At 47.2% G+C, this 72089-nt stretch overlaps 1 protein-coding gene across 1 annotated transcript; it reads right to left on the bottom strand.

The window, feature by feature from the left end:
* Positions 1-40618: 40618 nt before the first annotated feature.
* On the bottom strand, positions 40619-64161 carry LOC139269171 (immunoglobulin lambda-1 light chain-like). The gene is made up of 4 exons (XM_070888271.1): positions 64081-64161; positions 58464-58641; positions 57568-57807; positions 40619-40947 (listed from the first exon to the last, which is right to left on the bottom strand). The coding sequence occupies exons 1-4, from the start codon at positions 64159-64161 to the stop codon at positions 40619-40621; spliced, it is 828 nt and encodes a 275-aa protein (XP_070744372.1).
* Positions 64162-72089: the final 7928 nt, after the last annotated feature.

Raw genomic sequence — 72089 nt, 5'->3', positions numbered from 1 at the left:
AAAACCCAGGACAATAAAGGATCCCACAAGGCGTGCATTCTTGGATAACGGGGCTCAAAAGATAAGCAGTTATCTTTTGCCCCGTTGATTCCATGTGTGAATTGTAGCCGTCCGAACAGATTCAGACCCATCACCACAGCCATCGAGACTCATCCAGCTGCATTAACTGAAAGGCAGCCCAGCAGGAGATGTGTATAATCGAATGGATATATCTGTAAGAGCTGAGAACAAAGGTTCAGAGAGAGGAAGAACAGATCGAAGAAACTTCTCAGACCAGCAGGTCAATGAACTAAAGCCACGAAGCAGCAGCAGGGCCACAACACCTTCCCTCGCTCCACGAGCCGACAATGGACAACAGTAGCAACTGGCTGGATGGGCGATTGTATGTCTTCGGTCAATCTCTAAGAAGTCTTGTTCTGTAATGTTTAGTTGTTTTTTGTGTCACAAAATAACAGTTGGGTTTAAGCCTAAACTTTGCATTACGTGGAGTCTTTCCTGTAATTCCTGAGGTCTATGAATCAGAGTAGCATGGAAAACCAACCCCCTACATCACATGAGCTCATGACCGTGAGGTAAACCGGGACAGGTTTGTCCAGAATCTGTTTGATGTTTGAAAACAGATTCACTGGCAGGCAGCCAGTAACCTGAGGAACCAGCACCGGGAAACATCGGTTGCTACTCGAGCCCCGGAAAAGTCACGAGTGGAAGGTGGGAGACCAGGTAATGTTCAGGAACTGTGCCCGAGTGGGGGCATTCGAGCCACTGTACATGGGGCCTTATAACATCGTAGATAAGGCCAGCCCCATGGGATATGCAGTCAGACTCCCGAAACATACAAAATGCTGCCATATCAACCAATGTAAGTTGTTTAACCCCGATGGGGGGAAGACAAAGGCAAAGAGAAACCAGGGCATGATAATGAGCCTGGTGGACGCAGGTCTTCCTCCCATGGTGTGGGACGATGCTGATGACCCAGAGGGCGGGACGGTAAGGAGAAACAGTTGGATACCATGGCCTAGGGCGCCGTGGACGCCTCCTTACTCACTGGCTGCGAGCCGCAAGATGCCCCAACAGGAGAGATTTTAACTGGGGCACTCGATAACACCTGAACGAACTGTATATATATGTAAATAATGAAAGCCCAACCTGTGGAGGGGAAAACCGCTCACAGAACGGTGGTGTTGTTATGTTTGTCTTAATCAGGAAATCAGAAGAAACGGGAGCCCGGGTGTAATTGATCAGCAATGGACCCACAATGCACCTCCCACAGCAGAAGACGACGCAATTCGAGATATTTCTGGTTTTGGTGACAAAATATCAGCGGGGGGATTGTAGCCCCAACTTTCTGGCTATTTCTATCAACAATACTTTAAATCCTTAAATCCAGATTCACAAGAAAGAACTGTACTGTTTGGCGAGCTTGTGGGGTGGCACTAAGCTGCATTCATATCCAACCGGACATTTCACACTGACAGGCTGGGTGGCAGGGAACCCAGGCCCATTGATGTCATCACCATCTAAAGTGATTCCTGGGAACAATACCCCGAGAGGTAACTCAGAGAAACTGTGCCTTCGCATTATTAAAGCACAGTCACAACTCAGTCCCAACCCAAACTGGTGCAAGGCAGGAAATGGCCGGCCCATTGTCTTCCAGGAGATAAGCCGGTTAAGCAAGATCGGTTTGTGATCGAAACCCATTACCTGCTAATGGGGGCCATCAACTCAGGAAACGACAGACATCCAGTAATCAGCACCCATTGTCTCTCCAGACGCAAGGTCTGGGAGCGGGAAAATAAAACATCATTTTTCACAAAGAATCAAAGGCTCTACGGGGAGAGGGGATCCAGACAAATCACCGTAGTCAATCCATCGGTCAGTATTGGCGGGAGGAAAGGTGATGAGTTTTGGGGATATAAGGAGCCACTTTGCAACAAACTCCAGCTCAGGAGGAAGAACGCTCCGGAAAAAGCCCAGGACAAAGCCCAGGAAAAAGCCCAGGAAAAAGCTCAGGTAAAAGCTCAGGTAAAAGCTTCAGAAAAGCCCAGGAAAAAGCCATGAAAAAGCCCAGGAGTGAGATGTTCAGGAAGAAGCTGCAAGCAAGACAACGGGCAATCCGTGTGAGCATATTACCTGCGCCTACACATCCACAAGACCACTTAACTGTGTGAGGGGGTGATTGTAAGTCCCAACCAAACCCAAGGGGGGGTCCTGTGTTCGTTTATTTCATGGGAGGGTCCTTTTATTAAGCTGTGCTAACTTAGCACGGCAGGGCTTATTGGACAAGCCAGGGTTGTACTATTTTGCACTGTTTATGAGTGGTGTTGTTCATCTTATTCAACACAATACGGTTGAACCCGAAAAACGTGTGTCCAAGTCTCATCTATCCATATAATCCCTATCGTCCAGAACTTGTAGTAGGAGGTGCGTTTTTTGTACGGCTGAGAGAACCACCTACAGGCAACCCCTCAGTACTGCCCCGCCGACAGTGCAGCACTCCCTCAGTACTGTCCTCTGACAGTGCAGCACTCCCTCAGAACTGCCCCTCCGACAATATAGCACTCCCTCAGTACTGCCCCTCTGACAGTGCAGCACACCCTCATTACTGCTCCTCCGACAGTGTGGCACTCCCTCAGTACTGCCCCTCTGACAGTGCAGCACTCCCTCAGTACTGCCCCTCTGACACTGCAGCACTCCCTCAGGACTGCACAGTAGTGCATGTCTTTATTTTGCACTCAGGTCCCTGGAGTGGGGCTTGAACCCACGATACAACATTGCATCACTGGATGCCGCACAGTCTGAGCTGTGAGTCATATCCCGACCTCAGTTGGAACAGCTAACTCAGAACAAACAACAACAGCAACTTTTATACAGCACCTTTAACACAGTAAAACTCCCTGAGTGCTTCACAGGAGCATTGTTGTTATGTATTTGACCCCTTTTAACATTGTAACTTGCATCACACCTGCCCACCAGAGGGCCTACCTGTTGGAGTCCCAAGGGATCCCAGCATCTCTTGGCAGTACAGTATATAAGCAGGCCACCCACGAGGTACCTGCACTCTGGAACTACAATAAAGGAGCTAAGGTCACACTTGCTCATTACACGCAGTAATCGGTCTGAGCATTTATTATGAGCATAACAATTGGCGACAAGATAACGAACCGCGTGTAAATGCAAAGAACAGTTGGCACTCTGGAGAAGTTCTCGGAGGGGGATGATAGGGAGGACTATGTGGAGAGACTCGACCAATACTTCTTAGCCAACAAGCTGGAAGGGGACGAGAACGTGACCAAACGATGGGCGATCCTCCTAACCGTCTGTAGGGCCACTACCTATGGCCTCATGAAGAATCTCCTGGCCCCGGCTAAACCAACAGATAAATCCTATGAAGAACTGTGTACGCTGGTCCGGGAGTTCCTAAATCCTAAGGAAAGCCTTTTGACGGTGAGATATCGGTTCTACACGTGTCAACGATCAGGGGACCAGGAAGTGGCAAGCTACGTCACCGAACTAAGGCACCTTGCAGAACATTGTGAGTTTGAGGGATTCCTAGAACAAATGCTCAGAGACTTTTTTGTGGTGGGCATTGGACATGAAACAATCCTTCGCAAGCTTGTTGACTGTAGAAACTGCGAATCTGAATAAAGCCATAACGATAGCCTAAGCATTTATGTCCACCAGCGACAACACCAAGCAGATTTCGCAGAACAAAGAAGTTTTGGCCAGTACTGTGCATAAAGTAACGTCAGTTTTGAGCAGAAATGTACATGGCAGAATGTACACACTGGCTGCTGTGGCCTGACCTCAATTGACCCAGAATCCGTCATCATCTGTTAATGCGAGGCAGTTAACACCCTGTTGGTGCTGCGGAGGTGATCATCGGCCCCATCAATGCCGCTTTAAGCACTATGTATGCAATGGTTACAGAACAATGGGACACCTCCAACGAATGTGCAGACGAGCTGCAAACCCTGCAAACCACCACGTTGCAGAGGAAGATTGGTCCACAGTGGATAAATGGAATTGAAAACTCATACTGAGGAGGCAGAGGTGTATGGTTTACACACGTTCACGACGCAATGCCCACCAATAATGTTGAAAGTTGAACTGAACGGTATTCCAGTGTCAATGGAGCTGGACACGGGAGCAAGTCAGTCCATAATGAGTAAAACAGCCTTCGACAGGCTGTGGGGGAAGAAGGCACCCAGATCCGTCTGCTCCACTGTGGACCGATCTTCCTCTGCAACGTGGTAATTTGTAGGGATGGCAGGGTTTGTAGCTCACCTGCACATTCGTTGGAAGTGTCCCATTGTTCTGCAGCCATTGCACACAGGCCCAAGCTCAGCCCCATTCGCACGAAGTTAAGGACTTAGACAAGGGAACTAATCTCGGTAATTGGCAGTGCTGAAGTCAAAGTCTCCTATAATGGAGCAGTACACGAACTCCCGCTATGGATTGTGCCAGGGGATGGCCCCACGTTATTTGGCAGAAGCTGGCTGGAGAAAATCCGCTGGAACTGGGACGACATCCGAGCGCTTTCGTCAGTTGATGACACCTCATGTACCCAGATTCTAAGCAAGTTCTCATCATTATTCGAGCCAGGCATTGGAAATTTCTCGGGGGCGCAAGTGCAGATCCATTTGGTTCCTGGTACGCGACCGATCCACCACAAGGCTCAGGCGGTACCGTAGGTGAAGCGTGAAAAAGTGGAAATCGAGCTGGACCTGTAACGTGAGGGCATCATCGCGCCGGTGGGATTCAACACTGGGCCGGCCTGATTGTTCCCATACTCAAGGAGGACAGTACAGTTAGAATTTGCGGTGACTATAAAGTAACAATTAACCGTTTTTCGCTACCCAAGGCAGACGCCCTATTTGCGACCTTGCTGGAGGGAAGACGTTCACAAGCTGGACCTGACCTCGGCCTACATGATGCAGGAGCTGGAGGAGTCTTCAAAAGGCCCCACCTGCATCAACTCGCACAAAGGTCTATTTATTTAGAACCGGTGCCCGTTCGGGATTCGGTCGGCTGCAGCAATCTTCCAGCAAAACATGGAAAGCCTGCTAAAGTCGGTTCCTTGTACACTGGTCTTCCAGGACAACATATTGGTTACAGGTTGGGACACTATGGAGCACTATGGATGAGGTTCTTAGTTGGTTGGATCGCGTGGGGCTCAGGTTGAAACGCTCAAAGTGTGTATTCCTGGCACAGGAGGTTGAATTATTAGGAAGAAGGATCGCAGCAGATGGCATCAGACCGACTGACGCCAAGACGGAGGCCATCAAGAACACGCTGTGACCACAGAACTGCCGTCGTTTCTGGGACTCCTGAACTACTTCGGTAATTTCCTACCTGGGTTAAGCACCCTACTAGAACCCTTGCATGCGCTACTGCGCAGGGGAGACGACTGGGTATGGGGGAATTCACAAGAGGCTGCTTTTAAGAAAGCCAGAAATTTACTGTGTTCTAACAAACTGCTTGTCCTGTATAACCCATGTAAACGACTAGTGTTAGCTTGCGATGCGTCGTCATACAGGGCTGGGTGTGTGTTACAACAGGCTAATGAATTGGGGATTTTGCAACCGGTTGCATATGCATCTAGGAGTTTGTCCAAGGCTGAAGGGGCCTACAGCATGATTGAAAAAGAGACTCTGGCGTGTGTTTACAGGGTAAAAAAAATCACCAGTACTTGCTTGGCCTGACGTTCGAACTTGAAACAGATCACAAGCCGCTCATTTCGCTATTCTCAGAGAGCAAAGGATCAATACCAATGCCTCTGCCCGAATCCAAAGATAGGCGCTCATACTGTTGCCATGCAACTGTGTAATTCGCCACAGACCGGGCACAGAGAACTGCACAGATGCTCTCAGTCGGCTGCCGTTGCCCACCACTGGGGTGGAAATGGCACAGCCAGCGGACTTGCTTATGGTCATGGAGGCATTTGAGAATGAGAAATCCCCCGTTACGGCCCGCCAGATCAGAACATAAGAACATAAGAACATAAGAATTAGGAACAGGAGAAGGTCATCTAGCCCCTCGAGCCTGCTCCGCCATTCAACAAGATCATGACTCATCTGGCCGTGGACTCAGCTCCACTTACCCGCCCGCTCCCCATAACCCTTAATTCCCTTATTGGTTAAAAATCTATCTATCTGTGACTTGAATACATTCAATGAGCTAGCCTCAACTGCTTCCTTGGGCAGAGAATTCCACAGATTCACAACCCTCTGGGAGAAGAAATTCCTTCTCAACTCGGTTTTAAATTGGCCCGTATTTTGAGGCTGTGCCCCCTAGTTCTCGACTCCCCGACCAGTGGAAACAACCTCTCTGCCTCTATCTTGTCTATCCCTTTCATTCTTTTAAATGATTCTATAAGATCACCCCTCATCCTTCTGAACTCCAACGAGTAAAGACCCAGTCTACTCAATCTACCATCATAAGGTAATCCCCTCATCTCCGGAATCAGCCGAGTGAATCGTCTCTGTACCCCTTCCAAAGCTAGTACATCCTTCCTTAAGTAAGGTGACCAAAACTGCACGCAGTACTCCAGGTGCGGCCTCACCAATACCCTATACAGTTGCAGCAGGACCTCCCTGCTATTGTACTCCATCCCTCTCGCAATGAAGGCCAACATTCCATTCGCCTTCCTGATTACCTGCTGCACCTGAAAACTAACTTTTTGGGATTCATGCACAAGGACCCCCAGGTCCCTTTGCACCTCAGCATGTTGTAATTTCTCCCCATTCAAATAATATTCCCTTTTACTGTTTTTTTTCCCAAGGTGGATGACCTCACACTTTTCGACATTGTATTCCATCTGCCAAACCTTAGCCAAACGTTAGTCAGGACCTGGACCAGCCAGGATCCTTTACTGGCCCTGGTAAAAAAAACTGTGTCCTCCATGGGAACTGGTCCAGTGTCCCAGTGGAGATGCAGGAAGCGATTAAGCCATTCCATAGATGCAAAGATGAGCTGTCCCTGCAGGCGGACTGTCTCTTGTGGGGCAATCCTGTGGTATTGCCCAAGAAAAGCAGAGACACATTTATTGGGGAACTACACAGTACCCACTCAGGCATCATAATGATGAAAGCCATATCAGATCCCACGTGTGGTGGTCAGACATCGACTCAGATGTAGAGTCATGTGCACGCAAGTGCTTGCTCTCCGTTGAGCAATGCACCCAGAGAGGCACCACTAAGTTTATGGTCCTGGTCATCCAAACTGTGGTCGAGGATCCATGTAGACTATGCAGGCCCATTCCTGGGCAAAATGTTTTTGGTTGTCGTGGATGTAATGTCCATACACACTACTATATGTTCACAAGAGGCACATTCTGCAGACAAGGTCACTCTGTGACCTGAACCTTTATTCACAGGACCAAGAAGTGATGACCCTGCGTGGGACCTCCCTTTATATACCTGGAAGACCAGGTGAGGAATGTCTCCCACAAGTTCAGCCCCTGTGGTCAAGGTGTGCATTTCGTAGGTGTATATAGTATGCAGTGTTATTACATAAAGGTTACAGTTACATAAAGGTTACATACATGACATCACCTCCCCCCAACATCTTATAGGGTTAAAGATTAAGTCTTTCAGGCGGTCGACGTTCTCTCGTGAAGCGCCGAAGTTGTTGAGCCTTGGTATGCGTGTCTGTCACCTGTGGTGATTCCGGCTTGTCCGGGCTGGCCACAGGAACTGTGCATGCTGCTGAATGCTCTTGTTGCTCGTTCACTGGCAGTGGTGTGGGCAACATCTCATGATCTTCCACAGGCTCCTCAGTGTCCATGCTGAACCTTTTATTTTACTTGGTCCACATGCTTGCGGCATATCTGTCCATTTTTAAGTCTGACCACTATGACCCTATTCCCCTCTTTGCCAATTACAGTACCCTCAAGCTACTTGGGCCCCAAAGCGTAATTAAGAACAAATACAGGGACATCGATTTCTATATATCTCCCCTTTGAGTTACGGTCATGGCACTCATTTTGGGACTGGCGCTTGCCCTCAACAATGTCTGACAGGACTGGATGAATGAAGGACAGCCGAGTTTTAAGTGTACGTTTCATAAGTAGTGCCGTCCTGACATGTTTGATGTCATTACCCGACATGAACTCCCGGAATTCATAGCGAGTGAAACACGGGCCATTGTCGCTAACCAGGATGTCCGGCAAGCCGTGGGTCGCTAAGACCGCATGCAGGCTCTCCACAGTGGTGGATGTCGTACACGAATTCAATATGATGCACTCGATCCATTGAGGAACAACAATGAGGAACATTTTTTCCATGAATGAGCCCGCGTAGTCTGGGTTAATACGTGACCATGGCCTGGTGGGCAAGGGCCATGGGCTGAGTGGGGCCTCACTGGGGGCATTACCCAGCTGGGTATACATCGTGCACCTGTGAACACAGTGTTCCAGGTGCGAGTCAATTCCCGGCCACCATACATGTGACCGGGCAATGGCTGTGCAGTTCTCTGATGAATGCTTCCCTGCCCCTCTGGGGCATGACTACCTGGCTGCCCCATAGTAGGTAGTCGGCTTGGATGGAGAGCTCATCCATCTCTCTGTGAAACGGTCTGACCTCCTCGGGCATGCTCCGTGTGCGGGCGCCCAATCCCCAGGCAGGACACATTTCTTAATCAAGGATAGGAGGGGATCTCTGTTGGTCCAGATTTTGATCTGGCAGGCTGTGATGGGGGAGCCTGCGCTGTCAAAGGTATCAATGGCCATGACCATCTCAGCACTTTGCTCTGCTGCTCCCTCTGTGGTGGCCAGTGGAAGCCTGCAGAGCGCGTCAACGCAATGTTCGGTGTCTGGCCGGTGCCGTATGGTGTAGTCATACGCAGCCAGTGTGAGAGCCCATCGCTGCATGCGAGCTGACACATTGGCATTGACAGCTTTGTTGTCTGACAACAGGGATGTTAACGGCTTGTGGTCCGCTTCTAACACAAACCTTCTGCCAAAAATGTACTTTCAACCCGTAGGCACATGCGAGTGCTTCCTTTTCAACCATCCCATATCCCCGTTCTGCTTGGGAGAGCGACCTGGAGGCATAAGCCACAGCTTGGAGTTGGCCCTCATCATTACTCTGCTGCAACACGCACCCAACCCAATAGGATGGTGCTTTACATGTCAAATCCAATTTCTTACAGGGTTTGTACAGGGTCAACAGCTTATTTGAACAAAGCAGGTTCCGCGCCCGGTTGAAAGCCCATTCCTGACAGACCCCCAAAACAAATCGCAACCCTTACACAGGAGCATGTGTAGCGGCTCCAACAATGTGCTTAAGTTCGGCAGAAAGTTCCCGAAATAGTTCAAGAGTCCCAGAAGTGCACGTAACTCCGATGTGTTGCCGGGCCTGGGCGCACGACGAATCGCCTCCGCTTTGGTTTCGGTAGGCCGGATCCAGTCTGCAGCAACCATCCTGCCCAAAAACTCGACCTCTGGGACCAAAAACACACACTTGGACTTCTTTAGTCACAGGCCTACTCGGTCCAGTCGGCGTAGCACCTCCTCCAGGTTGTGGAGGTGTTCCTCGGTGTCTCGACTCGTGATAAGGATGTCGTCATGAAATACGATTGTTCCAGGAATGGATTTGAGCAGGCTTTCCATGTTCCTTTGAAAGATAGCGGCTGCTGATCGAATGCCAAATGGACACCTATTGTCGACAAACAGTCCCTTGTGCATGGTGATGGTTGTCAGTAGCTTGGATTCTTTGGCCAGTTCCAAGGTTATGTAGGCTGAAGTGAGGTACTACTTGGTGAACAGCTTGCTGCCTGCCAGCGTGGCAAAAAGTTCCTCCGCTTTCGGAAGCGGGTATTGGTCTTGTAGAACCACTCGGTTGATAGTGGCCTTATAGTCGCCACAGATCCTGACCGAGCCATCCTTTTTTAGGACAGGGATGATGGGGCTTGTCCAGTCGCTGAATTCAATGGGCGTAATGAAGCACTCTCTTAGCAACCTGTACAACTCGCTCTCAATTTTCTATCGCATCACATACGGCACAGCTCTGGCTTTGTGGTGCACTGGTTTGGCGTCCGGGGTGATGCGTATCACTACTTTGGTAACCTGCAAAGTCCCGACACCGGGTTGAAATAGTGACTCAAATTCCTGTAGGACCTGTGAGCATGAACTTCGCTCCACGGATGAAATGGTGTGCACATCCCCCCATTTCCAGTTCATCTCGGCTAGCCAGCTACTCCCCAAAAGCGCGGGACCATTTTCCGGGACAATCCAGAGTGGCAGCCGGTTCTCTGATCCATTATGTGTGACCAGCAACATTGCATTGCCTCGCACTGGGATGATCTCTTTGGTGCACATCCGTAATTGCGTGTTAATGCGTTCCAGTTTGGGCCTACTCCTGCACCTATTTTCTATATTTCTATGTTTTTATGAGCTGAGATTGTTGTGAACAAAAGGGCTGTTACCAGGCATTCCTCTCTGATTATCTCTTTGATTACTCTTGAGCACTTTGTTAGTGGGTGTCAATGGCCCCATCCCGCGACGCATTGTCCACCGTGATGGCGTAACTGTCCATTCAACCTGCCATTGTCTCTGTTGAGGATCCACTCTGGAGTCTGTTGCTGCCTGAGTGGTGTCGAATTGCCCTTGCCTGCCTGCAGGGTTCTGAGTCGCGTTTGCAATATTAACTCCCTGATCCATTGCCACATTGGAAGCAGAGTTGTGCGTGTATATTGTCTTGATTTTACACGCCATGGAGGACTGAGCCATGAACGCCACCACTTCCAAGGTCAAATCCTTGGTGAAAATCCCGACATGACCAATGCCCTCAATAAAGAAATCCCTTAACATGTCCTTCCTGCAGGCATCTGTGAACTTACAGAGGCTGGCCGAGCACCGAAGGTCCGCAACGAAGTCCAGTATGCTCTGTCCTTCCCGACGTCGGTGTGTATAGAATCGGTGTCGGGCCATGTGTATACTGCTCGCCGGTTTGAGGTGCTCACTGATCAGTTTGCTGAGCTCTTCAAAGGTTTTGTCCGCCGGCTTCTCGGGTGCGAGCATGTCTTTCATCAGCGCGTATGTCTTAGGCCCACAGCTGGTCAGTAGATGCACCCTTCGCTTGTCAGCCGCTGCATCTCCCAGCCAGACCTTTGTGACAAAGCTCTGCTGGAGCCTCTCAATTAAATCGTCCCAGTCGTTAGCAACACAGTACCGTTTCTCTGTGCTACCGGTGGCCATTCTCGTGAGTCGTTGATTCCTGTTTCTCGTCGCCAAATGTAATGTCCTTACACACAAATATAAATTCACATGAGGCACATTCTGCAGACAAGGTCACTCTGTGACCTGAACCTTTATTCACAGGACCAAGAAGTGATGACCCTGCATGGGACCTCCCTTTATATACCTGGAAGACCAGATGAGGAGTGTCTCCCACAAGTTCACCCCCTGTGGTCAAGGTGTGCATTTCTTCGGTATATATAGTGTGCAGTGTTATTACATGAAGGTTACAGTTACATGAAGGTTACATATATGACAGTGGATGCTTACACAAAATGGATTGAATGTGCAGTAATGTCTGGAAGCACGTCCACAGCCACCATTGAAAGTCTAAGAGCTATGTTTGCCACGCACAGCCTTCCCAATGTCCTAGTCAGCGACGATGGGCCATGCTTCACTAGTGCCGTATTCAAAGAATTCATGACCCGCAACAGGATCAAAATGACACATCTCCGCCATTGAAGCCCGCATCCAACGGCCAGGCAGAACGGGCAGTTCAGACCATCAAGCAAAGCTTGAAACACGTGTCGGAAGGCTCCCTGCCGAACCGGTTGTCCCGAGTACGACTCAGCTACTGCACCAGACCCCACTCACTCACAGGGATTCCCCCAGCCGAGCTGCTCATGAAAAGGGCGCTTAAAACAAGGCTCTCTCTGGTCCACCCTGATCTACATGATCACGTGGAGGACAAGCGGCATCAACAGAGTGTGTACCATGACCTCACAAACTTGTCACGCGATATTGAGATCAATGATCCTGCGTTTATGCTCAATTTTGGACATGGTCCCAAATGGATTGCTGGCACGATCACATCCAAAGAGGGGAGTAGCGTGTTTGAGGTCAAAGTGACCAATGGACAAATGCACAGAAAACATTTGGACCAAATTAAACTGCGGTTCACCAACAATTACGGACAACCTCAAGAGGACACCACCAACTTTGACCTTCCAACACACACACAAGTGGCAACTGACATCACAGTTGACCAGTAAACAGAACTCGTCATCACCAGCAGCTTGCCAAGGCCGGCTGCCCAACAGTCCAATGAAGAACTGACCAACCCAATCATATCAACATTTGTACCGAGACGATCGACAAGGGAGCGCAGAGCCCCAGATCGTCTCACCTTGTAAATAAGTGTATTGTTGACTTCACGGGGGAGTGATGTCATGTATTTAACCCCTTGTAACCTTGTAACCTGCATCAGACCTGTCCACTAGAGTGCCGATCTGTTGGAGTTCCAAGGGATCCCAGCATCCCTTGGGAGTACAGTCTATAAGCAGGCCACCCACGAAGTACCTGCACTCTGGAACTACAATAAAGGAGCTAAGGTCACACTTGCTCATTACACACAGTACTCAATCTGACCATTTATTATGAGCATCACAGTTGTAAAATAAAGATTGACAGCGAACCACGTAAGGAGACATTGAAAATTGCAGCTCAGTCAAATTGTGAGGGAAATTGGCAGTGCTGTCTTCATACCAAAAGAGGGCAATATTGGTTCTGAAAAGACCACAATTTTAGACAATTTCTGTGTCACCCAATTGATTGGATTGTAAAACCTATTTGTACCAAACCTCCAGTCAGGTTTGCAGAATCATTTCCAGTTCCCCACGTGTCATTTGATGGTGGATCTCAGCGTGAGGCGGTGTCTCAGACCGATTGGCGGGGCAGCAGCCACTCTGCACTGCAGCGAGCATCGGCTGGCCATTCCACTGTGGAAGGCCTCACCGCGGAGCTCGGTGCATGGGGTATATCCACACACAGAGGCTCTGTTGCCAGGTACAACAGCAACAACCGGCATTGCTATAGAAACTGGAACATTATAACAACATCCCAAGGCAGCTGAAAGAGGCGTAATCTGGTCAAAGTGGTGCTGAGCCAAAGAGGGAGGAGCTGGGAGGGTTGTACAAAATGCTCAGTCACAGATTGGGTTTGAAGGGAGGTCTTAAAAGAGGAGAGGGGTGGAGTGGCAGAGAGGTTTAGGGAGCAGGGAGTTAGGGCCCAGGCAGCTGAAGGCACGGCCCCCAATGGAGGGTGAAGGGAAGGGGGGGATGGATAAGAAGCTTGAGCCAGATACGGCGGCCCTGAACACAACAACAACTTGCATTTATATAGCGAGTGTTGTGACAATGACAGACAGTGAGAATATAACCCTGATAATATAATCCTGATAATAAAAAATTCTGGAATTTTTTGAGGATGTAACCTGTAGAGTGGACAAGGGAGAACCAGTGGATGTGGTGTATTTGGACTTTCAAAAGGCTTTTTGACAGGGTCCCGCACAAGAGATTGCTGTGCAAAATTAAAGCACATAGTATTGGGGATAATGTACTGACGTGAATAGAGAACTGGTTGGAAGCAGAGTGTTGGGATAAACGGGTCCTTTTCAGAATGGCAGTCAGTGACTAGTGGAGTGCCGCAGGGCTCAGTGCTGGGACTCCAGCTCTTTACAATATACATTAACGATTTGGATGAAGGAATTGAGTGTAATATCTCCAAGTTTGCAGAAGACACTAAACTGGGTGGCGGTGTGAGCTGTGAGGGGGACACTAAGAGGCTGCAGGGTGACTTGGACAGGTTAGGTGAGTGGGCAAATGCATGGCAGATGCAGTATAATGTGGATAAATGTGAGGTTATTCATTTTGGAGGCAAAAAAATTAAGGCAGAATATTATCTGAATGGCGGCAGATTAGTAAAAGGAGAGGTGCCATGAGAAGTAGGTGTCATGGTTCATCAGTCTTTGAAGGTCGGCATGCAGGTACAGCAGGTGGTGAAGAAGGCAAATGGTTTGTTGGCCTTCATAGCTAGGGGATTTTAGTATAGGAGCAGGGGGGTCTTACTGCAGTTGTACAAGGCATTAGTGAGGCCTCACCTGGAATATTGTGTTCAGGTTTGGTCTTCTAATCTGAGGAAGGACGTTCTTGCTATTGAGGGAGTGCAGCGAAGTTCACCAGTCTAATTCCAGGGATGGCTGGACTGTTATATGAGGAGAGACTGGATCAACTGGGCCTTTATTCACTGGAGTTTAGAAGGATAGAAACATAGAAACATAGAAAATAGGTGCAGGATTAGACCATTCGGCCCTTCTAGCCTGCACCGCCATTCAATGAGTTCATGGCTGAACATGCAACTTCAGTGTCCCAATCCTGCTTTCTCACCATACCCCTTGAACCCCCTAGTAGTAAGGACTACATCTAACTCCTTTTTGAATATATTTAGTGAATTGGCCTCAACAACTTTCTGTGGTATGGAATTCCACAGGTTCACCACTCTCTGAGTGAAGAAGTTTCTCCTTATCTCGGTCCTAAATGGCTTACCCCTTATCCTTAGACTGTGACCCCTGGTTCTGGACTTCCTCAAAATTGGAAACATTCTTCCTGCATCTAACCTGTCGAAACCTGTCAGAATTCTGAATGTTTCTATGAGATCCCCTCTCATTCTTCTTAACTCCAGTGGATACAAGCCTACTTGATCCAGTCTTTCTTGATATGTCAGTCCCGCCATCCCGGGAATCAGTCTGGTGAACCTTCGCTGCGCTCCCTCAATAGCAAGAAGGTCCTTCCTCAAGTTAGGAGACCAAAACTGTACACAATACTCCAGGTGTGGCCTCACCAAGGCCCTGTACAACTGTAGTAACACCTCCCTGCCCCTGTACTCAAATCCCCTCGCTATGAAGGCCAAGATGCCATTTGCTTTCTGAACCGCCTGCTGTACCTGCATGCCAACCTTCAATGACTGATGTACCATAACACCCAGGTCTCGTTGCACCTCCCCTTTCCTTAATCTGTCACCATTCATATAATAGTCTGTCTCTCTGTTTTTACCACCAAAGTGGATAACCTCACATTTATCCACATTATACTTCGTCTGCCATGCATTTGCCCACTCAGCTAACCTATCCAAGTCACTCTGCAGCCTCATAGCATTCTCCTCGCAGCTCACACTGCCACCCAACTTAGTGTCAACCACAAATTTGGAGATACTACATTTAATCCCCTCGTCTAAATGATTAATGTACAATGTAAACAGCTGGGGCCCCAGCACAGAACCTTGTTGTACCCCACTAGTCACTGCCTGCCATTCTGAAAATACCCATTTCTCCTACTCTTTGCTTCCTGTCTGCCAACCAGTTCTCAATTCATGACAGCACACGATCCCCAATCACATGTGCTTTAACTTTGCACATTAATCTCTTGTGTGGGACCTTGTCAAAAGCCTTCTGAAAGTAGAAATACACCACATCAACTGGTTCCCCCTTGTCCACTCTACTGGAAACATCCTCAAAAAATTCCAGAAGATTTGTCAAGCATGATTTCCCTTTGACAAATCCATGCTGACTTGGACCTATCATGTCACCTCTTTGCAAATGTGCTGCTATGACATCCTTCATAATTGATTCCATCATTTTACCCACTACCGATGTCAGGCTGACCAGTCGATCATTCCCTGTTTCCTTTCTCCCTCCTTTTTTAAAAAGTGGGGTTACATTGGCTACCCTCCACTCCATAGGAACTGATCCAGAGTCTATGGAATGTTGGAAAATGACTGTCAATGCATCCGCTATTTCCAAGGCCACCTCCTTAAGTACTCTGGGATGCAGACCATCAGGCCCTGGGGATTTATCGGCCTTCAATTCCATCAATTTCCCCAACACAATTTCCAGACTAATAAGCATTTCCCTCAGTTCCTCCTTCTTACGAGACCCTCTGACCCCTTTTATATCCGGAAGGTTGTTTGTGTCCTCGTTAGTGAATACCGAACCAAAGTACTTGTTCAATTGGTCTGCTATTTCTTTGTTTTACGTTATGACTTCTCCTGATTCTGACTGCAGAGGACCCACGTTTGTCTTTACTAACCTTTTTCTCTTTACATATCGAGAGAAGCTTTTGCAGTCCATCTTAATGATCCCTGTAAGCTTCCTCTCGTACTCTATTTTCCCTGCCCTAATCAAACCCTTTGTCCTCCTCTCCTGAGTTCTAAATTTCTCCCAGTCCCTGATTTCGCTGCTATTTCTGGACAATTTGTATGTCACTTCCTTGGCTTTAATAATATCCCTGATTTCTCTTGATAGCCACGGTTGAGCCACGTTCCCTTTTTTATTTTTATGCCAGACAGGGATGTACAATTGTTATAGTTCATCCATGCAGTCTCTAAATGTCTGACAGTGCCCATCCACTGTCAACCCCTTAAGTATCATTCGCCAATCTATCCTAGCCAATTCACGCCTCATACCTTCAAAGTTACCCTTCTTTAAGTTCTGGACCATGGTCTCTGAATTAACTGTTTCATTCTCCATCCTAATGTAGAATTCCACCATATTATGGTCACTCTTCCCCAAGGGGCCTCGCACAACGAGATTGCTAATTAATCCTCTCTCATTACACAAGACCCAGTCTAAGATGGCCTCCCCACTAGTTGGTTCCTCGACTTATTGGTCTAGAAAACCATCCCTTATGCGCTCCAGGAAATCCTCCTCCACCGTATTGTTTCCAGTTTGGTTAGCCCAATCTATGTGCATATTGAAGTCACCCATGATAACTGCTGCACCTTTATTACATGCACCCCTAATTTCCAGTTTGATGCCCTCCCCAACAGAGGGGATCTCATAGAAACGTATAAGATTCTGACCGGACGGGATATGTTAGATGCGGGAAGAATGTTCTCGATGTTGGAAAAGTCCAGAACCAGGGGACATAGTCTTAGGATAAGGGGTAGGCCATTTAGGCCTGAGATGAGAAGAAACTTCTTCACTCAGAGAGTTGTTAATCTGTGGAATTCCCTACCGCAGAGAGTTGTTGATGCCAGTTCATTGGATATATTCAAGAGGGAGTTAGATATGACCCTTACGGCTAAGGTGTCAAGGGGTGTGGCGAGAAAGCAGGAAAGGGGCACTGAGTGAATGATCAGCCATGATCATATTGAATGGCGGTGCAGGCTCGAAGGGCCGAATGGCCTACTCCTGCACCTATTTTCTGTGTTTCTATGTAACACAGTATTTACAGCACTTGACACTGTGGGGAAAACTTGTAATTTTAAATCCATTAGCTGTACATGAGCGAGAGCAGGACCTGATTGTGGCCGGTGCGGAGATCACCACTTACAGAAGGTAGTTACTGCAGGGAATTCAGGGCCACAGTGATCTCCTGGACTAGTTTCAATCGCCTGCGTGTGGGGGGCAGGGGCGGGGTGTCGGAGAGGAGTTTCCCAGATTTATTTCCCCCAATTGGTTTTTTTTCCTGGTTTATCTCCTCTCCCAGGAGATCAGGTAGTTTTGGGTGGGGTGGAGAGTCTGTACTGTGATACACAAGGTATCACAATTGTGTGGGACGGGCTGGATGGACCATAGGGTCTTTACCTGTCCGTCACTCTCCATGGCTTTGGGTTTCAAAGATGTAGAACTGAATTGGAAAGAAAGACTGGCATTTATATAGCACCTTTGACCACCTCAGGACGTCCCAAAGTGCTTTACAGCCAATGAAGTATTTTTGAAGTATAGTCACTGCGGTAATGGAGGAGACACGACAGACAGTTTGTGCACAGCAAGCTCCCACATGTGACTATGACCAGATAATGGGCCCAAATTGCATATTGCCCCGGTTGGGGCGGTAACTTTTCCCACACCAAAATCCCGCCCTGGAAGCGAAATTGGGGTCACGACACCTGACAGGAAAGGGAGCGCAATGTGGCGCGCTGCACTTCCCCTGGGGGTGGGCTCGGGGGCGAGTTTCGGGCTGCACCATCGCGGCATCGACCCCACCACATCGGCACAGAAAGACCCAACCGGTAAGTCGTCAAAAACAAATGACGGGGTGCGACAGGAGAACAACGGACGGGACGGCGATCGGCATATTAACAGTGAAAGGGTTGTCAGAGGTGCAGTGGGGCCGATTAGGGAGCACAATACAGATCGATTGGTGGAGGCAGAAGGTATCGCTGAGGTACTGAATGACGCTGTGCACCAGTGTTTACCAAGGAAGGGGATTTTGTCCAAACTACAGTAAACGAGGAGGCTGTTGGGATACTGGATGATAAAAGTAGATAAAGAGGAGGTACTGGAAAGGATGGAAATAATTAAAGTGGATAAGTAACCCGGTGAGGACAGGAGCCATCCTCGGATACTGAGGGAAAGGTAGAAAGTGCAGAGTGGCGGACCACAATCGTCCAATCCTCATTAGATACAGGGGCCAGGGGACTGAGGATTGTAAATATTACACCCTTGTTCAAAAAAGGGGAGAGGGATAAAGCTGCCAATGACAGGCCGAGCAGTTTAACATTATGGTGAGGGAGCTTCAAGGTCAATAATCCACGAGAAAATGAGCAGCCATGTGGATAAGCACGGACCAATAACGGAGAGGCAGCACCTAGTGGTTACGGGCAAATCATGTGACTAACTTGATTGCATTTTTTGATGAGGTAACAGAGGGTGGATGAGGATAGAAACATAGAAACATTGAAAATAGGTGCAGGAATAGGCCCTTCGAGCCTGCACCACCATTCAATAAGAACATGGCTGATCATTTTTTCAGTACCCCTTTCCTGCTTTCTCTCCATACCCCTTGATCCCTTTAGCTGCAAGGGCCATATCTAACTCCCTCTTGAACATATCCAATGAACAACAACTCTCTGTGGCAGGGAATTCCACAGGTTAACAACTCTCTGAGTGAAGAAGTTTCTCCTCACCTCAGTCCGAAATGGCCTGCCCCTTAAGACTGTGTCCCCTGGATCTGGACTTCCCCAACAGTGGAAACATTCTTCCTGCATCTAACCTGTCCAGTTCAGTCAGAATCTTGTATGTTTCTATGAGATCCCCTCTCATCCTTCTATACTCCAATGTATAAAGGTCCAGTTGATCCAGTCTCTCCTCATATGTCAGTTCAGCCATCCCTGGAATCAGTCTGGTGAACCTTCGCTGCACTCCCTCAATAGCAAGAACGTCCTTCCACAGATTAGAAGACCAAAACTGAACACAATATTCCAGGTGAGGCCTCACCAAGGCCCTGCACAACTGCAGTAAGACTTCCCTGCTCTTATACTCAAATCCCCTAGCTATGAAGGCCAACATACCATTTGCCTTCTTCACCGCCTGCTGTACCTGCATGCCAACCGTCAATGACTGATGAACCATGACACCCAGGTCTCGCTGCACCTCCCCTTTTCGTAATCTGCCGCCATTCAGATAATATTCTGCCTTCGTGCTTTTGCCCCCAAAATGGATAACCTAACATTTATCCACATTATACTGCATCTGCCATGTATTTGCCCACTCGCCTAACCTGTCCAAATCACTCTTAGCGATCTCCTCACAGCACATACCGCCACCCAGTTTAGTGTCAATTGCAAACTTGGACATATTACACTCAATTCCATCATCTAAATCATTGATATATATTATAAAGAGCTGGGGTCCCAGCACTGAGCCCTGCGGCACTCCACTAGTCACTGCCTGCCATTCTGAAAAGGACCTGTTAATCCCGACTCTCTGCTTCCTGTCTGCCAACCAGTTCTGTATCCACGTCATTACATTACCCCCAATACCATGTGCTTTAATGTGAGCCCATGAGCTGCCACATAAAAGGTTACTGCACAAGATTCCTATGGACTGGAGGGTAGCTAATGTAACACCACTTTTTACAAAAGGAGGGAGAGAGAAAACGGGTAATTATAGACCGGTTAGCCTGACATCAGTGGTCGGGAAAATTTTGGAATCAATCATTAAGGATGAAATAGCAAAGCAGTTGGAAAGCAATGACAGGATCAGACCAAGTCAGCATGGATTTGTGAAAGGGAAATCAAGCTTGACAAATCTTCTGAAATTTTTTGCGGATGTAACGAGCAGAGTGGAGAAGGGAGAACCAGTGGATGTGGTGTATTTGGACATTCAAAAGGCTATTGACAAGGTTCCGCACAAGAGATTGGTGTGCAAAATCAAAGGGCATGGTATTGGGGGTAATGTACTGACGGAGATAGAGATCTGGTTGGCAGATAGGAAGCAGAGAGTCGGGATAAACGGGTCCTTTTCAGAATGGCAGGCAGTGACTAGTGGAGTGCCGCAGGGTTCAGTGCTGGGACCCCAACTCTTTACACTATACATTAACGATTTAGATGAAGAAATTGAGTGTAATATCTCCAAGATTGCAGATGACACTAAGCTGGGTGGTTGTGTGAGCTGTGAGGAAGACGTTAAGAGGCTGCAGGGTGACTTGGACAGGTTAGGTAAGTGGACAAATGCATGGCAGATGCAGTATAATGTGGATAAATGTGAGGTTATCCATTTTGGGGGCAAAATCACGAAGGCAGAATATTACCGGAATGGCGTCAGATTAGGAAAAGGGGAGGTGCAACGAGACCTGGGTGTCATGGTTTATCAGTCATTGAAAGTGGGCATGCAGGTACAGCAGGCGGTGAAGAAGGCAAATGGTATGTTGGCATTCATAGCTAGGGGATTTGAGTATAGGAGCAGGGAGGTCTTACTGCAGTTGTACAGGTCCTTAGTGAGGCCACACATGAAATATTGGGCCCAAGTTTCCACAAGAAAAAAAACGGGCGCCCCTCCGAGCTGAGAGCCCGTTTTTCACGCCTAAAACGGCGCCTAAATAAATCCTCGGTATTCTCCACCTACTTGCAGGTCCTCTGGCCCTCGGCGCAGTCAGCACGAGCTGTGGGGGAGCGGAGCCAGGTCCCGGCGCTGAAAACAGTGCCGGGACCTCTGCACATGCGCGCTACAGTGGGCACGCAAGTGCAGTAGCTCCAGGCGCCGAACTGTGTGGGAGGGGCCCGAAGCACGCAGCCCCTAGCCCTGGCTGAATGGCCTCACTGGGGCTGCGTGAATAAGGCTCCTCCCACGGCCAGCTCCTGCTTCCCCCCGCCCCCGACCAGACCCGACACCCGCTCCCCGCCGCCCCCCGCCTCCGGACCAGACCCGACCCGACACCAGCTCCCCTCCCCCTCTCTCCCTCCCCCTCTCTCTCTCTCCCTCCCCCTCTCTCTCCCTCCCGCCCCCTCATTCTCTCTCTCCCTCCCTCCCCCTCTCTCTCTCTCTCTCTCCCCCTCCCCCCCGCTCAGCGGCACGAACGGCTGCAGAATTCTGCCTCGCTGAAGCACTTTCACACAGGTAGGAAGATGGTTTATTTAATCTCTGCTTGGCTTATAAATGTTTATTCAGGTTGGATTTATTTGTAAAATATTTGTAGAAGTATAAATAAGGATTTATTGTAGAATTTAATGAGTTCCCTTCCCCCCCACTCCCCCCCCCCACCTCATTCTGGACGCCTAATTTGTAACCTGCGCCTGATTTTTTAATGTGTAGAACAGGTTTTTTCAGTTCTACAAAAATCTTCACTGGCTCCATTCTACTTTAATTTGGAGTACATTTTCACTGTGGAAACTTTCAAATCAGGCGTCAGTGGCCGGACATGCCCCCTTTTGAAGAAAAAATTCTGTTCCAAAGTAGAACTGTTCTACCTGACTAGAACTGCAGAAAATAAAATGTGGAGAATTGCGATTTCTAAGATAGTCCGTTCTCCACCAGTTGCTCCTAAAAATCAGGCGCAAATCACGTGGAAACTTAGGCCCAATGTGTTCAGTTTTGATCTCCTAATCTGAGGAGGGATGTTCTTGCTATTGAGGGAGTGCAGCGAAGGTTCACCAGACTGATTCCAAGGATGGCTGGACTGTCATATAAGGAGAGACTGGATCAACTGGGCCTTTATTCACTGGAGTTTAGAAGGATGAGAGGGTATCTCATAGAAACATATAAGATTCTAACGGGACTGGACAGGTTAGATGCAGGAAGAATGTTTCCCGATGTTGGGGAAGTCTAGAATCAGTGGACATAGTCTTAGGATCAGGGGTAGGCCATTTAGGTCTGAGATGAGAAGAAACTTCTTCACTCAGAGAGTTGTTAACCTATGGAATTCCCTGCCGCAGAGAGTTGTTGATGCCAGTTCATTGGATATATTCAAGAGGGAGTTAGATATGGCCCTTACGGCTAAGGGGATCAAGGGGGATGGAGAGAAAGAAGAAAAGGGGTACTGAGGGAATGATCAGCCATGATCTTATTGAATGGCGGTGCAGGCTCGAAGGGCCGAATGGCCTACTCCTGCACCTATTTTCTATGTTTCTATGTTTCTATGTTTCACGGGGTTGGAAGTAATGTATTTGCATGGTTAGAGGCTTGGCTAACTAACAGAAAACAGAGAGTTGGGATAAATGCTTCATTCTCGGATTGGCAATCAGTAACTAGTGGGGTGCCGCAGGGATCAGTGCTGGGTCCCCAACTATTTACAATCTATATTAACGACTTGGGAGAAGGGACTGAGTGTAACATAGCCAAGTTTTCTGACAATACAAAGATGGGAGGAAAAGCAATGTGTGAGGAGGATACAAAAAATCTGCAAAAGGACATAGCCAGGCTAAGTGAGTGGGCAAAAATTTGGCAGATGGAGTATAATGTTGGAAAATGTGAGATAATGCACTTTGGCTGAAAAAAAATCAAAGAGCAAGTTATTATTTCAATGGAGAAAGATTGCAAAGTGCTGCAATACAGCGAGACCTGGGGGTACTTATGCATGAAACACAAAAGGATAGTATGCAGGTACAGCAAGTGATCAGGAAGGCCAATGGAATCTTGGCCTTTATGGCAAAGGCAATGGAGTACAAAAGCAGGGAAGTCTTGCTAAAGTTTTACAGGGTATTGGTGAGGCCTGGAATACTGTGTGCAGTTTTGGTTTCCATATTTACGAAAAGACATACTTGCTTTGGAGGCAGTTCAGAGAAAGTTCACTAGATTGATTCCAGAGATGAGGAAGTTGATTTATGAGGAAAGGTTGAGTAGGTTGGGCCTCTACTCATTGAAATTCAAAAGAATGAGAGGTGATCTTATCGAAACGTATAAGGTTATGAGGGGGCTTGACAAGGTGGATGCAGAAAGCATGTTTCCACTCATGGGGGAGACTAGAACGAGAGAGCGAATTAGAATAAGGGGCCACCCATTTTAAACTGAGATGAGGAGAAATTTTTTCTCTCAGAAGGTTGTAAATCTGTGGAATTCACTGCCTCAGAAAGCTGTGGAAGCTGGGACATTGAATAAATTTCAGACAGAAATAGACAGTTTCTGAAAAGATAAGGGGATAAGGGGTTATGGAGAACAGGCAGAGAAGTGGAGCTAAATCCATGATCAGATCAGCCATGATCGTATTAAATGGCGGAGCAGGTTCGAGGGGCTGTATGGCCTCCTCCTGCTCCTATTTCTTATGTTCTTATAATATGTTTTTGGACTTTCAAACATTTGATAAAGTACCACATATTAGGCAAGTTAACAAAATTGAAGCTGATGGGATAAAGGGGTCAGGAGAACATGGACACAGCTGGAGTATTGTGTCCAATTCTGGGCACCACACCTCAGGAAGGAAGTGATGGTATTGGAGAGGGTACAGAAGAGATTTACTATAATGGTTCCAGGGATGAGGGATTACAGTTATGGGGATAGACTGGAGAAGTTGGGGTTGTTCTCCGGAGAGCAGAGAAGGCGATGAGAAGATTGGTTAAAACCATGAAGGGCTTAGATGGAGTAAATAAAGAGAAACTGTTTGCAATGGCGGAAGGGTTGATAACCAGAGGGCACAGATTTAAGTTGACTGGCAAAAGAACCAGAGGCGATATGAGGGAAAACTTTTTTTACGCACCGAGTGGTTGGGATTTGGAAAGCACTGCCTGATAGCAATGTTCCAGCTTACATTTTTCGGGGTTGTGGCCCAAATAATCTCGCATGCGCAGTTTTTCCATTTAAAAGCCAGCAAGCAGCCTGGGCGGGACCTCCAGACCAGACCATGGCCACGCAGCTTAACGGGAACATTGTCCGATTGGGTGGTGGAAACGGATTCAATAGTAGCCTCCAAAAGGGAATTGGACAAATACCTGAAGGGAGAATGATAACCAAAGCTTGACAGGAAGGGACAGAGCATATAAACATAAGTGCATCAGAAAGTTGGGTCAGAGTAGGGAAAATGGTAAAAAGACAAAATTAAAAGCTCTTTATCTGAATGCATGCAGCATGCATAACAAAATAGATGAGTTGACAGCACAAATAGAAATACATGGGGATACATCTGATAGCCATTACAGAGACGTGGTTGCAAGGTGACCAAAGCTGGGAACTGAATATTCAGGGTTATTTGCCATTTCGGAAGGATAAGCAGAAAGGAAAAGGAGGTGGGGTTAATAAAGGATGAGATCAGTGCAGTAGTGAGAAATGATATTGGCTCAGAAGATCAAGATGTAGAATCAGTTTGGGTAGGGATAAAAAATTAAAGGGAAAAAGTAACTGGTGGGAGTAGTCTATAGGCTCCCTAACAGTAGCTACACTGTAGCACCAAGTATAAATCAAGAATTAATGGAGGCTTGTAAGAAAGGTACAGCAACAATCATTAGTGATTTCAATCTTCATATTGATTGGACAAATCAAATTGGCAAAGGTAGCCTTGAAGAAGAATTCATCGAGTGTATTCAGGATGATTTTTTAGAACAATGCATTGTGGAACCAATCAGGGATCAGGCTATTTTAGATCTTTACTGTGTAATGAGACTGGATTAATTAATTATATCATAGTTGAACTTCGAGCCATCAATACCTTCACTGAAGCGTACGAGAGTATGGGTCTTACATTAAACATCCGTAAGATTAAGGTCCTCTACCAACCTGCCCCCGCCATACAGTACTGCTCCCCGATTATCGAAATCCATGACGAGGCTTTGGACAACGTGGACCATGTTCCATACCTCGGGAACCTACTGTCAACAAGGGAAAACGACGATGATGAAGTCTAACACCGCCTTCAATGTGCCAGTGCAGCCTTCGGTCGCCTGAGGAAGGGAATGTTTGAAGACCAGGACCTCATAGCCGGCACCAAGCTCATGGTCTACAGGGCAGTAGTGATTCCGCTCTCCTATATGCTTCAGATACATGGACTATATACAGCAGGCACCTCAAACCACTGGAGAAGTACCACCAATGCTGCCTCCGCAAGATCCTGCAAATCCATTGGCAGGATAGGCGCATCGACATTAGTGTTTTCACTCAGGTCAACATCCCCAGCATTGAAGCACTGTCCACGCTCAATCAGCTCCGATGGTTGGGCCACATCGTCCGCATGCCTGATACTAGACGCCCAAAACAAGCACTCTACTCAGATCTCCAACATGGCAAGCAAACCGCAGGTGAGCAGACAATACGCTTCAAGGACACCCTCAAAGCCTCCTTGAAATAGTGTAACATCCCCACCGACATTTGGAAATTTCTGTCCCAAGACTGCTCAAAGTGGAGGAGACATTCGGGAAGGCACCGAACACCTTGAGTTTCTTTGCTGGGAGCAAACGGAAGCCAAGCGCTAACAGCAGAAGGAGTGCATGACAACCCAAGCACCCGACCCACCCATCCCTTTAACCTCCATCTGCCCCACTTGTGACAAAGACTGTTGGTCCCACACTGGACTCATCAGTCACCTAAGAACACATATTAGTGTGGAAGCAAGTCATCCGCGACACCGAAGGACTGCTTAAGAAGGAGGAGAAGGCAAAGTAAAAGATCCTCTTGGGAAGAGTGATCATAGCATGGTAGAATTTCAAATTCAGTTTCAGGGTGAGAAACCTTGGAATCAAACTAGGGTCCTGAACTTAAATAAAGGGAATTACAAAGGTATGAAGGCAGAGTTGGCTAAAGTGGACTGGGAAAATATATTAAAGTGTAAGACAGTAAAGAAGCACTGGCAAATATTTAAGGAGATATTTCATAACTCTCAGCAAAGATATATTTCAGTGAGAAAGAAAGACTCTAAGAGAAGGATGAACCATCCATGGCTAACTCAGGAAGGAAAGGATGGTATCAAATTAAAAACAAAAGCATGCAATGTTGCGAAGAATAATGGAAAGCCAGAGGATTGGGAAATTTTTTGAAACCAGCAAAGGACAACAAAAAAAAATAATAAAGAGAAGACAGTTTATGAGAGTAAACTAGCAAGAAATATAAAAACAGACAATAAGAACTTACACAGGTATATAAAAAGGAAGAGAGTAGTTAAAGTAAACGTTGGTCCTTTAGAGGATGAGACTGAGGAATTAATAATGGAGAACAGAAAAATAGCAGAAACTTTGAACAAATATTTTGTCTTGGTCTTCATGGTAGAAAACACTAGAAACATCCGAATAATTGATAATCAAGGGGCTTTTGAGAGGGGCGAACTTAATCAGGAAGGCAAATCATTGCAAGGGGGATAGAGTATAAAAGCAGAGAAGTTCTGCTACAACTGTGAGACCACACCTAGAATACTGCATGCAGTTTTGGTCTCCGTATTTAAGGAAGGACATACTTGCATTGCAGGCATTTCAGAGAAGGTTCACTAGGTTGATTCCGGAGATGAGGGGGGTTGACATGAAGATAGGTTGAGTAGGTTGAGCCTATACTCATTGGAGTTCAGAAGAATGAGAGGATTCTTATTGAAACATATAAAATAATGAGGGGACTCGACAAGGTGGATGCAGAGAAGATATTTTCACTCATAGGGGAAACTAAAACTAGGGGACATAGTCTTAGAAAAAGGAGCTGCCCATTTGAAACTGAGATGTGGAGAAATTTCTTCTCTCAGAGAGTTGTAAATCTGTGGAATTCTCTGCAGCAGAGAGCTGTGGAGGCTGGGTCATTGAATATATTTAAGGTGGAGATAGACAGATTTTTGAGCGATAAGGGAATAAAAGGTTATGGGGAGCGTCCATGATCAGATCAGCCATGATCTTATTAAATGGTGGAGCAGGCTCGAGGGGCCAAATGGACTAATTCTGCTCCTATTTCTTATGTTCATATGTTCTTAAAAACAATCACTATCACTGGAGAAAAAGTACTCGGCAAACTAATGGGACTAAAGATGGACAAGTCCCCTTGACCTGATGGCATCCTAGGGTCTTTAAAGAAGTAACTGCAGAGATAGTGGATGCATTGGTTGTAATCTACTAAAATTCCCTGGATTCTGGAGAGGTCCCAGCGGATGAGAAAATGGCAAATGTAACGCCCCTATTTAAGAAAGGAGGGAGACAGAAAGCAGGAAACTATAGACCAGTTAGCGTAACATCTGTCATTGGGGAAAATGCTGGAGTCCATTATTAAGGAAGTAATAGCCGGACATTTAGAAAATCATAATACAGTCAATCAGAGTCAGCATGGTTTTATGAAAGGTAAATCATGTTTGACACATTTGCTGGAGTTCTTTGAGGATGTAACGAGCAGGATGGATAAAGGGGAACCAGTAGATGTCGTGTATTTGGACTTCCAGAAGGCATTCGATAACGTGCCACATAAAAGATTACTGCACAAGATAAGAACACACGGGGTTGGGGGTGATATATTAGCATGGATAGAAGATTGGCTAACGAACTGATAACTGAGAATCGGGATAAACGGGCCTTTTTCAGGTTGGAAAACCGTAACTAGTGGGCTGCCACAGGGATCGGTGCTGGGGCCTCAACTATTTACAATCTTTATTCATGACTTGAATGAAGGGACTGAGTGTTATGTAGCAAAATTTGCTGATGATACAAAGATAGGTGGGAAAGCAATTTGTTGAGGAGGATGCAAAGAATCTGCAAAGGGCTGCAGATAGCGGGGAGGGTTCAGGTGAGCAGAAACCTAAAAGCTCAAAGAACAAGGCAATAGAGCAGGGTAGCATTGGGAGAAACAAAAACCAGTGCATGACAGGAAGGGACAGAATATAGAAACAAAAGAGTGTATCAGAAACTGGGACCATAGCAGGAGAAAATAGTATGAAAACACGTTTAAAAGCTCTTTATCTGAAACACACAGCATTCATAACAAAACAGATGAGCTGTCGGCAGAATTAGTTGCAAATGGGTATGATCTGATAGCCACAACAGCGACGTGGTTGCAAGGTGACCAAAACTTGGAACTAAATATTCAGGGGTAATTGACAATTCAAAAGGACAGACAGAAAGGAAAAGCAGGTGGGGTACCTCTGTTGGTAAAGGATGGAATCACTGCAATAGTGAGAAATGATATTGGCTCAAATGATCAGGATGTTTAAACAGTTTATGTGGAGATAAGGAATAATAAGGGGGAAAAGTCACTGGTGGGCGTAGTCTATAGGCCCCCTAACAGTAGCAACTCTGATGGTCGGAGTATAAACCAAGAAATAGTGGGGGTTTGTACAAAGGGAATAGCAATAATTATGGGTGATTTTAACCTCCACATTGATTGAACAAATCAAAATGGTCAGGATAGACTTGAAGAGGAGTTCGTAGAGTGCATAAGGAACGGGTTCCTTGAGCAGTATGTAAAGGAACCAACCAGGGGGTAGGCTTCTTAGATCTGGTCCTGTATAATGAGACAGTATTAATAAACAATCTCCTAGTAAAGGATCCCCTTGGACTGAGTGATCATAGCATGGTTGAATTTCAAATTCGGATGGAGGGCAAGAAAGTTGAATCTCAAGCCAGCGTACAAAGCTTAAATAAAGGAGACTACAAATGTATGAGGGCAGAGTTGGCTAAAGTGGACTGGGAAAATGGATTAAAGTTTAGAACAGTTGATGAACAGTGACGTACATTTAAGGAGATATTTAATAACTCTCAAGAAAAATATTTTCCAGTGATTGTAAAGGGTGAAAAAAAAGATAGCCATCCATAGCTAACTAAAGAAATAAAGGATGGTATCCAATTAAAAACAAGGGCATAGAAGGTGACCAAAACTAGTGGGAGGACAGAAGATTGGGAAGCTTTTAAAAGCCAACAAAGAATGACTAAAAAAATGATTAAGAAAGTGAACATAGTCTCTGAAAGTAAACTAGCACGAAATATAAAAACAGATAGCAAGAGTTTCTATACATATAGAAAAAAAGAAAATAGTGGCTAAAATAAATGTTGGTCCCTGAGAGGAAGAGACCGGGGAATTAATGATGGGGAACATGGAGATGGCAGAAACTCTGATTTGTGTCAGTCTTTACGGTAGTGGACACGAATAATATCCCAACAGTGGATATTGGATGGTTGGGACGAACTTAACACAATCACAATCACTAAGGAGGTGGTACTCAGTAAGATAATAGGACTAAAGGCGGCTAAATCCCCTGGACCTGATGGCTTGCATCCTAGGGTCTTCAGAGCAGTAGCGACAGGGATAGTGGATGCATTGGTCGTAATTTACCTAAATTCCCTGGATTCTGGGGAGGTCCCAGCAGATTGGAAAACTGCAAATGTACCGCCCCTATTTAAAAAAGGAGGCAGATAAAAAGCAGGAAACTATAGACCAGTTAGCCTGACATCTATGGTTGGGAAAATGTTGGAGTCCATTGTTAAAGAAGCAGTAGCAGGACATTTGGAAAAGCATAATTCAGTCAAGCAGAGTCAGCATGGATTTATGAAGGGAAAGTCATGTTTGACACATTTGCTGGAATTCTTTGAGGATGCAACAAACAGGGTGGATAAAGGGGAACCAGTGGATGTTGTGTATTTGGACTTCCAGAAGGCATTTGACAAGGTGCCACATAAAAGGTTAATGCACAAGATAAAATTTCACGGGGTTGGAGGTAATATATTAGCATGGATATAGGATTGGCTAACTAACAGAAAGCAGAGAGTTGGGATAAATGGTTCATTCACAGGTTGGCAATCAGTAACTAGTGGGGTGCCGCAGGGATCAGTGCTGGGACCCCAACTATTTACAATCTATATTAGCGACTTGGAAGAAGGAACTGAGTGTAATGTAGCCAAGTTTGCTAATGATACAAAGATAGGAGGAAAAGCAATGTATGAGGAGGACACAAAAAACCTGCAAAAGGACATAGACAGGCTATGTGAGTGGGCAAACATTTCGCAGATGGAGTATAATGTTAGACAGTGTGAGGTCATGCACTTTGGCAGAAAAAAATCGAAGAGCATGTTACTATTTAAATGGATAACAATTGCAAAGTGCTGCAGTACAGCAGGACCTGAGGTTCCTGGTGCATGCAACACAAAAGGTTCGTATGCAGGAACAGCAAGTGATCAGGAAGGCCAATGGAATCTTGGCCTTTATTGCAAAGGGGATAGATTATAAAAGCAGGGCAGTCTTGCTACAGTTATACAGGGTATTGGTGAGACCACACCTGGAATACTGCATGCAGTTTTTGTTTCCATATTTAAGAAAGGATATACTTGCTTTGGAAGCAGATCAGAGAAGGTTCACGAGGTTGATTCCAGAGATGAAGGGGTTGACTTATGAGGAAAGGTTGTGTAGGTTGTACCTCTACTCATTGGAATTCAGAAGAATGAGAGGTGATCTTATCAACACGTATAAGATTATGAGGGGGCTTGACAAGGTGGATACAGAGAGGATGTTTCCACTGATAAGGGAGACTAGAATTAGGGGGCATAATTTTAGAATAAGGGGTCGCCCATTTAAAACTGAGATGAGGAGGAATTTCTTCTCTGAGGGTTGTAAATCTGCGGAATTTACTGCCTCAGAGAGCTGTGGATGCTGGTCATTGAATAAATTTAAGAAAGATATAGACAGTTACTTAACTGATAAGGGAATAAGGGTGTTATATATGTAAACCTGTATATACCTTGTGTAACCACCAGAGAGCTCTTCACACAATCCTTTGGGAGCACAGGTACTTAAGGAGGCCTCACAGGCTGCAGAGACACTCTGGAGACCTGCAATAAAAGACTACGGTCGCACTTTACTTTGAGCTCACAATATCCAGTCAGACTCCTTATTCATGCACAACAAAGGGGTTATGTGAAGCGGGCAGGGAATTGGACCTGAGTCCATGATCGGATCAGCCATGACCTTATTAAATGGTGGAGCAGGCTCGAGGGGCCGTATGGCCTACTCCTGCTCCTATTTCTTTTGTTGTTATGTAAATAGGCTAAGTGAGTGGGCAAAAATTTGGCAGATGAAGTATATTGTGGGAAAATGTGAGGTTATCCACTTTGGTAGGAAAAATTAAAAGCAAATTCTTTAAATGGAGAGAGATTACAGAATGGTGCAGTATCGAGGAATCTGTGGGGTTCTTGATCTATGTGCCTCCAGCTGCTTAGGCCCCAAGCTCTAGAACTCCCTCCTTAAACCTCTCCACCTCACTATCTCTCTCCTCCTCCTTTAAAACATGCCTTAAAATCTCCCGCTTTGAGCAAGCTTTTTGTCACCTGCCATAACTTCATATTTTTTTGTCTTATAACATCCCTGTGAAGCACCTTGGGATGTTTTACTATGTTAAAGACTCTACGGGCTAGATGTTCAGCACATCATGGCCCATTGATCGCCCATTGATCCCCAGTTATCGCTCATTTATCGCTCATTTATTGCTCACTGATCGCCCATTTGTCGCCCATTGATCGCCCATTGATCACCCATTGATCGCCCATTGATCGCCCATTGATCGACCATTGATCGCCCAGTTATCGCTCATTGATCACCCATTGATCGCCCATTGATCGCCCATTGATCGCCCATTGATCACCCATTGATCGCCCATTGATCGCCCATTGATCGACCATTGATCGCCCAGTTATCGCTCATTGATCACCCATTGATCGCCCATTGATCGCCCATTGATCGCCCATTGATCGCCCATTGATCGTCCATTTGTCGCCCATTGTTCGCCCATTGATCGCCCATTGATCGCCCATTGATCGTCCATTTGTCGCCCATTGTTCGCCCATTGATCGCCCATTGATCGCTCATTGATCACCCATTGATCGCCCATTGATCGCCCATTGATCGCCCATTGATCGTCCATTTGTCGCCCATTGTTCGCCCATTGATCGCCCATTGATCGACCATTGATCGACCATTGATCGTCCAGTTATCGCCCATTGATCACCCAGTTATCGCCCATTGATCGCCCAGTTATCACCCACTGATCGCCCAGTTATCACCCATTGATCGCCCAGTTATCGCCCATTGATCGCCCATTTGTCGCCCATTGATCACCCATTGATCGCCCAGTTATCACCCATTGATCGCCCAGTTATCACCCATTGATCGTCCATTTGTCGCCCATTGATCGCCCATTGATCGCCCAGTTATCGCCCATTGATCGCCCAGTTATCACCCATTGATCGCCCAGTTATCACCCATTGATCGTCCATTTGTCGCCCATTGATCGCCCATTGATCGCCCAGTTATCGCCCATTGATCGGCCATTGATCGACCATTGATCGCCCAGTGATCACCCATTGATCGTCCATTTGTCGCCCATTGATCGCCCATTGATCGCCCAGTTATCACCCATTGATCGCCCAGTTATCACCCATTGATCGTCCATTTGTCGCCCATTGATCGCCCATTGATCGCCCAGTTATCGCCCATTGATCACCCATTGATCACCCATTGATCGCCCATTGATCGCCCATTGATCGCCCAGTTATCGCCCATTGATCACCCATTGATCACCCATTGATCGCCCAGTTATCACCCATTGATCGTCCATTTGTCGCCCATTGATCGCCCATTGATCGCACATTGATCGACCATTGATCGCCCAGTTATCGCCCATTGATCGCCCAGTTATCGCCCATTGATCGCCCAGTTATCGCCCATTGATCGCCCAGTTATCGACCATTGATCGCCCAGTTATCGCCCATTGATCGCCCATTGATCGGCCATTGATCGCCCAGTTATCACCCATTGATCGCCCAGTTATCGCCCATTGATCGTCCAGTTATCACCCATTGATCGCCCAGTTATCGTTCATTGATCGACCATTGATTGCCCAGTTATCACCCATTGATCGCCCAGTTATCGCTCATTGATCGACCATTGATTGCCCATTGATCGCTCATTTATTGACCATTAATCGCCCATTGATCGCCCAGTTATCGCTCATTGATCGACCATTGATTGCCCATTGATCACCCATTTATCGACCATTAATCGCCCATATAAGCGCAAAGATTCAGGCTATCGCCCATATTTGCTGAAAAGTTGAAACTAGCACCCAATTATCGCCCATTTGTTGCTGGTCCAACTTTTGGCGACATGAATGTGCAGCATCGCCCGGCCTAATTTTAAGAAAAAATGACATCATCTGCATGCAAGGCCAAAAATTGGGTCTAAAAATGGAAACTTGCGCCAGATTATCACCCAGGTTATTGGCGACCGCAACTTTCGGCATTTCGCCCATACGTCGCCGAAATGATTGCTGGCCAAAAAGGTCGCTGAAGAAAAGCTGCATCACCTGACCTAAAGTCGGCACTAGTCGGCAGTACTCGGCACTACGGACATCATTTTGTGACTCGGAGGATCTGTACTGAAAGGCTGCTTCAGGTACTTGTGAGGAGAATCAATTTGTGAATGGTTTTAAGGGTCTTTTTGACCCTTGCCAATCATCTAATCACATTTGTATCTGTTGAGGACATATTAAGGGCATTTATAGCAATTTATAGTGTGAGGGCCTGCAATTTCTCAACCAATATTGGTCTCTAATCACATGTTGCAGACTACAGATGGGAGAAGATATATTGAAGAGAATTATGTGCCCAATCAAAGAGATGGCTGACTGCTGACAAGGAAACATAGAAACATAGAAACATAGAAAATAGGTGCAGGAGTAGGCCATTCGGCCCTTCAAGCCTGCATCACCATTCAATAAGATCATGGCTGATCATTCCCTCAGTACCCCTTTCCTGCTTTCTCTCCATACCCCTTGATCCCTTTAGCTGTAAGGGCTATATCTAACTCCCTCTTGAATATATCCAATGAACTGGCATCAACAACCCTCTGCGGTAGGGAATTCCACAGGTTAACAGCTCTCTGAGTGAAGAAGTTCCTCCTCATCTCAGTCCTAAATGGCCTACCCCTTATTCTAAGATTGTGTCCCCTAGTTCTGGACTTCCCCAACATCGGGAATATTCTTCCCGCATCTAACCTGTCTCGTCCTGTCAGAATCTTATACGTTTCTATGAGATCCCCTCTCATCCTTCTAAACTCCAGTGTATAAAGGCCCAGTTGATCCAGTCGCTCCTCATATGTCAGTCCAGCCATCCCTGGAATCAGTCTGGTGAACCTTCGCTGCACTCCCTCAATAGCAAGAACATCCTTCCTCAGATTAGGAGACCAAACCGGAACACAATATTCCAGGTGAGGCCTCACCAAGGCCCTGTACAAATGCAGTAAGACCTCCCTGCTCCTATACTCAAATCCCCTAGCTATGAAGGCCAACATACCATTTGCCTTCTTCACCGCCTGCTGCACCTGCATGCCAACTTTCAATGACTGATGAACCATGACACCCAGGTCTCGTTGCACCTTCCCTTTTCCTAATCTGCCACCATTCCGGTAATACTCTGCCCTGGTGTTTTTGCCACCAAAGTGGGTAACCTCACAATTATCCACATTATACTGCATCTGGCATGCATTTGCCCACTCACCCAACCTGTCCAAATCACCCTGCAGCCATTAGCATCCTCCACAAAACTCACACCACCACCCAGTTTAGTGTCCTCTGCAAACTTGGAGATATTACACTCAATTCCTTCATCCAAATCATTGATGTATATTATAAAGAGCTGGGGTCCCAGCACTGAGCCTTGTGGCACTCCACTAGTCACTGCCTCCCATTCCGAAAAGGACCCGTTTATCCCGACTCTCTGCTTCCAGTCTGCCAACCAATTCTCTACCCACGCCAGTACATTACCCCCAATACCATGCGCTTTGATTTTGCACACCAATCTCTTATGTGGGACCTAGTTAAATGCCTTTGAAAGTTCAAATACACCACATCTACTGGTTTTCCCTTGTCCACTCTACTAGTTACATCCTCAAAAAATTCCAAAAGATTAGTCAAGCATGATTTCCCTTTCACAAATCCATGCTGACTTGGACCGATCCTGTCACTGCTCTTCAAATGCGTTGCTATTTCATCCTTAATAATTGACTCCAACATTTTCGCCACTACTGATGTCAGACTAACCGGAGGAGACGTTATACCCAATGCATATACACTGATAAGCGATTGTACCTGGCCCTGTCCGATTACACGTGCATTGGGAGGCTGTGCTTCCGAAAGAAGGTCATCAGTGAGATATGCCAGTTAATTAAGGGAGATCTGCAGCCTACCAGCACCATCAGGACCGCACTGCCTGTTGAGGTTAAGGTTACTGCGCCACTTTCCTTCTACGCATTGGGCTCCTTTCAGGCCTCTGCTGGCGACATTTGCGGTATCTCTCAGCACGCCACACATTGTTGCATTCGACAGGTGACTTTATTAGCTTCCCTATGACCAGGGAGGCACAGACTGAGAGGGCTTTGGAGTTCTCGAGAATAGCAAACTTCCCCAAGGTGCAGGGAGCAATAGACTGTATGCACATCGCCGTGAGAGCAACTTTACAGAATGAAGAGCTGTTTAAAACCGAAAGGGATTCCACTCCCTGAATGTGCAGCTCGTTGTCCACCACAAACAAATAATTCTGGCAGTAAATGCTAATTTTCCAGGGAGCATATATGATGTGCATTTCTTGTGTGAGAACACTGTCTCTGACCTGTTTAAGAGTCAGCCACAAGGTCACGGTTGGATGCTGGGGGATAAAGGATATGGCCTTGCCAGCTGGCTCATGAGCCCCTTGCGTAATCCCCAGAGAGAAGCCGAGAAGCGCTTCAATGAAAGCCATATTGCGACAGGCAATCACGCAATATCATCGAAAAGACAATTGGGGTGCTTAAGCAACGCTTCAGATGCCTGGACCATTCAGGAGGCAACCTACAGTACCACCCTGAGCAGGTCACTGAGTTTATTGAGGTGTGCTGCATGTTGCATAACCTAGCTATAAGAGGAGGACAACAATTGCCAGATGTGACTGCTGGTCCACCTCAGGAGAGAGGAGAGGCTGAAGAGAAGGACGAGGAGGAGGAGGATGATGACCTCGGGGAGGACAATCAGCCTGGTGATGAACCCATGCCCCCACGCCGCCCCCCACTACACTGGAAAAGCCCCGTGGAAGTTACGCAGCTGCAAACCTCGAATGTCAGCAGCTAATAAATGAACATTTTGCGTGAACTTATATTGGTGACAGTTATAGTTGTGTTACGTTTCATCCTTGCCTGGCCTGGGCTGGCCTGGCCATTGTTCCCAACCATTGTACTGATGTATACCTTACGTTATAAGAAGACACTTCAGGACAATTGTAAAGTTAAATTAATGTGTTTAATAATTAAAGAAGAATGTGAAAATGTTTTGTACAAACATATATAACCCTACCACCTCAACCCCGAAGAGTCAACATTTTTAACGCAACAATAACATAACAACACCCTCCCACCATCCCCAACTGTGAACATTCAACAAAAATGTATTTTTAACAAGAACTAAGGACTATATTGCACCACCCCTCCCCCTCCCTACCTGCGGCCATGCTTCCCTCCTGCACCTTGACACCCCCTTGTAGTAACACCCCATTTAACTCCCCGAGTAATGGGACCAAGACGTCTTGCAGCAGGGGATCTCAAGGCCTGCTGTTGTTGAGCGGGGGTGGGGGGGTGAGTCGGCAGAATCTCCTCTGTGACTGGAGGAGAAGACGTTTCCGAAGTCAGAAGGAAGTTCTTCCACAAGTCTCGCATCTGTCGTGGTGCTTCGTTGAACATTATTGTCCCGGTGAGAGGTGGGGGCGGGGGCATACCATTATTGTTATTGTCCCGGGCGGGGTGGGGCCATACCATTATTATCCCCGTTGGGGGGGGTGGGTGGTTAGTAGAGAGGGACAGGTGAGGAATTGTAGCACCAGTGTTCTGGCCATTTCTATTAACAATACTTTAAACCGTTAAACCCAAATCCCCAAGAAAGAACTGTCCTGTTTGGCGAGCTTGTGGGAGTGGCACTGAGGTGCATTCATATACAACCGGACATTTCACACTGACAGGCTGGGTGGCAGGGAACCCAGGCCCATTGATGTCATCACCATCTAAAGTGATTCCTGGGAACAATACCCCGAGAGGTAACTCAGAGACACTGTGCCTTCGCATTATTAATGCACAGTCACGACTCAGTCCCAACCCAAACTGGTGCAAGGCAGGAAATGGCCGGTCCATTGTCTTGCAGGAGATAAGCCGGTTAAGCAAGATCGGTTTGTGATCGAAACCCATTACCTGCTCATGGGGGCCATCAACTCAGGAAATGACAGACATCCAGTAATCAGCACCCATTGTCTCTCCAGATGCAAGGCCTGGGAGCGGGAAAATAAAATATAATTTTTCACAAAGATTTCAAAGGCTACGTGGGGTGGGGAGGTTGTCCAGACAGATCATCGGAATCAATCCATCGGTCTGTATTGGCAGGAGGAATGATCATGGGACTTGGGGAGAAAAGGAGCCGCTTTGCAACAAGCTCCATAACAGGAGGAAGAAAGTTCTGGAAAAATCCCAGGGAAAATGCCAGGGAAAATCCCAGGAAAAGTTCAGAAGAAAGCCCAGGAAAAAGCCCGGGAGCGAGACGTTCAGGAAGAAGCTGCAAGCAAGACAACGGGCAATCAGGGTGAGCATATTGCCTGCGCCTACACATCCACAAGACCACTTAGCTGTGTGAGGGGGTGATTGTAAGTCCCAACCAAACCCAAGGGGTTTAGTGCTGGGGGGGTCCTGTGTTAGTTTATTTCACGGGAGGGTTCTTTTATTAAGCCGTGGTAACTTAGCACGGCAGGGCTTATTGGACAAGCCAGGGTTGTACTGTTTTGCACTGTTTATGAGTGGTGTTGCTAATCTTATTAAACACAATACGGTTGAGACCGAAAAGCATGTGTGCGAGTCTGATCTGTCCATATAATCCCTATCGTCCAGAACTTGTAACAGGAGGTGCATTTTCGGTACGCCTGAGAAAACCACCAACAAGCACCCCCTCAGCATTACCTCTCCCACTGCGCGGCACTCCCTCAGTCCTCCCCCTCAGACAGTGCTGCCCCTCCTACAGTGCGGCACACCCTCAGTACTGCACCTGCAACAGTGTGGCACTCCCTCAGTACTGCCTCTCTGACAGTGCAGTACTCACTCAGTATTGCCCCGCTTAGAGTGCAGCACTCCCTCAGGACTGCACAGTAATGGATGTCTTTATTTTGCACTCAGGTCCCTGGAGTGGGGCTTGAACCCACGATACAACATTGCATCACTGGATGCCGCACAGTCTGAGCTGTGAGTCATATCCCGACCTCAGTTGGAACAGCTAACTCAGAACAAACAACAATAGCAACTTTTATACAGCACCTTTATACAGCAACTCCCCGAGCGCTTCACAGGAGCGTTATAGAATAAAGATTGACAGCGAGCCACGTAAGGAGACATTGAAAATTGCAGCTCAGTCAAATTGTGAGGGAAATTGTCAGTGCTGTCTTCATACCAAAAGAGGGCCATGTTGGTTCTGAAAAGACCACGTTTTTTGACAATTTCTGTAAAACTCAATTGATTGGTTTGTAAAACCCGTTTGTACCAAACCTCCAGTCAGGTTTGCAGAATCATCTCTCGTTCCCCACATGGCAGGGACTATGGTTCTCGTATTGGACTGTAGCCACCTAAGGACTGATTTTAAGAGTGGAAGCAAGTCTTCCTCGATTCCGAGGGACTGCCTATGACGAAGGATGGGAAAGCAAATTGTGAGGAGGAGAAAATGTACAAAGGGATATAGACAGGCGAAGTGAGTGGGAAAAACGTTGGCAGATGGAGTATAATGTGGGAAAATGTGAGGTTATCCACTTTGGCAGAAAGAATAGAAAAGCAAATTTTTTTTTAAATGGAGAAAAATTGGAAACTACTGCAGTACAGAGGGACCTGGGTGTCCTTGTGCATGAAACACAAAAAGTTAGTCTGCAGGTACAGCAAGTGATCAGGAAGGCCACTAGAATGTTGGCCATTATTGCAAGGGGGATGAAGTATAAAAGCAGGGAAGTCCAGCTACATCTGTACAGGGTATTGGTGAGACACTCTGAGAACACCCCCCCGATCACCCTGGTCCCCACCGTTCCACACAAGGTCAGCCCCCGATCACCCGCCCCGGTCTCCCACCCCCCCCTCACTCCAATCCCCTAACGACCCCCGACCCCCACAGGAGCTGGAGCATCATCGTGGCACTCTCTTCAGGCCGCCATGACAGGACTGTAACAGTCACACACACACACCTACAGGCGGTGCTGGGTAACAGTCACACACACACACACACACACACACAAACAACTACAGGCGGTGCTGGGTAACTGTCACACACACACACCTACAGGCGGTGCTGGGTAACAGTCACACATACACACACCTACAGGCGGTGCTGGGTAAGCCACACTAACACTCAGGGACATGTACACGGTGATACACTGACTGCTCCTCTCCCTAAGCTGAGGCCTCACTCGGTACAGTTTTGTGCTGCTGCCACGAGCCACATGTTAAGGAGAGAGAATGCAATGTTGTGCCCCCAGATTGCCCCCAGCAGTCAGCACAGAGTGCACAGTGCGATCCCACTATCGGGGCTGCCCCAACACCCCCCAGTGTGCAGAGTGAGAGACAATGCTCAGACTGGGAGGGTTTAATCCCAGCAGCTTTTACTGTCTCTGTGTTTAATCTTGTGCACTCCAGGGGTTCGAGGTCAAATTGATCGTTTTAAAATGAATGATAATTGGCTTTGAATCAAATCTCCTGCTGAAGTGCCATTGATTGACAGCCCACCCAGCCAATCAGGACAGACACTTACTGAAATGCAGTCAATCCAGCTGAGGGGGAGGTGGGACATTTCCAAAGCACTCGCCAGACACAGACTGAATATTCTTCATGTTTATTGCCTTTTACAGATTCACATTTACAGAAACAAGACTTGAATAAACAGCCCAGCGAGAGTGAGCTGGAGACATTCACTGGGAGAATGCAGCTTCATTAAAACAGTTGTGGGGGTTTTCTCCACACCGTGAGAATCCTGTCCCTTTAAACGGGGACTAAACCTTGAATTGTAACAGCAGGGTGAGCAGGGAGGGGGTCTGCTTACTGAAGCGGCACTTCGCAGTTTAACATTAGTTTTACTTTGCTGACAGTCTTCAGCATCTTCGAGAGATTTTACTTGGCAGCACGAGTCAACACTGTCCCATCAAACCCTCCCAGGGCAGGTACAGCACAGATTCGATACAGAGTAAAGCTCCCTCTACACTGTCCCATGAAACACTCCCAGGGCAGGTACAGCACGGGTTAGATACAGAGTAAAACTCCCTCGACACTGCCCCAATAACGTGCCTTACCCCCTGACCCTCAGATGCTTTCCCTGACCCAGTCCCGAGAAGGAAGAGAGGAGAAATGCAGTGCTGACAATGACCTTTGGCCTCCCAGCTCACCCCCTGTTCTATTTAAAGTTGTGTCTCCCCCGGACTGTCTCTGACACACTACGCACATTCTGCTCTCCTGACTCCCTTGCTGAGGGGAGAGGACAGGCTCTCGTGGGTAAGGCTGCAGGAGAAGCTGGCGTTGGACTCCCAGTCGGAGCCAGAGAGGGTCAGCAGGCTGCTGACACTGTAGGTGTTGTCCGAAGCTCGCAGGTAGTCGCTGGTCTGGACCCCGGCCGAAATGGTCGACCCGTCCTTCTTCCACTCCACCTCCACCGCATCGGGGTAGAAGTGATCGGCGAGGCACACCAGGGTGGCAGTGCCCTTGGTCGTGACCTCCTCCAGGGAGGGGGGCAGCAGGGTCAGCGTGGGTGGTGTCTTCCCTCGGCCTGAAAGGGAGGAGAAGGATGTTTAACAGGTGTATATTAATGTTTGTGTGTGTGTGTGTGTCTCCGTATGTGTCTCCGTCACATCTGATAACGGAGAGCTGGGTTAATGAACTCCTGGCTGGTGTTTAATCATTAGAGGCTAGCAACACTAATTCTTAATCTTCTTTGCCTCGTTTGATAAGTTTAGTCTGAATAAAAATGCGTTTGATTGTAAGGTGGACATCTCAAAGCGCTTTACAGCCAATGAAGTACTTTTGGAGTGTAGTCACTGTTGTAATGTGGGAAACACAGCAGCCAATCTGTGCACAGCAAGCTCCCACAAACAGCGATGTGACAACGACCTGATAATCTGTTCTTTTGTCATGTTGGTTGAGGGATAAATATTGACCAGGACACCGGGGAGAACTCCCCTGCTCTTCTTCAAAATAGTGGCATGGGATCTATTACATCCACCTGAGAGGGCAGATCGGGCCTTGGTTTAAAGTCTCATCCAAAAGACGGCACCTCCGACAGTGCAGTGCTCCATCAGCACTGCACTGCAGTGTCAGCCTAGATTTTTGTGCTCAAGTCCCTGGATTGAGACTTGAATCCACAACCTTCTGACTCAGAGGCGAGAGTGCAACGCACTGAGCCACGGCTGATACTCAAAATCATATTGGACTGTTGTATAAACATCTGCAGTGCAGGGTTGGCACACATTCAGCACTGAAATGGTTAACAGTAAGAGTCGGTAAAGACTGAGTGTTCAGTTAAGATGCTGTTCACTGGCAGGAAGCTCGAACTGTAGATGTGTGGATACAGGGGAAACAGGCTCAGCAGTGAGAAAGCTCAGATCACACACAGATCGGGAGAACTTTATCCGGGAACATTGCAGCACACTTGTATAAACACACTTCAGCAAGGTTCATTTTGGGTGTTGGTGTAGAAGCTTCCAGATTGCATTTAAAAGCTTGCTGCCCAGAGGTCAAAGGTGAGGCTACAATCAGCATCAGTGTACCGGGGTCAGGCAGGGTCACTGCTCCCAATGATCCCATGACCTCCTGGAAGGTCAGAGTGCGCAGACAATTGGCGAAGGTCAGATGAGGGCCCTCCCACTTCAATGAAATAAAGCCTTGAATTTATATAGCGCTTTTCACAACCTCAAGACGTCCCAAGGTGCTTTACAACCGATTGCACACAGGAAGAAGTTGCCTGGACTGGAAAATTTTAGCTATCAGGAAAGATGAGGAATGATGGGGTGAAAAAATTATGGCCTGATTGATGTCGGCCAGGCCATTTTCTGCTTTTTCATAGTTTTAATTTTATTTCTGCTCAGTCAGTTCTCAGTCTATTAAATAGAGGCATGGCAGGGCAGTTCTGTCCCATGAAAAGCACATCCTGTGCCATGTGGGAAGTACTGGACACTTCTCGTGGCCGGGACGACCACATGTGCAGGAAGTGTCACCAGCTACAGCAACTCGAGCTCCGCGTTTCAGAGATTGAGCGGCGGCTGGAGTCACTGTGGTGCATCCGCGAGGCTGAGAACTTCGTGGATAGCACGTTTCTAGAGGTGGTCACCCCGCAGCTTAAGAGTGTGCAGGCAGAGAGGGAATGGGTGACCACCAGACAGAAGAGGAGGTCCAGGCAGGTAGTGCAAGAGTGCCCTGAGTCCATCTCGCTCTCCAACCAGTATTCTGTTCTGAGTACTGGTGGGGGCGATGGTTCCTCTAGGAAGTGCAGCCAGAGCCAAGTCCACGGCACCACAGGTGGCTCAGCTGCACAGGGGGGAGGAAGAAGAGTGGAAGAGCAATAGTGGTAGGGGATTCGATAGTTAGGGGAACAGACAGGCATTTCTGTGGCCGCAGACATGACTCCAGGATGGTATGTTGCCTGCCTGGTGCCAGGTTCAAGGATGACACTGAGTGGCTGCAGTACATTCTGAGGGGGGAGGGTGAACAGCCAGAGGTTGTGGTCCAAATCGGTACCAATGACATCGGTAGAAAGAGGGATGAGGTCCTACAGGCAGAGTTTTGGGAGCTAGGAGCGAGATTAAAAAGCAAGACCTCAAAGATAGTAAACTCTGGATTACTCCCAGTGTCACGTGCTAGTGAGTACAGAAATAGGAGGATAGAGCAGATGAATGCATGGCAGGAGAGATGGTGCAGGAGGCAGGGCTTTAGTTTCCTGAGGCACTGGGACCGTTTCTGGGGGAGGTGGGACCTGTACAAGCCGAATGGGTTGCACCTCAACAGAGCTGGGACCAAAATCCTCACGACAGCATTTGCTAGTGTGGTTGGGGAGGGTTTAAACTAGCTTGGCAGGGGGATGGGAACCGGAGAATAGATTCAGTCGGGCGAGAAGCAAAGCTGGAATTAGAAAGCAGAAAAGTAGAAAGTAAATTTGGGAGACAGAGGAAACAAAGCTTAGAAAATAGGCAGCAAGGCAGTTTGGCAGTGGTAAATGGTATGTACTTCAATGCAAGGAGTATAGGGAATAAGACAGATGAGCTGAGAGCACAGATAAACATTTGGGAGTACTATATTATAGCTTATTACTGAGACATGGCTGAAAGAAGGGCAGGTATGGCAGCTCAACATTCATGGTTACAGGGTTTTCAGACGGGTTGGAGAGGGGGATAAAAAAGGAGGGGGTCGCAGTTCTGAAACAACTGCAAGAAACAATTAAATCTGTGAGAAGGGATGATATGTCGGAAGGATCATCAAATGAGGCCATATAGGTCAAATTGAAGAACGAAAAAGGGGTAATCACACTGCTGGGAGTGTACTATAGACCCCCAAACAGTCAGAGGGAGAGAGAACAGCAAATATATAGGGACATTTATGACAAGTGCAAAAACTATAGGGCAGTAATAGGAGGGGATTTCAACTACCCTAAAATTAACTGGGATAAAATTAGTGTGAAAGGTATTGAGGGTGTGGAATTCCTAAAATGCTTTCAGCAGAACTTTTTTTAGCCAGTTTGTAACAAGCCCAAAAAGGGAGGGGACGGTTCTGGACTTGGTTGGGAATGAAGAGGGGCAGGTGGAAGGGGTATCAGTGGGAGAGCATTTTGGTGCCAGTGATCATAATTCAGTTAGATGTCGAATAGTTATAGAAAAGGACAAATAGAGACCAGCAATAAACGTTCTCAATTGGGGAAAAGCCAATTTAGCTGAGCTGAGATGAGATTTAGCCAAAGTGGACTGGAAACGGCTACTTGAAGGTAAATCAGTGTCAGAGCAGTGGGAGGCATTCAAGGAGGAAATCCTGTGGTTTCAGAGTAAGTCTGTTCCCTTAAAGAAAACGGTTGGGGCTAACAAATCTCGAGGTCCTGAATATCAAGGGAAATACAGTGTAGGATAAAGTAAAAAAGGGAGGCTTATGACAGATACCGAGGGCTCAATACTGCAGGAACTTTAGAGGAGTATAGAAAGTGCAGGGCTGCAATTAAAAAGGAAATTAGGAAAGCAAAGAGAGAGCATGAAAACATCTTGGCAAGTAAAATCAAGGAAAACCCAAAGATGTTTTATAAATACATTAAGAGCAAGAGGATAATTACAGAAAGAGTAGTGCCAATTAAAGACCATAAAGGTAATCTGTGTGTGGAGATGTAAGATGTCGGTATGGTTCGTAATGAATACTTTGCGTCTGTTTTCACAAAAGAGAGGGTCGATGCAGATATTGCAATCAGGGAAGAGAAGTGTGAAATATTAGATGAAATAAAGATAGTGAGAGAGGAAGTATTAAGGGGTTTCCGAGATTTGAAAGTGGATAAATCCCCAGGCCTGGATGAAATGTATCCCAGGCTATTAAGAGAAGCAAAAAGGAAATACCAGAGGCTCTGACCATCATTTTCCAATTCTCGGGATACAGGTGTGGTGCCAGAGGACTGGAGGATAGCTAATGTTGCACCTTTTTTTAAAAAGGGAGAAAGGGATAGACCGATTAATTACAAAGAAAAATAGAAACACAGAAAATATGTGCAGGAGCAGGCCATTCGGCCCTTCGAGCCTGCACCGCCATTCAATAAGATTATAACGAATCATTCCCTCAGTACCCCTTTCCTGCTTTCTCTCCATACCCCTTGATCCCTTTAGCCGTAAGGACCAAATCTAACTCCCTCTTGAATATATCCATGAACTGACATCAACAACTCCCTGCGGCAGGGAATTCCACAGGTGAACAAATCTCTGAGTGAAGAAGTTTCTCCTCATCTCAGTGCAAAAAGGCTCACTTCTTATCCTCAGACTATGTCCCCTGCTTCTAGACTTCCCAACATCGGGAACATTCTTCCCGCATCTAACTTGTCCAGTCCCGTCAGAATCTTATATGTTTCTATGAGATCCCCTCTCATCCTTATAAATTCCAGTGTATAAAGATCCAGTAGATCCAGTCTCTCCTCATATGGCAGTCCAGCCATCCCGGGAATCAGTCTGGTGAACCTTCGCTGCACTCCCTCAATAGAAAGGACATCCTTCCTCAGATTAGGAGACCAAAACTGAACACAATATTCCAGCTGAGGCCTGTACAACTGCAGTAAGACCTCCCTGCTCCTATACTCAAACCCCCTAGCTATGAAGGCCAACATACCAATGGCCTTCTTCACCGCCTGCTGTACCTACATGCCAACTTTCAATGACTGATGAACCATGACAGCCAGGTCTCGTTGCAACTCCCCTTTTCCTCATCTGTCACCATTGAGATAATATTCTGCCTTTGTGTTTTTGCCCCCAAATTGGATAACCTCACATTTATCCACATTATACTGCATCTGCCATGCATTTGCCCACTCACCGAAGCTATCCAAATCACCCTGCTGCCTCTTAGCGTCCTCCTCACAGCTCACACTGCTACCCAGTTTAGTATCATCTACAAACTTGGAAATATTACACTCAATTCCTTCATCTAAATCATTAATGTATATTGTAAAGAGCTGGTGTCCCAGCACTGAGCCCTGCGGCACTCCACCAGTCATTGTCTGCCATTCTGAAAAGGACCCATTTATCCCGACTCTATGCTTCCTGTCTGCCAACCAGTTCTCTATCCACGTCAGTACATTACCGCCAATACCATGTGCTTTGATTTTGCACAACAATCTCTTGTGTGGGACCTTGTCAAAAGCCTTTTGAAAGTCCAAATACACCACATCCACTGCTTCTCCCTTGTCCACTCTAATAGTTACATCCTAAAAATATTCCAGAAGATTTGTCAAGCATGATTTCCCTTTCACAAATCCATGCTGACTTGGACCGATCCTGTCACTGCTTTCCAAATGCGCTGTTATTTCATCCTTAATAAATGATTCCAACATTTTCCCCACTACTGATGTCAGTCTAACTGGTCTATAATTACCCGTTTTCATCGCTCCCTCCCTTTTTAAAAAGTGGTGTTACATTAACTACGTACATTGCAGGCCAGTCAGCCGAACCCCGCTGGTGGGAAAATTATTAGAAAAATTCCTGAGAGACAGGATAAATCTTCATTTAGATAGATGGGTTAATCAAGGACAATCAGCATGGATTTTTTGAGGGAAGATCATGTCTGGCTAACTTAATTGAATTAATGGAGGAAGAAATAAGGAGGGTCGATGAGGTTAGCACGTTTGATGTACTGTATATGGATTTTAGCAAGACATTTGATAAGGTCTCACATGGCAGACTGGTCACGAAAGTAAAAGTCTATGGGATCCAGGGCAAAGTGGTAAGTTGGTTCCAAAGTTGGCTCAGAGGCAGGAAGCAAAGGGTAATGGTTGATGGGTGTTTTTGTGACTGGAAGGCTGTTTCCAGTGGGGTTCTGCAGGGCTCAGTACTCGGTCCCTTGCTTTTTGTGGTATATATCAATGATTTAGACTTGAATGTAGGGGGTATGATTAAGAAGTTTGCAGACGATTCTAAAATTGGCTGTGTTGTTGATAATGAAGAAGAAAGCTGGAGACTGCTAGAAGATAACAATGAAATTGTCAGGTGGGCAGAACAGTGGCAAATGGGATTTAATCCACAGAAGTCTGAGGTAATGCTTTTGGGGAAGGATAACAAGGCAAGGGAATACTTATTAAATTGTCGGATACTGAGGATTTTTGAGGAACAAAGGGACCTTGGTATACATGTCCACAGATCCCTGAAGGTAGCAGGCCAGGTAGATGGGTTTTTACGACAATCCGGCAGTTTCGTGGTCACCATTACTGACACTAGCTTTTTATTCCAGATTTATTTAATGAACTGAATTAAATTCCCCAGCTGCCGTGGTGGGATTTGAACTCGTGTCTCTGGATCATTAGTCCAGGCCATCGTAGTCCATTGCTCTTTCAAAGAACCAGCACAGGTTTGATGGGCTGAATGGCCTCCCTCTGTGCTGTGAGATGCTGTGATTAAGGAGCGGGGTTCCAGCTAGCGTAGGCAATGTGGGTTCAAGGGTTGAAAGCAGGGGTTTGGGTGGAGCCCATATAGATGTACCACAAGGGGGCGTTACAGCATCGATTGATCCAACTATTGGCAGCGGGAAAACCGGGGACGGAAATAGCTTCAATAAAATGTATGCTGCGACTTTTAAAGTGGTCAACACCACCAGCACGATTATAGAATCACAGAAAATTACAGCACGAAAGGAGGCCATTTCGGCCCATCATGTCCGCACCGGCCAACAAAGAGCTACCCAGCCTAATCCCACTTTCCAGCTCTGGGTCCGTAGCCCTGTGGGTTATAGCACTTTAAGTGCACATCCAAGTATTTTTAAATGTGGTGAGAAAACACACCCAGCAGATCCAATCTTTCCTCATAGCTAAAATTCTCCAGTCCCGGCAACATCCTCGTGAACCTCCTCTGTACCCTTTCTCGTGTAATCACATCTTTCCTGTAATGTGGTGACCAGAACTGCACACAGTACTCTAGCTGTGGCCTAACTAGTGTTTTATACAGTTCAAGCAGAACCTCCCTGCTCTTCTATTCTATGCCTCGGCTAATAAAGGCAAGTATTGCGAATGACTTTTTAACCACCTTATCGACCTGGCCTGCTACCTTCAGGGATCTGTGGACATGCACTCCAAGGTCCCTCCGTTCCTCCACCCCTCTCAGTACCCTCCCATTTATTGTGTATTCCCTTGCCTTGTTGCCCCTCCCCAAATGCATTAGAACAAGGCTGCAGTTAGAGCAGCCTTTCCACCCGCTGACAGCACTCACAGAGTCTGACTCATGGCATCGATCAGCTGGACATTGATCTGGAAACACCAGCCTCCTGGTGAGGGAATCAAGGCTCTGATGCGACTGATAAAAGTCAAGATGAGGTTGCGGAGAGGTACACAGCTGCTGCTGGACACAATGAACAGGAGGAGGCCATTCAGCCCCTCGAGCCTGTTCCCCATTCAATCAGATCACGGCTCATCTGTATCTGAACTCCATCTACCCGCCTTGGTTTCGCAGTTCCAAGGCCTATACTCTCCAGAGTTTAGAAGAATGAGAGGGGATCTCATTGAAACATATAAGATTCTGACAGGGCTTGACAGTGTAGATGCAGGGCGGATGTTTCCTCTGGCTGGGGAGTCTATAACCAGGTGTCACAGTCTCAGAATAAGAGGTCGGCCATTTAGGTCTGAGATGAGGAGAAACCTCTTCACTCAGAGGGTGTTGAATCTCTGTCATTCTCTGCCCCAGAGGGCTGTGGAGGCTCGGTCTTTGAGTATATTCAAGACGGAGATCGATAGATTTTTGGATACAAAGAGAATCAAGGGATATGGGGACAGTGCAGGAAAGTTGAGTTGCGGTAGATGATCAGCCATGATCTCATTGAATGGCGGAGCAGGCTCTCGGGACCGAATGGTCTACTCCGGTTCGGGAAGGGCAGAGGCGATGGGAGGGGGGAGGGGCATGTGAGGTAGGGAGTTTGGGAGGGAGTGAGGGGTGAGTTGGGATGGGGGGAGGGAGGGTGAGGGATGTGGTGTGAGGAGGGCGGAAGTGAGGAAGGAAGGCAGGGGAGCGGCTGGAGGTGGGGGCCGGTGAGAATGGCTCGGTGAGAGGAGGCGGGTGGGGAAGTAGAGACCGATATCGGCTGCCTATTAAGCAACGCCTCTTTTTAAAAAATTATCATCCTTGTTTTCAAATCCCACCATGGCCTCACCCCTCCCTATCACTATAATCACCTCTAGCCGCACAACCCCCCGAGATGTCTGCGCTCCTCCAATTCAGCCCTCCTGAGCATCCCTGAGTATAATTGCTCAACCATTGGTGGCCGTGCCTTCTGTTGCCGAGACCCCAAGCTCTGGAATCCCTCCCTAAACCTCTCCGTCTCTCGACCTCTCTTTCCACCTTCAAGACGCTCCTTACAACATACCTCTTTGGTCACCTACACTAATTTCTTCTTATGTGACTCGGTATCAAATTTTGTATCTCATAATACTCCTGGGAAGTGCCTTGGGATGTTTCACTACGTTAAAGGCGCTATATAAATACAAGTTGTTGTTGTTGAATTGAGGCAAAATTTGGTATTCTGGATGTCACCGCTACTTTTAACGCCCTCTCCAAACCACGCACAGCAAATGCAACGCCCCTATTTAAAATATGAGGCAGACAGAAAGCAGGAATCTATAGACCAGTTAGCCTAACATCTGTGGTTGGGAAAATGCTGGAGTCCATTATTAAGGAAGCAGTAGCAGGACATTTGGAAAAGCATAGTTCAATCAAGCAGAGTCAGCACAGATTTATGAAAGGGAAATCACGTTTGACAAATTTGCTGGAATTCTTTGAGGATGTAACGAGCAGGGTGGATAAAGGGGAACCAGTAGATGTGGTGTATTTGGATTTCCAGAAGGCATTCGATAAGGTGCCACATAAAAAGCACAAGATAAAAGTTCACGGGGTTGGGGGTAATATATTAGCATGGATAGAAGATTGGCTAACTAACAAAAAACAGAGAGTCAGGATAAAGGGTTCACTTTCCCATTGGCAAACGGTAACTAATGGGGTGCCGCAGGGATCGGTGCTGGGGCCTCAATTATTTACATTAATGACTTAGATGAAGGGACCGAGTGTAATGTTGCCAAATTTGCTGATGATGCAAAGAAGGATATTGAGCTATCCAACAAAGACTATTACACATTACACCAAACAAATGAAAAAGTAAGGGAGGAAATTGAGGAAATAATGGCCGCTCCAAAATGGGATTTGGGATTCAATATTCAGATTCTCTCCTGGGTTCTAATCGTGTCTCATGCACTAGCCATTGTATCGTTGGTTCTTTGGTGTAACTATTTATCTTATCTTGTAAGTTAAAACAGAATACAAAGGAAGGGAATGTTGAAGGGTTGTTTAGATGAACCAAAGCCAAAGTGTTTGTATATAAAACTGAAGTCAGATCAAGGCCGAACATTTTTGTTGTACAAGTGTTGGTTTGTCAGGAAAAAGTACTGTTTTTTGATGTAAAACAGGAATGTAATCTGAAGTTTTTGACTGAGACTGCAATACACCCAAATAGAGCTCATGGAAAAATAACTCCACAAGTAATGTCTCTAGTTTCATATTAGCGAAACATTAAAGGAGGGAGTGTAAGGTTACTAATCTTCAGAAAAGCACAGAAGGAGACCATGAACTAAAGATTAATACAAGCTTTTGGAATTAAGCCTGGACAATTAAGGGCATTCTTGGTCAGGGAACAAAACTGACTCCATGCATAACAAGAATGGAATTGTTACATGAGGCCCTGAACTTGATAGACCAAGGTGGGGAAAACAAGCTCACTGGAGACACCAAGTCTGTAAAAAGACCAAACAACAAAGGAACCACACTAGGTGCACATCTTTTGTGATGAGGTGTGAAGATGAGAAATCAACTTGAGCCTTACAGACTCAGTGTGCAAATGGGAAAACAGATGAGTCCATTATTGCAGTCAATCAACCAAGGGGACCACAAAACAATATATCGATGCAAACACTTTATCAGAAACCGCAGTGGCGGGAGATCAGTCATAACCTGGATATAAATATGCGAGCTAGAAGCAGCTCTGCAGAATACGGAAGAAGGACAGGAACAGACGGAAGAAGAAGCACACAGAAGAAATAGAAGGACACGTGTACAGATGGACACAGGTCGAAAGAACAAACAGATGAATGGACAGAAGGACATGTAGTACGGAACGTACATGGAGGGAACAACACTGCAGAGAATGGCCAAAAGAAGATCAACTGGTCACAGAACCAACGACCACAAACCTACAATAGATACAGCCAGGAAGGGCGATTGTATGTCTTCAGTCGATTTCTAAGTATCAGAGTAGAATGAAAAATAATCACCCTATAAGACAAAGATGGGTGGGAAAGCAAATTGTGAGGAGGACACAAATAGTCTGCAAAGGGATATAGACAGGCTAAGTGAATGGGCACAAATTTGGCAGATGGAGTGTAATGTGGGAAAATGTGAGGTTTTCCACTTTGGCAGAACGAAGAGGAAAGCAAATTAATTTTCAAATGGAGAAAAATTGCAAAGGGGACCTTGTGCATGAAACACAAAAAGTTAGTATGCGGTTACAGCAATAATCAGGAAGGCAAATGAAATGTTGGCCTTAATTGCAAGGGGGATAGAGTATAAAAGCAGAGAAATCCTGCTACATCTATACAGGGTATTGGTGAGGCCACACCTGGAGTACTGTGTGCAGTTTTGGTATCCATACTTCAGAAAGGATATACTTACATTGGCAGCAGTTCAGAGAAGTTTCACTGGATTGATTCTGAAGATGAGAGGTTTGACTTATGAGGATAGGTTGAGTAGGTTAGGCATATAATCATTGGAGTTCAGAAGAATGAGAGGTGATTTTATCGAAACATATAAGATAATGAGGGGGCGACAAGTTGGATGCAGTGAGGATATTTACACACATAGGGGAAACTAGTACTAGGGATCATAGTCTCAGAATAAGGGGCCGTCCATTTAAAACTGAGTTGAGGAGGAATTTCTTCTCTCAGAGGCTTGTAAATCTGTGGAAATCTCTGCCCTAGAGAGCTGTGTAGGCTGGGTCATTGATTATATTTAAGGTGGAGATAGACAGATTTTTGAGCGATAAGGGAATAAAGGGTTATGGGGACCGGGCAGGGAAGTGGAGCTGTGTCCAAGATCAGATCAGCCATGATCTTATTAAATGGCAGGGCAGACTCGAGGGCCCAGGTGGCCTACTCCTGCTCCTATTTCTTATGTTCTTAACCCTTAATACCCTTACCCAACAGGGCGCTGTTGGTGCCGGAGAACCAGCCTGAGCCTCAGATCCTAAACTCCTCACTGCAACACTGGACTGAGACACAGAGGGAACAGAGTGTGTGCAGAGTGGCGACTGGCTGGTCCCCTGGTCCCCGAGCCCACTCAGCGACCGCCACCCCCCACCCTGGTCCCCTGAGAACCCTCCCCTCCGTGGTACTGTCTTCATGAAGGAATATACAAATAACCTTCCGAAGGTACTAGGAGACACTGGGTCTAGTGAGAAGGAGGAACTGAAGGATATCCTTATTAGGTGGGAAATTGTATTAGGGAAATTGATGGGATTGAAGGCCGATAAATTCCAGGGGCCTGATAGTCTGCATCCCAGAGTACTCAAGGAAGTGGCCCTAGAAATAGTGGATGCATTGGTGATCATTTTCCAACAGTCTATCGACTCTGGATCAGTTACTATGGACTGGAGGGTAGCTAATGTCACACCACTTTTTTTAAAAAGGAGGGAAAGAGAAAATGGGTAATTATAGACCCAATAGCTCTACATCAGTCGTGGGGAAAATGTTGGAATCAATCATTAAGGATCAAATCGCAGCGCATTTGGAAAGCAGTGACAGGATCAGACCAAGTCAGCATGGATTTATGAAAGGGAAATCATGCTTGACGAATCTTCTGGAATTTTTCAAGGATGTAACTAGCAGAGTGGACAAGGGAGAACCAGTGGATGTGGTGTATTTGGACTTTCAAAAGTCTTTTGACAAGGTCCCACACAAGGGATTGGTGTGCAAAATCAAAGCACATGGTATTGGGGGTAATATACTGACATGGATAGGGAACTGGTTGGCAGACAGGAAGCAGGGAGTCAGGATAAACGGGTCCTTTTCAGAATGGCAGGCAGTGACTAGTGGAGTGCCGCAGGGCTCAGTGCTGGGACCCCAGCTCTTTACAATGTACATTAACGAATGAGATGAAGGAATAGAGTGTAATATCTCCAAGTTTGTGGATGACACTAAACTGGGTGGCGGTGTGAGCTGTGAGGAGGACGCTAAAAGGCAGCAGGGTGACTTGGACAGGTTAGGTGAGTGGGCAAATACATGGCAGATGCAGTATAATGTGGATAAATGTGAGGTTATCCAATTTGGGGGCAAAAACACAAAGTCGGAATATTATCTGAATGTCAGCAAACTAGGAAAAGGTGAGTTGCAATGAGACCTGGGTGTCATGGTTCATCAGTCACTGAAAGTCGGCATGCGGGTACAGCAGGCGGTAAAGAAGGCAAATGGTATGTTGGCTTTCATTGCTTGGGGATTTGAATATAGAAGCAGAGAGGTCTTAATGCAGCTGTACAGGGCCTTAGTGAGACCTCACCTGGAATATTGTGTTCAGTCTTGGTCTCCTAGTCTGAGGAAGGATGTTCTTGCTATTGACAGAGTGCAGCGAAGGTTCACCAGACTGATTCCAGGGATGGCTGGGCTGTCATATGAGGAGAGACTGGATCAACTGGGCTTTTATTCACTGGAGTTGAGAAGGATGAGAGGGAATCTCACAAAAACATATAAAATTCTGACGGGACTGGACAGGATAGATGCAGGAAGAATGTTCCTGATGTTGGGGAAGTCCAGAACAAGGGGACACAGTCTTAGGATAAGGGGTAGGCCATTTAGGACTGCGCTGAGGAGAAACTTCTTCACTCAGCTCTTTAACCTGTGGAATTCCCTGCCGCAGAGATTTGTTGATGCCAGTTCATTAGATATATTCAAGAGGGAGTTAGATATGGCCCTTACGGCTAAGGGGATCAAGGGGTATGGAGAGAAAGCAGGAAAGGGGTACTGAGGGAATGATCAGCCATGATCTTATTGAATGGCAGAGCAGGCTCAAGGGGCCGAATGGCCTCCTCCTGCTCCTAATGTTCTTATGGAACATTAGTCCGTGTTCTGGGGATTTTCTGCTGGGTCCAGGTTTAATCAGCAGGGAATTGTGCGAGTCCCAGATAATAAAAAGAAAAGCCAAATTAAAGAAAGACCTGCAATTATATTGCACCTTTCACACCTGAGGAGGTCCCAAAGTGCTTCACAGCCAATGAAGTACATTTTTAAGTGTAGTCACTGTTGTAATGTGGGAAACACGGCAACCAATTTGTGCACAGCAAGCTCTCACACACAGCAATGGGTTGAATGACCTCTTCATGAAAGAGGACACAAATAATGTCCAAGAAATGCTAGGGAACCTAAGGTCTAGTGAGCAAGAGGAATTAAAGGAAACGATTGTTCGTAACAAAATAGAGCTGGAGAAACTAATGGGACTGAAGGCCGATAAATCCCCAGGGCCTGATGATCTGCATCCCAGACTACTAAAAAAGAGGTAGCCATGGAAATAGTAGATGCATTGGTTGTCATCTTTCAAAATTCTATAGATTATCGAACAGTTCCTGCAGATTGTAGGGTGGCAAATGTAACCCCACTATTTAAAAAAAGGAGGGAGAGAGAAAACGGGGAATTACAGACCGGTTATCCTGATATCAGTAGTAGGGAAGATGCTAGAGTCTATTATAAAGGATGTAATAACGGCACACTTAGATAATATCAACGGGATTAAACAAAGTCAACATGGATTTATGAAAGGAAATTCACGTTTGACAAATCTACTGGAGTTTTTGGAGGATGCAACTGACAGAATAGATAAGGGATAACCAGTGGATGTAGTGTATTTGGATTTTCAGAAGCCCTTTGATAAAAATCCCACATAAGAGGTTAGTGTGCAAAATTAAAGCACATAGGATTGTGGGTAATGTATTGGCATGGATTGAAAATTGGTTAACTGACAGGAAACAGTCGGAATAAATGGGTGTGTTTCAGGGTGGCGGGCAGTGACGAGTGGGGTACCACAGGGATCAGTGCTTGGGCCCCAGATATATATATATATATATATATATAAATGATTTGGATGAGGGAAGCAAATGTTATATTTCCAAGTCTGCTGACGACACAAAATTAGGTGGGATTGTGAGTTGTGTGGAGATGCAAAGACGCTGCAAGACGATTTAGATCGGTTGAGTGAGTGAGCAAACACATGGCAGATGTAACATATTGTGGATAAATGTGAAGTTACTCATTTTGGTGGGAAAAACATAAGGACAAAGTATTATTTAAATGGTGATAGCTTGGGAAGTGTCAATGGACAGAGGGACCTGGGCGTCCTTGTACACCAGTCAGTGAAAGCAAACATACAGGTGCAGCAAGCAGTTAAGAAGGCAAATAGTATGTTGGCCTTCATTGCAAGAGGATTTGAGTACAGGAGCAAGGATGTCTCACTACAGGGCCTTGGTGAGACCGCACTTGGAGTATTGTGTGCAGTTTTGGTCTCCTTACCTAAGAAAGGATATACTTGCCATAGACGGAGTGCAGCGAAGGATCACCAGACTGATTCCTGGGATGGACAGGACTGTCGTATGAGCAGTGATTTGGACGATTAGGTCTGTATACACTAGAGTTTAGAAGAGTGAGAGATGATCTCATTGAAACGTATAAAATTCTGACTGGTTTGGACAGACTGGATGTGGGGAGGATGTTTTCCCGGGCTGGAAAGTCTAGAACAAGGAGTCACAGTCTCAGGATACGAGGTAGGAAATTTACAAATGAGATGAGGAGAAATGTTTTCACTCAGAGGGTGGTGAACCTGTGGAATTCTCTACCACAGAAGGCTGTGGAGGCCAAGTCACTGAATATATTTAAGAGGCAGATAGATGGATTTCTAGAAACAAAAAGGCATCAAGGGGTATGGGGAAAAAGCGGGAATATGGTGTTGAGATAGAGGAACAGCCATGATTATATTGAATGGCGGTGCAGACTCGAAGGGCCGAATGGCCTACTACTGCTCCTATTTTCTATGTTTAAGCGATGTAGGTTGAGGGATAAATATCGGCCTGAACTCGAGCCACAGAAACAGCAACTGAGAGTCTCCCCACAACCCTGGAGCACTGCAGCCGCCGGATTGCGAGCCCTGCTGCCCCTGTTTGTGATCAGAAGTTGGACAGGAGGTGAGCGGCGGCTGGACAGATCAGAGTTGGAGCTGGGGGAGGTGGGACCTCGGGAGTGTCAGTGTGCTGAGGCTGAGCTCAGTTATATCAGAGACTGTGACAGGAGCACAGACTGCCCCCAGCGAGCTCACTCACTCACACCCACACTCTGACCGTGTCTCACACACCGTGTCTGTCACACTGAGACAGGCAGGAGGCTCGGGAACGATTTTCGGGGATGGTGCAGGGATGGGACCGCAGTGTGCCAACGTTCAGATCTCCTCCACACGGTGGGTAACAGTTCATTACTTATACTTTGCTGGGTGAAGGGGGAGTGTGGGTAAAGGAATACAGCCGGGCACCCTGGCATACACAGCACTCTTCAATTAACACTTTCATTCACCGCAGCTCCCCACCATATTATATAACCCATACACAGGCACTGGAGAGGGTGCAGAGAAGGTTTACAAGGATGGGACCAGAAATGCGAGAGTGTACATATCAGGAAAGGATGAACAGGCTGGGGCTCTTTTCTCTTGAGGCTGAGGGGTGACCTGATCGAGGTCTTTAACATTGGGAAAGGTTTTGATAGAGTGGATACAGAGAGAGTGTTTCCACTTGTGGGGAAGAGCAGAACTAGAGGCCATCAATATGAGATAGTCAGCAAGAAATCCAATCGGGAATTCAGGAGAAAATTCTTTACCCAGCGAGTGGTGAGAATGTGGAACTGGCTACCACATGGAGTGATTGAAGTGAATAGTATTGATGTATTTAAGGGGAGGCTCGACAGAGATATGAGGGAGAAGGGAATAGAGGGTTATGCTGATAGATTTAGATGAGGAAAGACGGGAGGATCGTGTGTAATCATATGTGAACTAACACCTTCGCATATTCAGCATTTGTGTCTTAGAAAGATTCAGTATTTAAAGTGTTAATAACGGAGCATTGGGGTTTACTTACTCAGTCTGAGCTTGGTTCCTTTAGGAACGTGAGCCACAGTGACAGCTTCCAGTGCAGTTGCTGTACAATATCCTCCGTCCCTGGCTCACTCAGTCTCTCTCCCCCTCTTTCTGTCTGTGTGTGTGTCTGTGTCTGTGTCTTTTTCAGCGTCTCACTCTCCCTCACTTTTTCTCTCTCTTTCTCACTCTCTCTCTCTCATTCTGTTTCTCTCTCTGATTGCCTCTCTCACTCCCTCCCTCTCCCCCTCCACCTCCCTCCCTCACTCACTCCGCCTCACTCCGTCCCTCACTCACTCTCTTTCCCTGTCCCTCACTCACTCCCTCCCTCTCACTCTGTGACGAGTTGCCTGTGGTAGTGCCCAGGAGAGTTGGGGATCCGACGTGTTTGGGACAAATCTCCCAGCTGCCCTTCCCGCCCCATCAGACGGTAACCCTGGGGCCACGGAATTGCTGGAGAATGAAAGTCCCCTTCACACAGGCCTCACCTCTTTGTGCTCCTTGAACAACGGGCTCCGTCTGCAAGCGAAATGTTGTGTTGCTGACACAGGCCTTCCTCGGGATCATTATAAAATAACGAGTTTCAGGGGCTTTAGAAACCTGTTTCCTCAGTCCGTGACCCGTGTGTACGTGGAGTGTGAGAGGATGCAGCCCCTCTTCCACTATTTGAAGGGGCTGCTCCTCGATTTCTGGCTCCACTTCAGTCCCACGCTCCTGGGCCTGGTCACCTGGTGCAGGGGAATCGGGCAGGTCGGAGGGCCTCCCCGTGGGCCTGCTCCTGGATCAGGCCAAGGTGGCCATCCACAGGTCCCAGTTGGACAGGGCTCATGGGGTGATTGCACTGTCTGCCTGTCTCCCTCCCTTCAGATGCTTTGTCCACATCCAGCTGGCCGTGGGGACAGAGCCTAGGGTAGGCCTGAGGCATCTGCGACGGTTGGGCACCGCAGGGCCTGGAGTGCGGGGTGGGCAGGGAAAGATCACGAACATTTCACTTGTTCACTTTCCTTTCATGTTTATGCTTTGGGTTTTATAAGTTGTGGCCCTCTCAATAGTGGGGGGTTTGTGAGATTATTTGGATTGAGAACACAGGGACCACTCAGTGTCTCCGTGCTATCTGAATGTACAGAGTAGAGCTGTGAGATTGTCAGTGATGAAGACACAGCCCCAACTCCTCTCTGACCCACTCCATCCTTTCCCAATTCACTGCAGCTTCGAGCTGAATATTCCTGCCATCACTCCCATCGAGCTGTGTGTCAGTCATGTGTAAAACCGTACAGGAGGTGGGGCTGTGTGTCCATTATTATATATTATATATAACTGTGGGGTTAGTCAATACAGGAGGTGGGGCTGTGTATATTGAGGTTTTTGTGTGGCTGTGTATCACAGTGTAGAGGGAAGCTATTATATTGCTGACAGTAATAGACTGCGACATCCTCGCTCTGCACGTTGCTGATGCTCAGGGTGAACGTGTTGGACTGGTAACTGCCGTTGAAGCGATTGGAGGTTCCAGTGAAACGAGATGTTGCCGCATAGATCAGCAGAGAGGGTTTCTGCCCGGCTTTCTGCTGGTACCAAGCAAGGGCAGCACCAATGTATGCACTGGCGGTACAGGTGATCTTTGCAGTCTGTCCCTCACTCACTGACATCACCGGGGGAGACTGGGTCATAGAAACATAGAAAATAGGTGCAGGAGTAGGCCATTCGGCCCTTCTAGCCTGCACCGCCATTCAATTAGTTCATGGCTGAACATGCAACTTCAGTACCTCATTCCTGCTTTCTCACCATACCCCTTGATTCCCCTAGTAGTAAGGACTCCATCTAACTCCTTTTTGAATATATTTAGTGAATTGGCCTCAACTACTTTCTGTGGTAGAGAATTCCACAGGTTCACCACTCTCGGGGTGAAGAAATTCCTCCTCATCTCGGTCCTAAATGGCTTCCCCTTATCCTTAGACTGTGTCCCCTGGTTCTGGACTTCCCCAACATTGGGAACATTCTTCCTGCATCTAACCTGTCTCACCCCGTCAGAATTTTAAACGTTTCTATGAGGTCCCCTCTCATTCTTCTGAACTCCAGTGAATACAAGCCCAGTTGATCCAGTCTTTCTTGATAGGTCAGTCCCGCCATCCCGGGAATCAGTCTGGTGAACCTTCGCTGCACTCCCTCAATAGCAAGAATGTCCTTCCTCAGGTTAGGAGACCAAAACTGTACACAATACTCCAGGTGTGGCCTCACCAAGGCCCTGTACAACTGTAGCAACACCTCCCTGCCCCTGTACTCAAATCCCCTTGCTATGAAGGTCAACATGCCATTTGCTTTCTTAACCGCGTGCTGTACCTGCATGCCAACCTTCAATGACTGATGTACCATGACACCCAGGTATCGTTGCACCTCCCCTTTTCCTAATCTGTCACCATTCAGATAATAGTCTGTCTCTCTGTTTTTACCACCAAAGTGGATAACCTCACATTTATCCACATTATACTTTATCTGCCATGCATTTGCCCACTCACCTAACCTATCCAAGTCACTCTGCAGCCTCATAGCATCCTCCTCGCAGCTCACACTGCCACCCAACTTAGTGTCATCCGCAAATTTGGAGATACTACATTTAATCCCCTCATCTAAATCATTAATGTACAATGTAAACAGCTGGGGCCCCAACACAGAACCTTGCGGTATCCCACTACTCACTGCCTGCCATTCTGAAAAGTACCCATTTACTCCTACTCTTTGCTTCCTGTCTGACAACCAGTTCTCAATCCACGTCAGCACACTACCCCCAATCCCATGTGCTTTAACTTTGCACATTAATCTCTTGTGTGGGACCTTGTCGAAAGCCTTCTGAAAGTCCAAATATACCACATCAACTGGTTCTCCCTTGTCCACTCTACTGGAAACATCCTCAAAAAATTCCAGAAGATTTGTCAAGCATGATGATGTCCCCACTGATACCTGAAATGGGGAAAAAAAGTGAAGTAAGCACTGTCTTAGAAAGACGCTGTAAATTGAGAGATTGCTCGAGACACTGAGCTCTCCTCTAGTGTCAGCATTTGCCCTTCAATCACTGGTCAGTAGAGTTGGAAAGAATCGACAGCAGGGAGATATTAAACGTGGAAGGAGAGAGATTGGTACTTGCGACGCAGAATGCCAGAGGCCAGATCAGCTGGATGGGTGAAATCATGGTCTCTGCTCCTGTCCCTGTGCCTGCTTACTGATAAACTGCCCTTCACTGGGCGCTGCTTTAGAAACCTGCAGCCTGTGAGAGTCTCACTGCCCATCCCTCAGTATGTAAATGTCTTCACTCAGAGAAAGCAACGTCAGCACATTTCACTTCCTCCTCTTCTCTCCCTCCCGCAGTCCCTCTCCCTGTCTCTGTCTCTCTGTTTGTCTGTCTGTCTCAGCCTTCATCGCCCTCTGTCTCACAGCTTCCCTCTACACCTCTCTGACTCTGATTCACAGCCTCTCTCTCACTCCCTGTCCCTCCCCCACAGACTCCCAGGTGCAGCACACTGAACTGCAGAGTAAACCTCCCTGTGCCCTGCCCCACCAATTAACCCTTGACCCCAGACCATGCCTTCTCCTGGAGTCAGGGCCTATTCCCCACAATGGCCATCCCTTGGCCTCTCTCAGTACACTGGCTGCTTATTGCCCAATTAAGAGCCTTTCTGTGCTGTGGGCCTCTTCTCAGTGGGGACCGGTTTGGACAGAAAGCACATTTCATGAAGGCCCAGCAGAGCAAGGAGATCCTCACCCCATCAGTGTGAGCTGAAGCGACTGGACAGTGTCTGACCCACTGCCCCAACCTGTCCGCTCAGAACATCTTCGAATCCCTTCCCCTCTGTTTCTCCTTCCATGGCCCCGCTCCGGGTCAGGGTGTTTTTACTGGGATCAGGTGCCAACGATCCCACATTTACAACAGGAAGGGTCGCACTCAACGTCGACCATGGACTCCATGTCCCACTGGTCCTCCAATAGGGACCAGGAAAAACGGCTCCTTCCGATTGGTCCCCCAATATGGACCAAGAAACATGGCTCCTTCCTATATTGTCCTTCCTGTAGGGACCACGAAACATGGCCCCTTCCTATTGGTCCTCCAATAGTGTGAGGTGGAGCATTGCAGTGAGGAAGATCGAGAAGAGAGTTTGCGCGATGACGCAGCCATGCTTGATCCAGGTCCAGACGTGGATTGGGTCTATGATGGATCCATTGGTCAGGATCACGGCCTGCATGTCATCGTGGAGCAGACTGAGAATGGCGACAAACTTTTGGGGGCAGCCGAAACGGAGGACGACGCTCCACAGACCCTTGTGTTTAACAGTGTCAAAGGCCATTGTAAGGTCAAAGAAGGCCATGGACAAGGGTTGGTGCTGTTCCCTGCTTTTCTCTTGCAGTTGTTGCGCTGTAAATATCATGTCCGTTGTATCCGTAGTGGACGGAATCCGCATTGTGACTCCGACAGGAGCTCCTCAGCCACAGGGAGAAGACGGTTGATGAGGATTCTAGCGATGACTTTCCCAGTGGCTGATAACAGGGAGATTCCTCTGCGGATGCCGCAGTCGGACTTGTCCCCGTTTTCAAAGATGGATCAGGATTGCTGCATCTCGGATATCTCCCGGCATGCTCTCCTTCCAGATGAGAGAGGTGAGGTTATGCATTCGTGCCAATAATGCCTCTCTGCCATACTTTAATGCCTCAGCAGCGATTCCATCCGCTCCCGATGCATTGTTGTTCTTGAGCTGACAAATGACATATGAGGGGAGGCTGGATCAACTGGGACTTTATACACTGGAGTTTAGAACGATGAGAGGGGATTTCATAGAATCATTTAAGATTCTGACGGGACGGGACAGGGAATAATGTTCCCAATGTTAGGGAAGTCCAGAACCAGGGGACACAGTCAGGATAGTGGGTAGGCCATTTCGGACTGAGATGAGGAGAAACTTCTTCACTCAGAGAGTTGTTAACCTGTCGAATTCCCTGCCGCAGAGAGTTGTTGACACCAATTCATTGGATATATTCAAGAGGGTGTTAGATATGGCCCTTACAGCCAAAGGGATCAATGGGTATGGAGAGAAAACAGGAAAGGGGTACTGAGGTGAATGATCAGCCATGATCTTATTGAATGGTGGTGCAGGCTCAAAGGGCCGAATTGCCTACTCCTGCACCTATTTTCAATGTTTCTATGTTTCAACCTTGTGCAGGGCTGGGGTTTTACTGGGAAGGTCGCGGGTAGCATGCTGCGAATGGAGTCGAGGACACTCGTGTCTAAGGCTGAGTCTCAATTAAGGAGATCTTCAAAGTGCTCCTTCCAATGAGTCCTGACTGCCTTGGTGTCCTTGGTGAGTGTCTCCCTGTTCTTGGCCAGCAGTTGGGTGGGGCCTTGGGCCGTAGGTGGACTTGACTGCGGTGAAAGTATTTTACCTACCCCAAAAGCCCTAAAATCCCGTGCACAAGGTCCCACTGCCCATCCCCCATACTCAGCCTACCTTCCAGGTCGACCTGCCTGCTGCCATGTCCATCCAGCTGGACCCTCGCTTCTCATTTCTCACTCCCCATTGGCCGACTCAGCTTCTCCGACCAATCCCCGGTGATCTCAACGGCTGTGAGCCTCAACCCGCTCCATCCACAGGTTTGGGCCCGAACTTCACGCCTCGCCCTTACGTACAGGCCTCCTCCCGGTGACGTTTGTGCCTCCCTACCCCCGCCGACGCTCGGCCCTCCTACCCTCCCTCCCCCCGGAGACGCTCATGCCACCCTCCCTCCCTCCGCCGACGCTCGGCCCGCCCTCTCCCCCCCCTCCTCCCGCTCTCCCCCCCTCCCTCTCCCTCTCCCCCCCTCTCCCTCTCCCCCCTTCTCCCCCCTCTCTCTCTCCCCCCTCCCTCTCTCCCCCTCCCCCTCCTCCCCCTTCCCCATCCCCCCTCTTTCTCCCCCCCCTCTCTCTCCCCCTCCTCTCTCCCTCTCTTCCACCCCCACTCTCCCCCACCTTTCTCCCCCCCTCTCCCCCTTCTCTCTCTCCCCCCCTCTCTCTCTCCCCCCTCTCTCTCTCTCCCCCTCTCTCTCTAACTCCCCCTTCTCTCTCTCCCCTCCTTCTCTCTCCACCTGCCTTTCTCTCTCCCCCTCTTCTCTCCCCCCTCCTCTCTCCCCTCTCCTCCTCCCCCTTCCTCCCTTCCCCTCCCCTCCTTCCCCCCTTCCCCCCTCCACTCCCTCCCTTCCCTCCCTCCCCCATCTCCTCCCCCCCTCACTCTCACTCCCCCTCCTCTCTCCCCCCCTCCCCCTCACTCCCCCTCCTCTCTCCCCCCCCATCACTCACGTATTGGCCCCTGACCTCATTGACCTGCTGCCCCTGACCTCACTGACCTACTGCCCCTGACCTCACTGACCTACTGCCCATGACCTCACTGACCTACTGCCCATGACCTCACTGACCTACTCATCACCATCTTCGGTGATCCCTCGAACGAGGATGACTTGCTTCCAAATGAGTTCAGAGATGTCTCAATGAAGAACCCGATATTCTAGACCTGAACGGCAATTGAGGGGTTGGAAGATGCCTGTGTGTAGATTTTTTTTAACATGTGGTGACTGTTGCACATCAGCCACCACACGGGCTTGAAAGGGCTAGGCCTTTATCCAGTGACAAGGGTAAACCAGAATGACTGGAGACCTGCTCTGCTGCACGGACCTAGTGCGCACACATATCACAGTGTGGGCTGGCCCGTGCTGCCCCTGGGCCCTCGGCTCTTTTGGGCTCCGAACCCTCATTAGTCACACCTCTGCCACGATCTCTCGCCGCTCCTCAGCACTAAACATTTGCCGGACCTCTGCCACGATCACACACCGAATCTCAGCCACGATCCCTCATCGCTCCTCCACCTCGATCACTCACCACACCTCCGCCGCGACCTTCCAGCTTCTCTGCTTTACCTGGGCCCAGCTGATGCTCCTGCCTATGCACCAAATGGCGACCTGGGTTCTGATGACATCACCCAATCGCCCACCTCGAAGCCGTTGCTCACGTGGAGCAGCTCGCGCTGGAAGTTGTCGTGGTATGACTTGTAATGGGTGATTTTAACCTCCATATTGATGGGACAAATCAAATTGGTCAGGGAAGCGTTGAAGAAGAGTTCATAGAGTGCATAAGGGATGGGTTCCTTGAGCAGTATGTAACAGAACCAACCAGGGGACAGGCTATCTTAGATCTGGTCCTGTGTAATGAGACAGGATTAATAAACAATCTCCCAGTCAACGATTCCCTTGCAATGAGTGATCATAGCATGGTTGAATTTCAAATTCAGATGGAGGGTGAGAAAGCGTACTAAGCTTAAATAAAGGAGACTACAAAGTATGAGGGCAGAGTTGGCTAAAGTGGACTGGGAAAATAGATTAAAATGTAGGACGGTTAATGAACAGTGGTGTATATTTAAGGAGATATTTAATAACTCTCAAGAAAAATATATTCCAGTGAGGAGAAAAGGGTGTAAAAGAAAAGATAGCCATCCGTGGCTAACTAAAGAAATAAAGGACGGTATCCAATTTTTTTTTAAAAAGGGCATACAATGTGGCCAAAACTAGTGGGAGGGCAGAAGATTGGGAAGCTTTTAAAATCCAGCAAAGAATGACGAAAGAATGATTAAGAAAGGGAAGATGAAAGTAAACTAGCACAAAATATAAAAACAGATAGCAAAAGTTTCTACCGGTACACTAAAAGAAAAGAGTGGCTAAAGTCAATGTTGGTCCCTTCGAGGACGAAACCGGAGAATTAGTGATGGGGAACATGGAGATGACAGAAACTCTGAACAAATATTTTGAAGCAGTCTTTACAGTGGAAGACACTAAAAATATCCCAACAGTGCATAGTCAGGGGTTTATAGTGGGGGGAGGAACTTAACACAATCACAATCACTAAGGAGGTGGTACTCAGTAAGATAATGGGACTAAAGGCGGATAAATCCACTGGACCTGATGGCTTACATCCTGGGGTCTTAAGAGAAGTAGTGACAGGGTTAGTGGATGCATTGATTGTAATTTACCAAAATTCCCTGGATTCTGGGGAGATCCCAGCAGATTGTAAAACTGCAAAGTAATGCCCCTATTAAAAAAAGGATGCAGACAAAAAGCAGAAAATTATAGATCAGTTAGCCTAATATCTGTGGTTGGGAAAATGTTGCAGTTCATTATTAAAGAAACAGTAGCAGGACATTTGGAAAAACATAATTCAGTCAGGCAGAGTCAGAATGGATTTATGAAGGGGAAGTCATGTTTGACAAATTTGCTGGAATTCTTTGAGGATTTAACGAGCAGGGTGGATAAAGGGGAACCAGTGGATGTGGTGTATTTGGATTTCCAGAAGGCACTCAATAAGGTGCCACATAAAAGGCACAAGATAGAAGTTAATGAGGTTTGGGGGAAATATATTAGCTTGGATAGAGGATTGGCTAACTAACAGAAATCAGAGTTGGGATAAATGTTTCATTCTTGGGTTGGCAATCAGTAACTAGTGGGGTGCTACAGGGATCAGTGCTGCGACCCCAATTATTTACAATCTATATTAACAACTTGGAAGACGGGACCGAGTGTAATGTAGCCAAGTTTGCTGATGCTACAAAGATAGGAGTAAAAACAAGGTATGAGGAGGAAACAAAAATGCTGCAAAAGGATATCGACAGGCTAAGTGAGTGGGCAAAAATTTGGCAGATTGAGTATAATGTTGGAAAGTGTGAGGTTATACACTTTGGCAGAAAAAAATCGAAGAGCAAGTTATTATTTATGTGGAGAAAAATAACAAAGTGTTGCAGTACAGTGGGACCTGGGGGTCCTGTACATGAAACACAAAAGGTTAGTGTGCAGGTATAGCAAGTGATCAGGAAGGCCAATGGAATCTTGGCCTTTATTGCAAAGGGGATAGAGTATAAATGCAAGGAAGTGTTTGCTACAGTTATACCGGGTATTGGTGAGGCCACAACTGGAACACTGCATAAAGTTTTGGTTTCCATATTTAAGAAAGGACATACTTGCTTTGGAGGCAGTTCAGAGAAGGTTCACTAGGTCGATTCCAGGGATAAGGGTATTGATTTATGAGGAAAGGTTGAGTAGGTTGGGCCTCTACTCATTGGAAATCAGAAGAATGAGAGGTGATCTTATCAAAACATATAAGATTATGAGGGGGTTTAACAAGGTGGATACAGAGAGGATGTTTTTAATGATAGGGGAGACTAGATCGAGAGGGGATAATCTTAGAATAAAGGGCCGCCCATTTAAAACTGAGATGAGGTGGAATTTCTTCTCTCAGAGGGTTATAACTTTGTGGAATTCGTTGCCTCAGAGAGCTGTGGAAGCTGGGTCATTGAATAAATTTAAGATAGAAATAGACAGTTTCTTAACCGATAAGGGAATAAGGGGTAATGGGGAACGGGCAGGGAAGTCGAATTGAGTCCATTATCAGATCAGCCATGATCATATTAAATGGTGGAGCAGGCTCGAGGGGCCGTATGGCCGACTCCTGCTCTTATTCCTTATGTTCTAATCCCTCCCCCACTCTAGCTCTCTCTCCTTCATCAAAAACCATCCTTTCACCCAGGCCTTCAATCATCCTTCCTAAAGCCCCCTGAACCCCCACTCTCCCCACTCTTACAGCAGCGATGTGAAGTGTCTTGAGACTTTTGGCACGTTAAAGGCCCCAGATCAATGCAGGCTGTGTGTGGGTTTCGGGTGAGGACAGTGCTGGACACAGTGGTGAGGCCTCCTGCAGTCGGATATCGTGCTGAGAGGGTCCAGGCTTACACATGTGGAATGGGGAAGTGGGTGAGGTCAGAACTTGCTGTCAGGGCCCATGGAACTGGACCCCAGCATGAAGCCTTCCTCCAGAGAGGAGGGGGAATGTTCAGAGCCCTGGGCTCTATTTTCAACAACAGCCATTTCCTGTCCCAGTGAATGAATGAGATGCCAATGTTGTGCCCAGGTTAGGGGCAATCTAATGCTGATGGAATTGGATATATACTTGAAAAGGAACAATTTGCTGGGTTACGGGGAAAGAGAGGGGGGGTGGGACTAATTGGGTAATTCTTTCAAAGAGCCGGCACAGGCATGATGGGCCGTTTGGCCTCCTTCTGTGCTGTAAGATTCGAGGCTGTGAGCACGGTTCACAGTTTTCTCCCGTGCCATTAACAAACGTACAGCTGTGACAACCTCCCTCTTTCACTTCTTCTGTGGGTGAAGTTTCATTCTTCCGATCTGACAGTCTCTTCAGTTATTTTTTGCACGAGGGATTTCTGCTGTGGTCTGAGTCTCTAATAATAACCGTCCAATCAGGCAGAATAACAGCAGCTCGGAGCGGCTCGGACAGCGGACCCAGGCTCAGTGCTGACCCTGCAACGTCCTCCTCACCAACATCTGGGGACTTGTGTCAAAGGTGGGAGAGCTGCCCCACAGACTAGTCAAGCACCAGCCTGACATAGTCCTACTCACAGAATCAGACCTTTCAGCCAATGTCCCAGACTCCTCCATCACCCGAGGTGGCAGCTCAGTGGTATACAGTCGGGAGGGAGTGGCCCTGGGAGTCCTCAACATTGACTCCGGACCCCATGAAGTCTCATGGCATCAGGTCAAACACGGGCAATGAAACCTCCTGCTGATTACCACCTCCCGCCCTCCCTCAGCAGATGAATCAGTACTCCTCCATGTTGAACACCACTTGGAAGAAGCACTGAGAGTAGCAAGGGCACAGAATGTACTCTGGGTGGGGGACTTCACTGTCCATCACCAAGAGTGTCTCGGTAGCACCACTACTGACCGAGCTGGCCGAGAGGGGCGATGCTGACATTGCAATCCCAGGTACCGGAGGACTGGAGGACTGCAAACGTGGTACCTTTGTTTAAAAAGGGAGCAAGGGATAGATCGAGTCACTACAGGTCAGTCAGCCTAACCTCGGGGGCGGGATAGGAGGAATCTTCATTGAACAAAACACGGATTAATCAAGGATAGTCAGCATGGATTTGTTAAGGGAAGGTCATGTCTGAATAACTTGATTGAATTTTTTGCGGGGGTAACCAGGAGGATCGATGAGGGCAGTGCATATCATGTCGTGTGTATGGATTTTAACAAGGCTTTTGATAAGGTCCCACATGGCAGACTTGTCATGAAAGTAAAAGCCCAGGGATCCAGGGCAAAGTGACAAGTTGGATCCAAAATTGGTTCAGAGGCAGGAAGCAGAGGGTAATGGTTGATGGGTGTTTTTGTGATTGGAAGGCTGTTTCCAGTGGGGTTCTGCAGGGCTCAATGCCGGGTCCCTTGCTTTTTGTGGTATATATCAGTGATTTAGACTTCAATGTAGTGAGTATGATTCAGAAGATTGCAGATGATACTAAAATCGGCTGTGTGGTTGATAATGAAGAAGAAAGCTGTAGACTGCAGGAAGATATCAATGAACTGTATCGCAGCATTTTGTAATCTCTCCCCATTTAAATAATAATCTGCTTTTTTGTTTTTCCTACCAAAGTGGATAACCTCACATTTTCCCACATTATACTCCATCTGACAAATCTTTGCCCTTTTATTTCGCCTGTCTATATCCATTTGCAGAATCGTTGCGTCCTCCTCACAACTTGCTTTCCTACCTATCTTTGTACATCAGCAAATTTGGTTACATTACACTCGCTCCCTTCATCCAAGTCATTTATATAGGTTGTAAATAGTTGAGGCCCCAGCACTGATCCCTGCGGCACCTCATTAATTACACTTTGCCGACCTGAAAATGACCCATTTATCCCGACTCTCTGTTTGCTGTTAGTTAGCCAATCCTCTATCCATGCTAATATATTACCCACAACCCCGTGAGCTCTTATCTTGGGCAGTAACCTTTTATGTGTCAAGGACGGCAAGTTTCCTTCCCGAAAGGACGTCACTGAACCAATTGGGCTTTTGTGACAATTTGACAGCTTTGTGGTCACTTTTACTGAGACCAGCTTTTTGTTTCTCGAATTTAAAAAAGAGCTGAATTGAAATAGCCAAAGGGCCATGGTGAGATTGTGGGGATTATTAGTGCAGGCCTGTGGAGTGCTCTGCAGCAACATAACCACAACACGACTGTACCCACAAGAGGTGTGTGTGCTGCTGGTGCCCGCGATCACAGGGCAATCATCAGCAAAGCAGCCCTGATAACATTCAGCTTTGGCTTTACATTGATCATTGTCCTGGATTGGTGCTGGGCACATCTCCTTGGGTTCTGTCCTCTGGTCTGGTGCTCACATTGTGCATACTATGGGGAGGTTGTGAGTGCATGATGTCACAATCAATGTTTACAATGTTCCTGTCTTGATACATTGAGTATTCCCACCACTTCAAAGTTCTTGCCTTCAGTGTTTAATTAACAATACGATTTCTTCGGATGAGTTGATAAACCGAGGGTACAGAGGAGATTTACGAGGATGTTGCCTGGACTGGAGAATTTTAACTGTGAGGAAAGATTGGATAGGCTGGGGTTGTTTTCTTTGGTACAGAGGAGGCTGAGGGGAGACCTGATTGAGGTGTATAAAATTATGAGGGGCTTGGATAGAGTGGATAGGACGGACCTGGTTTCCTTGGCAGAGGGGTCAAAAACCAGGGGGCATAGATTTAAATAATTGGGGGAGGTATCGAGGAGATTTGAGGGGAAATTACTTCACCCAGAAGATGGTGGGGGTCTGGAACTTACTGCCTGAAAGGGTGGTAGAGGTATCCTCCGTGAACGCCTCCCACTGCTCTGACACTGATTTACCATCAAGTAGCCGTTTCCAGTCCACTTTGGCCAAATCCCATCTCAGCTCAGCAAAATTGGTTTTTCCCCAATTGAAAACTTTTATTCCAGGTCCACCTTTGTCCTTTTCCATAACTTCACTAAATCTAACTGATTTATGATCACTGGCATCAAAATGCTCTCCCACTGATACCCTTTCCACCTGCCCCTCTTCACTCCCCAAAACCAAGTCCAGAACTGCCCCATCCCTTGTTGGACTTGTTACAACTTTTTGATGAAACGATGAATAAAGTGCCCCATTCTTAAAGGTGCACTCAAACCGACACATTAAACAAATTAAACTTTTGACATTTAAAGGATCAAATTAAAACTTGGTTGCCGGGGGTGATGACACACTCCAGTCCCTCCGGTGCCCACGTTTCGCGGAAGGCCGCGAGCGTACCGCTGGACACCGCGTGCTCCATCTCCAGGGACACCGTGGCTCGAATGTACCCGCAGAAAAGAGGCAGGCATTCGGGCTGAACGACCCCCTCGACCGCCCGCCATCTGGTACACTTGTTACATACTGGCTAAAGAAATTCTCCGGAATGCATTTTAGCAATTTCTGCACCATTCATACTACTTTTTTCCCAGTTAATATTCGGGTCGTTGACATTCCCCACTATTACAGCTCTATAGTTTTTGCACTTCGCAGCAATTTGCCCAAATATTTGTTCTTCTATCTCCCTCCGATTGTTTGGGGGTCTACAGTACAGTCCCAGTAGTGTGATCGCCCCTTTTTTTGTTCTTCTATTCAACCCATATGGCCTCGTTTGATGACCCCTCTCACATATCATCCCTTCTCACAGCTGCAATTGTTTCCTTAATTAATACTGAGACCCCCTCCTTTTTTTATCCCCCTCTCTATCCCATCTGAAAACCCTGTAACCAGGAATGTTGAGCTGCTATACCTGCCCTCCTTTCAGCCATGTCTCAGTAATAGCTATAATATCGTACTCCCAAGTGTCTATCTGTGCTCTCAGCTCATCTCAGCCTTATTCCCTATACTCCTTGCATTGAAGTATATACCATTTAGCACTGCCAAACTGCCTGTTGTCTATTTTCCAGCCCTTGTTTACTCTGTCTTCCAAATACACTTTCTACTTCTCTGCTGCCCAATTTCAGCTTTACTTCTCTCCCCACTGAATCTATTCTCCGGTTCCCAACCCCCTTCCAAGCTAGTTTAAACCCTCCCCAACTGCACGAGCAAATCCCCCCCATGAGGATATTGGTCCCGGCTCTGTTGAGGTGCAACCCGTCCAGTTTGTACAGGTCCAACAGAAATGGTCCCAATGCGTCAGGAATCTAAAGCCCTTCCTCCTGCACCATCTCTCCAGACACGCATTCACCTTCTCTATCCTCCTGTTTCTGTAATCACTAGCAGGTGCCTCCGGGAGTAATCCGGGGATTATTACCTTTGAGGTGCTGCTTTTTAATGTCTCTCCTAGCATTCAGGCAGAAGTGCCGAGTGGATGATCCATATTGGCCTCCTCCTGATGTTCCCACCATCTCAGAAGCCAGTCTTCAGCCAATTCAATTCACTCCACGTGATATCAAGAAATGGCTGAGCACACTGGATACAGCAAAGGCTATGGGCCCCGGCAACATCCTGGCTGTCATGCTAAAATCTTGTGCTCCAGAACTATCCGCACCTCTAGCCAAGCTGTTCCAGTACAGCTACAACACTGACATCTATCCGACAATGTGTAAAACTGCCCAGGTATGTCCTGTCCACAAAAAGCAGGACAAATCCAATCCGGCCAATTACCGCCCCATCAGTCTACTCCCAATCATCAGCAAAGTGCAGGAAGTTGTCATCAACAGTGCTATCAAACGGCACTTACTCACTAATAACCTGCTCACAGATGCTCAGTTTGGGTTCTGCGACGACCACTTGGCCCCAGAACTCATTACAGCATTGGTCTAAGCATGGACAAAAGAGCTGAATTCCAGAGGTGAGGTGAGAGTGACTGCCCTTGACATCAAGCCAGCATTTGACCGAGTGTGGGATCAAGGGGCCCATTAAACCTGAAGTCATTGAGAATCAGGGGGAAAACTCTCCGCTGGCTGGAGTCATACCGAGCACAAAGGAAGATGGTGGTAGTTGTTGGAGGTCAATCATCTTAGCCCCAGGACATCACTGCAGGAGTTCCTCAGGGCAGTGTCCTAGGCCCAACCATCTTCAGCTGCTTCACCAATGACCTTCCCTCCACCATAAGGTCAGAAGTGGGGATGTTC

The sequence above is a fragment of the Pristiophorus japonicus genome, chromosome 8 (assembly GCF_044704955.1).
Source record: "Pristiophorus japonicus isolate sPriJap1 chromosome 8, sPriJap1.hap1, whole genome shotgun sequence".
Classification (NCBI taxonomy): domain Eukaryota; kingdom Metazoa; phylum Chordata; class Chondrichthyes; family Pristiophoridae; genus Pristiophorus; species Pristiophorus japonicus.
The sequence above is the reverse complement of the archived record's forward strand: the minus strand, read 5'-3'. Positions and strand labels throughout refer to the sequence as shown.

Excerpts from the sequence above, each read along its gene's own strand:
- LOC139269171 (XM_070888271.1), bottom strand. The coding sequence starts at position 64,161 with ATGGAGGTTAAAATCACCCATTACAAGTCATACCACGACAACTTCCAG. Across the intron at positions 57,808-58,463 it reads TAATAGCTTCCCTCTACACT|GTGACCAGGCCCAGGAGCGT; the intron begins GTGATACACAGC and ends CCCCTGCACCAG. Across the intron at positions 40,948-57,567 it reads TGTTCAAGGAGCACAAAGAG|GCCGAGGGAAGACACCACCC; the intron begins GTGAGGCCTGTG and ends CCTCCCTTTCAG.